The 64,661-nt window shown below is 48.5% G+C and overlaps 1 protein-coding gene across 1 annotated transcript; it reads right to left on the bottom strand.

Moving 5' to 3' along the window:
- Positions 1 to 4,311: 4,311 nt before the first annotated feature.
- Positions 4,312 to 20,588, bottom strand: LOC120324817 (plexin-A4-like). The gene is made up of 3 exons (XM_039389214.1): positions 20,568 to 20,588; positions 5,546 to 6,808; positions 4,312 to 4,341 (listed from the first exon to the last, which is right to left on the bottom strand). Exons 2-3 carry the CDS (start codon positions 6,722 to 6,724, stop codon positions 4,312 to 4,314), a joined length of 1,209 nt encoding a protein of 402 aa, XP_039245148.1. The 5' UTR covers positions 6,725 to 6,808; positions 20,568 to 20,588.
- Between the last annotated feature and the right edge of the window lie 44,073 nt (positions 20,589 to 64,661).

The following is a 64,661-nucleotide window of genomic DNA, read 5'->3' as shown; positions in this document are numbered from 1 at the left end:
CCACGCCTTGCCATGGGCAGGGACACTTTCCCCTATCCCAAGTTGCTCCAAGCCCTGTCCAACCTTGAATTTCCAGGGATGGAGCAGCCATTGCCTCTCTGGGCAACCTGTGCCAGGGCCTCACTAGCCTCTGTGTAAAGAATTTCTGCCTAAAATCTAATCCAAATCTCTCCTCTCTTAATTTAAAATGCTCAGTGGCCGGCACATCAGCTGTACCCGTTCACATGCAGGATTTCAGCTGCTGAAGGGAGGGCAGCAAAGCTGAAGTTCAGCTCCAGCCTGGATCTCAGGAAGGTTAAGCCTCTATTTGCACCAGCAGGAAAACATTTGACATCCACACAAAAACAGGGAAAAGTCTCACTGATGGCTTTGTAATTGGTTTTAGAGCTGCTCCAAACACGTGCTGAGAGGCAGAGCAGCAGCACTGGGGGCTGGCTGGCAAGAGGACATCAGCGAAGGAAACAGGGCCCTCACAGACACATATCCAGGCTCCAAAATACTTCACCAACTATCAAATATTTTCCAAGCTTAGCTGCTGGACTCTGCATCCCCTTGCAGCAGCCAAGTCACTAATACCTCTTCCCTCGGGCAGCACAGCTGATCTCAGGCAGGGCTTGCCAGCAGCTCTAAGTAGGCTCATTTAAGGAGAGGACAGCCTACTTAGTTACACTCTTCAGACTCCCTTCTTTTAATTCAAGGATCTCCAGGTTCTTTTCCAGCTTAGCATTAGCATCTCTGATTCACAGGGAAGAAATACTCTCCCAAATATGCTCTAACATTTTTTTTTACCCACTGTGTCACCCAGCCCTTGGCTCCTTGTCTTCTCTCCCACTTCTGCAGTCTGGTCCCTCCAAGTTCAGTCTGAGACATCAGTCTTCTTGGTTTGAGACTCACCCCAAGGGACACAAGAATGCTGTTGGCCTTTTTGCTCCTGTCTAAAGCCACAGAAAACAGGACTGAGAGGTTTCAAACCTCCTAATTTGAGAGGTCCAATACTGCAAATGTATGGAGCACAAGCAGAGCAGATATGCAAATGCATGGAGAGGCTTAGCAGCCCAGGAAAGAAACTCCAGTGGGAAGCTCCCAGCTTAAATCTAAAGGCAGCTCTTTGAATGTGCAGAGGCCTTGCAGCTAAACAAAAAAATCAAAGCCAGATTTGGGCACAGCCTTTCTCCCTGTGCAACACTCCATTGGGAGCTTTATGGGTCCAGGCAGGAGATCCCAACTAAAATGAAGGACTTGTCCCTCCACAGATTCAGTGTGGGAGAATGAAATGCAAGGTCAAGCAAGGACTCTGAGGGCACTGGTGTAAAGGGGAATTAAGGTAGAGTAAGGCAGGATCAGTCTCCCTGCAATGAAATTCCCACCTGCATTCCTCTTGGTCCGTCCTCGTCCTGCCAAGGAGCAGCATCAGGAATCCCCTGGCAAAGGAGGCTTGAGCATAAAGGAGAGCTGGAGCAACCCCACATCCTGAGCCTTGCCTGCCTTGAGATTACGGGGCAGGAAAGCGCTCTGGAATTCCTCATATTCCCTTTTCTCAGACTTGAACTTGCCTCTCACTTGAAAGAGCTAATTAAGGCCGGGAATCAAAGCCTGGAGAGGCAGCTCTTCCAGCCCGGCTCAGAGCCGGCCCTAACGCCCATGCCCGTGCCTGCTATCAAAGCCAGCCCCGGGCTGGAGGGGCTGAGGCACATTCCTGTGGAGAAGCAAGATTCAGGATGGGAACAGTTCCAGGCATGGAGAAAAGCATACAGCAATTGGCAGGACTTTCATATGGACTTTCACTGTATTCATGCTACACAGTGCACAACTGCACATGCCCAGGCTTCCTCCTCCCCCTTTTGCCTGTGCCCCGTTCTGATTTGCTCCCCCATTTGTCTGTCTGATAGCCCTCTCGATGTTCTGCCCCCTGCCCCTGGCGGGACGGTTAAGAATCGGGCGCACGCCTGAATAAACAAGTCTGCTTGCACCCTCCCTCGTGTCCTGTCCCCTCTTCCCTTCGGACCCGCGACAGATGGCGCCCAGCGTCGGGCAGAAAAGGTTTTTACCTTAAGAAAACCTCCCCCACGCCACAAAGGGCTCAGACAGCGCTGAGAGAAGCGTCTTCATCTCGCTGGTCCTTCCCGGTAGAACCCCAGATTACGGCAAGATAGCCACCGCACCGAGAAAGGTGAGCTCCGGGAAAAACCTCTAATCCCATCTCCCACCCTCACAAAATCAACTTTAAAACCAACTACAGACCAACAGAAGCCTAAGTAATTTCGCAATGGGCCTCTCGCTATCTACCCCTCAAAAGTTTGTATACCGCAAGCTTAAAGACTTTATTTTGGAAAATGGACACCCTTTAGACAAAAAATCTGCAAAATCCCTTGCTAAATGGCTTGAAAACAGAGGGGAAGCAATCTCCGACAACATGTCTCAAAAAGACTGGGAGAAAATTGGATACAATATCTGGAGAGCAAAAGAGAGGGGAGACAAAATTGCTACTGAAGCGTTAATTGCCTGGAGATTGATTCTGATGATGCTAGAGCATCAGTTGATGAGTTCCAATGAAAATCTCCAAGAATCTGAGCAAAAATTCAAGCCCCCATCCCCAAAAATGGACAAGCCCCGAGGGTCCCGGAGCTGCGGGGGGGTGGGGGAGAGCGCGGACGGCGGGAGGGAGAAACAAAGCACGGAATATCAGCATCATGGCGTCGGCCGCGCGGGCGAAACCCAGGAGAGCGGGGAGCGCGCGCGGCGTGGAGAAACGGCATGCAAAGATTTCGCGCGTCTCCCGCCGGCACCGCCCCCCAGCCCGCCCGTGGAAGCTCGGCCGGCACCACCCCCCAGCCCGCCCGTGGAAGCTCGGCCGGCACCGCCCCCCAGCCCGCCTTCGCGTCCGCCCCCCTACGCCCCCGGCACGCCCAAGGACCCTCCCACCAGAACACCCTCTCCCTCCAGCGCTGCCTCTACCCCCACGTCATCACCCTCCCGGGGTAGACGAAAACTAAGGAGCGGGGCCAGGTCCTCTTCTGACGATATCACCCGGAAAGATGGTCACGCCCATGAAGCCTTTGTTACCGAGGCTCCCGGCAGTTGCAGGATGGCAAATACCTCTCTTCCATGCAACGATATTTGGAAAGCTTTCCGGACAGAAGCTGCACAGGCTAACGATGCCGAGTTTTTAAAAGCTTTTCCAATTTACCTAGAGGAAGGTCGTGCTCCTGAGTGGCGTCCGGTGTCTTATACCATGTTAAAGGACATCAAAAAAGCGATTGTAGAGTACGGTTTAGGCTCACCCTATACCGTTGGACTTTTTGAATCGTTTTTTCTCGCCTGCCACTTAATACCTTATGATATCAAAGCCGTAATTAATGGACTGTTATCGACTGTGCAGGCATCCGTTTTTGAAGCGGAATGGAAACGTCTTATAGTTAAATATGTCAATGAAAAGATGGAGAGGCGTGGTATTCCTGTAAAGAATGCTATTGATATGCTGTATGGAGAAGGCAACTATGCGAGCCGACAAGACCAGGCTCTTGTGGATTTAAAATACTTAGATATTACAAAAGATCTGGCAATGGAGGCCTTTAAAAAAGTTGCTGATGCATATGTCCAAACACCCTCCTTCACCCTAATTCATCAGGGCTCAACAGAACCTTTTGTGGACTTTATAACCCGGCTAAAGGAAGCTATAGCACGGCAAGTCCAGCAAAAGGAAAGCCAAGACATTCTGTTTAATAAACTTGTGATTGAAAAGGCTAACGAGGATTGCCAACAAGCCTTAAAAATGCTAAAGGATCCTACACTCCTGGAGATGATAGAAGCTTGTAAAGAATGTGGGGTCTAATTCTCATAAAGCAAGACTAATAGCTGAAGTTTTAGCTGGACCACAAACCTGTTTTCACTGTGGAGAGACAAGACATATTAAAAAGAACTGCCCACAATTAACTACAAAGACTGAGCTTCCAAAGACGCCGTGCAAACGATGTGGGAAAGGCAGACACTGGACTAAAGATTGCCGCTCCCGTACTAACATTTATGGATAACTGCTACCCCCGAAAAGGTCACCAGACTTGAGAAGAAAAGTGACTTTTAATTCAATGCCAGATCTTAAACAGTGCACCTGTGAGCTGTCAAGAAACAAGGCAGCACCCCCTCAACCGCGTTCCATCCTGCGTAGCCCATCCCTTCAGCAAGTGCCAGCAAACCACAACAATCCCTACAGTTCCCTTATCACATGATCCCAATCCTAAATTCTCCCTTCTAACATGTTCTGCTTACTTTCCAGGATCTCGTAGTCCACAGAAGACCACTATCACTAAGCTTTTAGACACCATGGAGCAGTGGCATCTCGGGCTGGAAACAATTTTAGGGGGGGAGTCACTCAGCAAATGCAGCTGTCCACTTGTTTTGAAATTTTGCTTTCTCTGTTTGTTTTGTTACTAACTATTTCTTGTGTCACAGCATGCTGCAAGAAGGACTATCGCAACAGGCATCTTTCAAACTAATAAGAAAGGGTGAGATGTGGAGAAGCAAGATTCAGGATGGGAACAGTTCCAGGCATGGAGAAAAGCATACAGCAATTGGCAGGACTTTCATATGGACTTTCACTGTATTCGTGCTACACAGTGCACAACTGCACATGCCCAGGCTTCCTCCTCCCCCTTTTGCCTGTGCCCTGTTCTGATTTGCTCCCCCATTTGTCTGTCTGATAGCCCTCTCGATGTTCTGCCCCCTGCCCCTGGCGGGACGGTTAAGAATCGGGCGCACGCCTGAATAAACAAGTCTGCTTGCACCCTCCCTCGTGTCCTGTCCCCTCTTCCCTTCGGACCCGCGACACATTCCTGCCACGACACTCGAGTGAACCGACAGAATAAACCAAGACAATTTCCTCAGACCGTTCTTAGGTCAGCTCGACCAGCCTCTTCCCCAATCCTGCCCTTAAATCTTGCAGTATTTAATCCTTGATCTGCAGCCAGGCCTTAGTTTTTCAGAGCAAAGGCGACACGGAGCTGGCTGGAGACCGGAAGGAGAGGGGCTTTGATGGTTAATGACCAGTGCTCCTCAGCCCTAGGAGAAATGAAGCCCTGGCTTCACAAAGCTCCCTGAATAATTCCTGCTCCAACTCCAGCCCGGGGAAATAAAACTACACCAGTGCACACAGAAACCGGCAGAAGCCGTTGACACTCTCTAGGTCCTGTTTTGGTTTAGGTTTGAGCCAAAACTGTGCTCTGGGTCAAAATTATTTCACCCCTATGATTTGCACAGTGAAGTAATTACAACAGGCAAATTCCTCCTGGAGATTTCAAGGCCCCTTGGTTTAGCTCATCAGCAAACACAGTACATTTGTTGATACCTTCATTAGCTTGTCCACGGGCAAACTGAGGCATGAACCGGTTAAATTAGGTGGTGTGGTGAGCTGGAGGCAGAGCCAGGACTGGGACAAGGCAGTCCCAGTTCCTTGGTCCCTGTTTTAATGGTTGAGAAACATGGTTATCTGAAGACAAGACCTGAGAGCACACAAGGAGGTAAAGTTTGGGTGCTCAGGGGCTTCACTTACCGCACTGCTACAGGGAATGTCCTTGACTTTGAGCCAGGCCAGATCTAACGTCCCCTCTCCCCTGTAGCAGGACTGCAGTCTGTCCTTGATGCGGTCGTTGATCTTTTTCAGGACAAAGATGCAAAGAGCAGACTCATCCAAGGACTTCATCTTCCTTTTCTGCCCCTTGGAGAAGACTGTGAAGAGGATATCATCCTCAGGGCCAACCTCCAAAGACCTGGCTAAGATGGCTCCAGCCTTAGACAAGTAGGCTGCCTGGAGCAATCTGTATTCCACCCCGTTCTTCTCACAGCCAATGGGCACCTCCACATAGGAGTTAAAGGCTGTGTCCTCCTTACAAAGCCGGACCAGCTTGGAGGTATAAACCTGCTCCTTCGTGGTGGAGCCAGGTGGAGAGATCATCTCAGGCTGCAGAGTCAGGAAGTAGACAAAGTTCCCACTGCTGAAGCCATAAATGTAGTAGATATCGAAGTCAGGGATGATGGTAAAGGTGTCTGAGGGGATCTTGATCATAGAGGCCACAAACTCATCATGAAAGACATATGCAAACATCCCATCCGCCTCGGAGTTCTTGGTGAGCTTCCTGCTGGAAATAGTGGGGAAATACTCCGGTTTCCCGTCCACGGCGGTGGCGATGAACAGCTTGTCATCCATGTTGCTGTAAGAAACAATGACTCCAAAAACAGAGCCACTCTCATTCACCCCAGAGAGATAATGCTCCTTCTTGTGGAAGGGCTCCCCGAGCTTGAAGAGGTCATCCAGCCTCAGCAGCTTGCAGATGCCCTGGTACAGACTCCCACAGGCTATCAACCGATTCTCCTTGTAGTCTATGAGGAGCATTTTGTTTATGTTGTTGGTGGGTGTCAAGGGTTCGTTGCAGGTTTGGACTATCCTGGGCGGATAACACTTGGGATTGTCGTCATCAGGACCAGTCTCGTGGGTCACCAGGACCTTCAGGTCACTGGAGAGTTTGTAGATCCTGTTGACGGCCCCCAAGTAAATGTGCCCAGTTCTTTCGTCCACCACCAAGTGGTTGAAGTTTCCCTCTGCTTGTTCTCCAGTGAAAGTGATGAAGGGCCTCTTTGGATGGGGTGGCTGCTGTCTGGCAAGAGGTGACACTGTGGTGGACAGCAGGAGGTGAGAAACCAGGCAAGTCCATTTCCACATGGCCGGTGACATGATTAGAGAGGTTTGTATTCCCAAGGGAACAGGATTAAAAGCAGTAAAATTCTTCAAAACACCAATTCGCTGGCAGATTTTGTCCTACGAGCAAAGCAAAAAGAAAACAAAAGTACATTACTATGGAGTATTCCTTCCTCCTCCCCCCTTCACAACCATGCCATCATCAGAGCTTATTTAATTGCTAATCCTCCCTTTCTGAGCTCTCTACTTAAAACCAACACAAAGGGAGCCCTCCTGAAAGAAAAGATGCTGGTAGAAAGAGCAGAAATCACGCAGCAGAGTCATAAATCAGCACCCTTTTCCTCTCCATCACTCACACACGTGCCCCATGGTGCAGCACAAATATTCCCTGGAAGCCAGAGAGGTGCAGAAGGCTCATGGTGGGAACATCAACCAGCGTTGCTGTTTGCACTGCCAATGTCAACCCAACTGTGTATTTGCTGTCTGAGACACCAGAGCTGGAGAAGGATTATTATCCTGCTCTTCTGGATGAAGGACTGAAGCCTAGAGAAGGTCAGGGACCTGCCTGCAGGGACAGGTCCAGATGGATGCTGAGCTCTTCTGCAGCCCTTGGAGTTTGCCAGGAAGAAGCCAGCCCTGGTCTGACATTAACATCCTTCCAGGGAAACCTTGGTCCGGAATGGTCCTGTTTGAACAGGATCTCTGGGGCTTCCAGATCAAAGCTGCCTCGTGCTGGTCCAGCCTGGAGTACAGACACAGGAGCTGTGCTGTGCCAGCTGTCACAGCCACATCTACGAAGGGCAGGTGGCCAAGCACAGAGCAAACTGAGCTCTGGGTCTCCTCCCTCCCCTGGGTTCTCACCACGAGACCACTCTCCACTCACTTCACAGCCAAGAAAACATCATCCCAAAGAGAGATACAGCTCCCCTGGGAATCTCAGGTGACTGAGGAGAAAGGGGTTGCCTACCTATTAGCAGTAATAAAGTCTAAAGGGCCATGACGTGGGAAAACTAATGACCCAAGGACCAGCCTGGTGATTTTCCAAAGAGCAGCATGATTGATTCCTTGCACCACTCAGTCTCTTAAAATTTCCCAGGTTTTAACCAGGATGTGAGAGCAGTATGGGGTTCAAACAGCCTCTGTAATTTATTGAGCACATCACCATACCCCATGGAAACACATCTTCCTGCTCAACACATCCATCTGCTCCCTTTCCCTTCACTTTTTTAGTTGCTTCTGCACCAAGACCAGCTTTGGCTTTTAATGGCCCCACAGAACACGTAGGAGATGGAGTCCTACCACCTCAGATGTCACAAGCCAAGCTCCTCAGCGAGTGCTGACCACTGGTGGCCAGGCTGAGGACACAAATTTCTCCTCCCTCCATCCCACTTTAACATCCACAGAACTTCACAAAGCTGTCCTTGATCTCAAAAAGAGCACAAGGCAAACCCCAGCCCCGCTCCTGCAGGCCAGCGTCCCATCACCTCTGTCACAGAATAACTTTGCTGCAACCAGGAGTGATGACAGCCAGGCTGGCACAAGCAGGAGGTAAGGAAAAAATCACTGTTTGCAGATCCCAGCAGGGAGGAAGATGTGACACAAGTCTGGATTTGCAGCTTTTTCAAATCTATGCAGCTCTGCTAACGGCAGCGGGACTGAAAAATTTCCTTCAAGAAATAACAGAGAGAATAAATCCCCCATTCTTTTGACCTGTAGGCTGATTAGATCTGATAGTGGAAAGGGTAAGTCTGGGCTTGTAGAGCAGCCACCACTTTTATGCCACCCCGAATATTTCAAAATTCTCACAGCAGCCAGAATTTCAAAGCTGTCGTATGATCACCTTCACCTCCCACTGCCCTCCCAGCCACAGCAGCCGCAGGCATTGGATGGATGATGGACAAAGGTCATCCCACATTTACTTTAGGCATGTTTACCCTGTTCTGCTCTGCCTTTCTGGTCAAGCAAATATTTAATAAAATCAAGCTTATACTGCAGAGTTTGCAAGACTGCCTTGCAGGCTCTGCAGGGACAGGCAGGCTGGTCACGTAGGCTTTTAATAACCTTTAATATGATAGATGGAGCAGGGGTGGAACGAGCTCCCCCCCACACAACCACTCCTCTTTCAAAAGAGCCCCTCCTTGGGAGAGCAGCAGAAGAGGGAAGCTGTCCCTGTTTGAGTCCTGTGTTCAGAAACATCACATGGCGACCCTGAACACCAGCCCCTGTCACTTATGAGTTATGATCCATGTTTCTAACACACTGGCATGATCGGGAACTAGACAGATATAGGAAGAAATTATTCTTTTCAAGTACTAAAAAGATAATTTTTTTTACCCCAACATTTTGCTGTATTTTGCTATATTTTGCTCTTCTTTTCAAGTACTAAAACCATAATTTTTTCACCCCAACATTTTGCTATATTTTGCCATATTTTGCTCTGCAGAGTCAGCACAGCTGCAGGGCAGGGCAATGGAAACTGTCACAACCCAGAGACTGAAGAGGTAAGGAACAGCCCCTCTCTCCAAGAGGAGCCCTCTGCCCAAAGGTCATCACAGCACCAGGACAACAGCACCTGCAACAACAGGAGGAAATCTGCCCATTAAAACAAAGAGCCAACACACAATCAGAAGAGACACACTCCAGACATGAAGTCTTCAAGGCCCAAGTAGGTGAGAATCGTTTTGAGACTATCACTCCTAGAGAAAGGGAATGGCAAGGAAAACCTTCTTGGTCCCTCCCAACCCAAACCATTCTGTGATTCCTCTAGGGAAAGAGAGTAAATTCGACCTGGAAACCAGAGACACCCCAGTGAGAAACTCCAGGAAGGCTGGATGAGGAGTCCCTTTAGTAGCAGACAAGGGCACTTCAAAAATACTGAAACTCATGGAGGAAGATGCTCACCTGGAGAGAAAAGGGTATCGAGAGTGTGAGAGCACCAATAGCCACCAAGTACACACAGGAGCCTTTTGGGACAAAGCAGGGAGAGTAGAACCCTTGGGTTGTCTTTCCATTTTCCATCAGCCATCTGAGTGGCCCCAGGAGCAGGATTTTCCCTCTGTACATTCCTCTCCCATCTGCTCGTGCTGTTTGCCCTGCACCCTCTGTCCTGGAGCGCCAGTCAGCCCTTGAGCCTCTGAGGGCTATAATTTATAATTCGGCTCAATTAATAAATAACAGCAGAGGTCAGGGGCAAGGAGGCCTGGATGTTTAACTTGCAGAATAGAGCAGGTTTTGTACTACCCCTGAGAGGATGCACTAAGGAGAATTACCCATGTCTGGATAGCAGAAAACACAGCAGCTGGGAAGACAAGTAGTCCAGTGGCACAGACATACCCAGCCTCTTAGGCTGCTCAAATTACAAGAGAGTAATTCTATTCTAAAAACAAAGCATATAAACCAAAGGCCTCAGCCAGCAGGCAGTGGGGTCTGGGCTTAGGTTCTGAGCTGGGTATTTCCAAAACAAACCCAGACTGCCTTCCCACAATGACCAGGCTCACTGGCCTTTTCCACCAGCAATGCCATGACCCACCATGTAGGGTTCCTGTGTGAGATCAGATCACCCCTCTGCTGTCTGCTACAACAGCCTCTTCACCAGCACATTCAAGGTCCCTGGGAAGGTCACAGAGCACACCTTCTGTGGAACTGGAGGCTCAACTTCATGGCTTGGAAATGACACATTCCCCATAGGATGCCTTGAATTCCCAGAGTTTGGATTAAGAACTGTTTTCCTCCTGAAGGACAGAAAGTTATGACGTTTCCCCACAGTGTGGTTACATTTTTAGTGCTATTGGCCATTTCTAGCAAAGGGTAGAGACCACTGAGTTAGAGGATTCCGCTCAGGGCTCTCCAGGACAAAATCCCAAGACTCCAAAACATGCAACTCCGTGGTAAATAGGTGGGGCACCTGGACAAGAAAAGTTTGGATGTGAAAAAGCCCAAGAGGATTAAACTTTCCTAACTTCTTTTAATTCTGGTTATTAGATGGGAAAGTTAGGGAATGATAAATATATCCTCAAAATGCAGCAGGTTTCAAGGGGACAAAGTCAAGAAGGAAGAGCTATGGATAAGGAGGTAAGAATAAATCAGGAATAAAGAGGACACAAGGACTGATCTGTCAGCTGAGAGAAAGGGAAGGTCTTGGGAGAAGTGTACAGGGAAACATTCAGTTTTTGACTGACAATCTCACAAAAGCCATGGTCATGTCCCTGTACTAGAGGCTGGAACAAATCCACCCCACTCCAATGACAGGTCCTGAAAGGAACGTGTCACTGAGTGAACATGGGAGACAACAGCATCTCTCCATTTCACTCACACACACACATAACCCTCCTGCCACCAAAGCTGGCAGACAGAGGCACGTCACCAGGTGCCCTGCCACGGTCACATGTTGGCAGCAGGGACACTGCAATGTCAGTGGCACAAGGAGTCACACTGGAGAGCCTGGACACAAAAAGTCATGGAAGAAATCCCACCCTGGGTTCACCTCCAGCCAGGGGCTCTAGAGCAGAAACACATATCAAAACCTAGAACAAAGAAAAATGTGCCGAAAAACAGCACTGGGAGGGGAAGGAAAACCCACCATGTCGTTCTGTACAGTGGGTCTGGCACAACCCCGGAGTCCCACGGCTGGTGGGATGGACTCAGGGAGTTCTCCACCAGGCAGCACCTGGCTGGAGGAAGCCAAGAGCAGCCAGGACTCAGGGACAATTCCAGTGGCACAGGCTGGGTGGTTAATGAGGCCCAGCACTAATCAGGCAGCACGCTCCTCTGTTTACTTTTGCTGCACTCAGGCACAGCCATTCATTTCCCGGGATGCTGACGAGGCAGACGCCCAGAGCTGGAGCCAGCACAGAGCAATTCAGCACCAAGTGCAGCTACACAATCCTTTTAATCTCATCTAAAGACTTTTTTTCATGGCTTCCTTTAATAAACCCTGATTACCATGGATAGAAGCTTTTCTTTGGGAGCCAACACGGCGAGAAAACTCATACAGAGACATTGTCAACAGCTTCCCCAACAAAGCCCAGCTTCTAACTTGAGCTAAATCCTTTCTAACTTGGCCTAAATCCTTTCTCCCTGAACTCACAACCTGCCCAAGCTGAAGGCAAGTCTCCCTTTGAGGACATCCCACACCAGAGCATCTTTTCTTCAGAGCTCCCCGCAATGAACAGATCCCGGCGGAAGCTGCAGCTTGTCCCAAATAAAGAGATTAATTTCAGGAGTGGTTTGTTTGCAAGGGAATTAAGCTACAGCAGGACAACACAGCCTTCCCTCATCACACAGATTATTCTCCTCAAGCACTCAGATGCTGCCCATCACCTTGTTACCTGTATCTGTGCCAGAAGAGTATTAAATGATGGGATTAACACATGCCACGAGTGGGACTTTTTTCCTTTTCTCCTGATTCCCCCTTGTGATAAAACTGCATGTAGATGGTTTTCCTTCCTGCACTTCAGACTTGGTTGCCTATCAGCAAAAGCAGGTCAGAGCTGTGCTCCTCTGTGCTTGGAAGGGAGAGCAGAGAGGTTTAGTAACGATTTCTCAGTTCCTCCAGGAATTTGCTACAGAGACTCAAAAGAAAGAACACAAATATTCAGTGTCACAGAAATGAGAATGGAGTTTTGAGGTCACAGAAATAACCTACAAATCCAGAGACCGGAGTTAAACTCTCTTTTCTGGAGCAGACAAGGATGCTGTAGAATCATGGAACATCCTGAGTTGGAAGGGACCCAACCTTCCAACAACAACACCCTCCATGACACGGGTAAGAGTATTTCCTGAAAGCATCCTGAGGATAAAGCTATTAAAATTATTGCTTCTCACAGTAACTGGGCAAATGTAAACCCCCAGACAACCAAACTATTGTAGCAGGAGCACACAAGGTCACTGATTTTAACCAAACCATGCCACAACAGTGCCTAACTTGGATGATGTACCTTCAGGAATGTGTGTATGAGATCAGACAGGTTCAAAGCACTGGAAAAAGTATTGCCAAAATCCAGAGTGTCAGGCTGACTTCTGTCTCAGTCTCATTCTTGCCCCCAACAAAGTCGTTGTACAGTCCTGGGACTCAGTTCTCCCCAGCACAAAACTTTTCTCTGCTGTATTTCCCTGAAGTGCAGCTCTCATGGGGTTGGCAGTGCCAAGTTGGCCAAGAAGTTAAAACAGTGTGGGATATCCCTTTGGCCAGTTTGGGGCAGCTGTCCTGGCTGTGTCCTCTCCCAACTCCTTGTGCACCTGCAGCCTTCTCCCTGGCAGGGCAGGAGAAGCTGAAAAGTCCTGGAGTTGGTATAAACACGACTTAACAACAACTAAAACCACCAGTGTGTTACTAACACAACTCTCATACCAAATCCCAAACACGTCATACCAGCTACAGGAAGGAAATTCCCTCTATTCCACCTGAAACCAGGACAGCACTTCACAGTGAGGAGACCCTGATCAGCTCTAGACATGAAGAGGAACAAACACAGCCACTGCCCCTAAAGGAATGATGAATATTGAAAAGAAAATGAACTGGGTTTCATCCCAGCAGGTCTCCCCAGCTTGTGTGTCAACGACAGCATTTTAGGATTGTTTTTTCCTTCCTCAGAAGCAAAGCTTATGCTCACATTCCCTTCAAGGCTTTGGGGTCTCTGAAGAGACCCCACGTGAAGTCTTTAAATTTTCCAGGTCTGGTTCAGGCAGGAGTCCTAAAACAGCAGGGAAGGGTCTCTGACCTCAGCTTTCTCCGTGAGTCAGCAGGCAGCTGTTTTCTTGTTGGCTGAGGCTGCTCAGCACAGTTTATGTTGCATTGGATGCCAGTGGGTGGATGTTTCCCCCTGCTTGGCAATCTTGGGAAGATCTGTGAGACACAAGTCCTCTCTCTCAGGCTGAAGTCTTGTAATTAGCACTATATAAATCCACAAAGAGCCAAATCTCATAAGACAGAGACTGTATTTCAGCTTTCTCCTGAAAGCCTGGCAGAGAGAATAACTCCATATTCACAGTGACTTTGTGATCACTGGATATTTGACTTTCCAGATCTACACGAGACACTGGCAAGGATAAAAGGTGAGACTTTAAGGGAAAAACAAAACCTTTAGACTTTGATCTACCGGTTGTTGAAGCACCAAGATCTATATTTGGAGGTGAGGAGACCAGTGGCAAAGAAGCCAGGAGAGAATCCCCAGTCTCTGAGATTTCACAACATACTCAAAAGGCAGCTGGAGCAGGGTGGTCTGAGAGACATGAGGTAAAAGCATCAGGATTGGGAAAATCAGAGGTGATACCTGGATCATGGAACCACAGAATGGTTTGGCTTGGAAGGGACCTTAAAGACCATCCTGACCCAATCCCCTGCTATGGGCAGAGACACCTTCCACTAGACCAGGTTGCTCAACTCCTGGATGGTTATGGGGAATAAAGTTTATAAATAAAGCTTCAGAGGGATGTGAAGCCAGTGGGTTTGCAGCACAGGATCAGGCATTCTGCAATCCAGATGAGCTTCAGTTACCAGTGACCAGGGCTTGATGGTTCAGAGCTAATGGGAAGTTTCCCCAAATGAAGAGTTCACAACTGGCCAGGCCGAGGTGATTAATGCAGGGCACAGCTGTGTCCTCACAGAGAGCCAGGATCCCCAAGAGAAGGACCATCAATCCTGCAACTACACCAAACCTTGCAGTCAGAAACAGGCTGGGCACACAGCAGGAGCAGGAACATAAAGAAAATGCTGTTAACAGTACTGTACTGCTGGGAGGAAAGAGTCAGAGGTGTGGTAATTTCTCTTCAGTGATGCAGAGTTTGCAGCAGAGGCGAGAACAGAGTCTCCCTTTGTGCTTTACTCAGCATAAAATTTCCTCCTTTCATTTATGGCAGGTATCCAGCCCCTTTTGGAGCAGCAGCAGCCACTAGCTATGGATGGGGCCAGGGAAAAGATCTGACACAGCAAATTCTTCATCTCAGCTTCTCATGTGAGCTGCTAAAGAGAGCAGAGGAGCAAGTCCCATAAAACAGGAGTGGCTGGACCATCTCAAATCCCAGCCAGCTCTCCAGTCCAACACACACATCACCACCAGTGGGAAGGAGCAGTGCTGAACTGGCATTTGCTCTCCCAAACCTAAAAGAAAGATTCAGTTTACTGCAATCATTAGCAATATTTTTACAGTGGCATCTGTACTGGAGATTAAGGGGAAAAAAAATATTAGACACCTCCTTGTTTTATTTTCTCTTTGCACTTCCTAACTCTGACCAAACTCCTAAATGCTTCTGAGGGAGGGTTTAGGCACCCATGAACCTCCTGGGCAGACATGTTATTTTATCACTCTGCCTTCTATGTAACAGCTATTCCAGCAACTGGTCTCTGTCTTTCAGCCCTCAGGAGGTCAGATGAGGTCAGGTGAATCTTCTTCCATGTTTCTGTAACACCCAGGGCAAGTAGGTCCCAATTTGGTAGTTCCAAGCTGCACGTGTCAGCTGAAGTAAACTACTTCTGCTGTCTCCAGGGGCTTGGAAAGACATCTTGAAGAGGTGTCAGAAATCTGACTAGTCCATATTTCTGCCCCAAAGCTCCCCCTCTCAAATTCCAGATATCTTCTGCAGATATGAGATTGCTACAGAGCACAAACAAAACAATACAGCACCAGATAGGTATTTTTTGAACAACAGTAATCTACTGCAAGCTTTTCTTGGCTTTCCCTTCCAAAGATAATAAAAACTGCATTACAATTGTTTAAAATTTTTAACCATTCTGACATAACAATGCTTTTTGTGAAGCTCCAAATGAAGCAGGGCTCAGAGCAGCTGCTGTGCTCGGAGCAAGACTCTCCCTGAGAAGAAACTACCAAGATCAAACCAAAGAAGAGATGTCCCCTTCAGAGACTCCCCCTCAGAGCATTTTGGTTAAAAGCTTCTGTCCCCACTTGAGTTGGATTTTTTCAGCAGGCTGAAGGGCAGCTGAGCTGCCCCCAGATCCAAAAGACAGAGGCAGGGACAGGGCTCTGATGGAGAGCCCCGTTTGCTCAAGCAGGGACATCCAGCTGAGACACAATTTCCAGCCCAGCAGCAGCACTGGGGATGGACTCTCCTCCCTGTGCTGAGCTGTGATGAGGCAGTGTGGGCACAGCCCTGATAAGCAGCAGCTTTGTGAAGGTTTCAAGGGGAAAAAAAATAAAATAAAAAGCAGTCTGACATCCATCCCACCACGGTCCCACGATGTCCCTTTTTACAGATGACACAGGACAATCACAACAGGCACTTTCAGCAGAGAATCAGCAGCAAAACTCAACCCCCACCCTGTTCCAAAAGTAAATACCTGGATAAACTATTACTAAGCTGCTGTAATTTTCTCCAGCAAAATTCAACCCCCCATTCAAAAAATAAATACCTGGATAAACTAATACTAAGTTGCTGTTAATTTTCTCTTCCAGTGACTTTGTCACAGCAAGGCAGGACAAGCCCAGCTTCTGCCAACACACACAAAGGCCAATGGGAAGTTATTCTTAGAGCCCTGCCCGGCTGTTGCTGCAGGATAACTAGTTCCAAATCATGCTGGAGAGTCTCGAGATACTGCTGAGCTGGACAGGCCACCTATGGCCAGGATCAGAGACAGGCAGGAGACAGAGCAGTGCTCACATGGGTAAAAAAGATAATCACATGCTATGTTTGTTAACAAGCAGATTAGAAGAGAGCTGCTGTATACACACACACACAGGCTGTTTTTGCAGGAAGGTACACAAACCCATCCTGTACAGAATGCAGACACATTTATTTTTGCACAAAATTATGTAATTCCAGTGCAGGGCACTGTGTGCATGCATAATTCCAGCCAGTTTAGCAGCAACACCTAGAGCTCAGGTTGGCTGACATGTTCTGTGCCAAGGCTCAGTTTTGAGGTCCCAATTACTTTGACAGACCTGAACCACTCAGGGGACCTTTCCCTGAGCTCGGTGTCTGCCTGGGGCTGACATGGCCATGAAAAGCTGCATTCACAATTACTTGGGCAATGCTGAGGACTAAATTAGGAGAAAAGTTTTAGCAAGTTACTGATTTTAATTTTTTTTTTTTTCTATATTTGACCTCAGTTGTATTCTTTCCACTGCCTTGCTGGAAAGCTGCCATGCTTTGGAGCAGGTAGTAAAAACTGGGAGGGTACTTCCCTTCTGGGCATGATAAAAGTCTGTCTGAATTTTGCCAAGTTAGAGCATCTAATAACACATATATTGCAAGGAAAGATTTTGCCTTTTCCACTGGCCCTAGGATGGATCAGACAGCACTTGGGCTACCAACATAGGAGGAGTAGGACATGCTCCTGATGAGCAACCTGGCCCAGTGGAAGGTGTCCAAGCCCATGAAAGGGGATTGGAACAAGATGATTTTATGATTCCTTAGCCACCAGCTCAATCCCAAGATTCCCACAGCAGAGTCTCAGTCCCCTGGTTCCTTTCAGTAAGTAAACTGTGGTGCTCAATATATCATTTATCATACAGTTATATGAGATATAATACAAAATATAATATATAATGTGTTATAAATCACATATTATATGTAATATATAAAATGTAGCATGTAGTATAGAGTATATAACAGCCCAAGCTGAGTACCTCCAGGATCAGGAGCAGCAGCCCTTATTTAGAGATTATTCCCATATATGTTAAATCCACATGGATGCCCTGGGAGCATGGGGTGGCACAGAGCCTGATGACATGAGGCTGCTGTTACTTTGCCTTCCCACCACAGGTCACACCAGCACATCACACCTTGTCCCCAAAGGGTCTTTCCAGCTCCCCCCAGTAAAATAACACATTGCTGCTTGCAAGGGCAACCAGGAGCTCTTATCAAAGTGTCCATCCTAAGAGCACGGCCCCACCTCCAGAATTTTCAGTGTAGGAACACCTCAGAGAGACAGAGGTCCAGCAGGATGAAGAGGAAGTGTCAGAGGCCAGGCTGGACAGGGATTGGAGCAACCTGGGAAAGTGGAAGTTGTTCCTACCAGTGGCAGGGGGTAGGGACTGGGTAAGCTTTAAGGCCCCTTCAATCCAAACCAGTCAATAATTCTCTGACTTGGCCAAGATCACACAGAGCCAGTAAGACAAACACAGAGCTACAGCCCATGCTGTAATTCCAAACTCAGTGCCACAGCAACAACTATTTTGCAGCACCAGGGGAACCTCCTTTGTCGCTGATTTTCTCTATTATCATCTCGTCTGGTGCATGTTTGAGGAACACACATCCTAATGTCTCCAGAGTGACAGATTCCCATCAGTCTCAAACCCATCCACTGCACCAGCACTTTGCCAGCATCAGCAGAATTAGTGGCATTACACACTCGAGTGTTGTTGGAACTGCTTTAAACAGTTCAGTGGTCACCTTGTTCAGCTGGGAGTGCACATGGATGCACCCAGGCTGTCCTGAAATGATAGGGCACAGAGTCCTGCTGCTGGCACCCAGCCTGTGGGGCTGAGGGAAGCAGGGAGGAGGTGTCTGACCAGGCCACTCTGCTGCTAAAGCTTTCTGCAATTTATCCCTGTGCTTCCAACCTCGAGAGGAGACACTGCCAGGCTGCCATCAAGCAGTGGCACTATGTTGGTAGCTTGCTGCTGCTGCTGCTCCAAAACACCCATATGAAAGGTAAAATCTCCCCTTTCCCTTCCATAAATATCTCCCCTGGGCCACTCAGGCATGGATGGAAGCTGCAGGTGCCCTGCACTTCACAGATCTGACCCTTCGTTTGCACAAATCACGCCTAGTGCTAACAACAACCCAACAAATCACCCCAGAGCAGCCACAAGGAGGGTGATGCAATTGTTTTAGCTGTCTGCACAGCCTCATAATTGCAGATCCATCACCACAAAGCATTAGCTGTGTTAGGATAGGTGTTCCACAGAAAGCCCAGCACTAGAAAGGGGCACATGAGCCCATCAGTCTGCAAAAGACACTTTATGGGTTTGTAACAACCAGGGGGTTCAGATCTGGGTTGTGCTACCCAGAAGAAAGTTACTTGTTTGCTTGGTCAGCTGCAAGCAAAACTCTAATTTCATCCAGATCCCAACACCATCTGCTTTGTTCATCTCTGCTCACACAGGCTAAAGGCACCTGTGGCTGAGACAAGGGGTGTTTTCAGTGTGAGGGGTGTGGAAAGGTCATCTCTGTTCATAAAATCCTGCTCATAGGAAATGGAGGCCTTGATAACACACAGGCTTTAAGACCTGAAGAAACACTATAAAGCAGCTGCTCAGGTGTTGAAAGAGTAAGACTGGACTGGATCCATGTGCACTCCAGCCCCCACAAGCCACACTGCAGAGGGCAAGCCTGCCCTCCTGCTCCCACTCATCCCTCTGTCCAAAACAGGACTTGTTACACTCTTCCCTCACCCCACAGAACCCCACAGATGCACTTTGAGTGTCACACAAATCTCAGATGCTGTAAAAAGCTGTAGACCTGTGCCCATGCACCTCTGCCCTCAGGGACGCAGTCACAGCTGTTCCCACACAATGTAGGATCATCCTCCCTGCTCATGGAAAACATCATCTGTGCTCCAGCCCCCAGGGGCCTCGGGTAAAGGGCTGGAGGACACAGTACCTTGTCCTGGCTCCTGCATGACCTGGACACACAGCTTGGGGCCAGCTGGGCAGGTTTGGGTGGCTGCAGTTGGATTTTAATGACATGAGGCATCCACTCAGACGGGAGGCTGAGCTGAAATTTACCCTGAATTCAAGAGTTAGAACCTGTAACTCTTTTGTTTTGACTAGAGGAAAAAAGGCAGATGGGAAGAGGGAGGGAAATGAAGTTTAGGTTGTTAGTGGTGGCATGAGGGTGAATGTCACATTGGTCTGTACCTGGTGCTCTTGGGCTTTTTGGGGCAGACCTGAGGAGTGCATCCAGGGGCCACTTCTGGGCTTTTCTACTTATTTTAGTCTAGTAAAACAAAAACATAGTGATAAACAGAAAAAAAGGACTTCTCCAAGAAGAAGGACTTTTGGCAAGGGCATGGAGTGATAGGACAAGGGGGAATGGCTTTAAATTGAAAGAGAGCAGGTTTAGATCAGATGTTAGGAAGAAATTCTTCCTTATGAGGGTGGTGAGGCCCTGGCACAGGTTGCCCAGAGAAGCTGTGGCTGCCTCTGGATCCCTGGAAGTGTCCAAGGTCAGGTTGGATGGGGATTAGAGCAACCTGGGATAATGGAAGGTGTCCCTGCCCATGGCAGGGGGTTGGAACCAGATGATCTTTAAGGTCCCTTCTAACCCAAAACATTCTCTGAAAAATCAACAAGTCCACGTAGCAACTCCCTTGGCCAGACTTCCTGTGTCAGTGTCAGCAAACACGACTGGGAGCACGGCACCAAACCACACTGCAGCAAATCCATGGTCATGGCTCACCACCCCGGGCACACCAAACCCTGCCCTGTCCTCTGTGTGTCTGCAGTGACTAGGAAATCCCCAGCAGCTGCCTGCAGGAGGGAGCCCACAGCCCACAACTGTGCTCCTGCCAGACACCCAGCGCTGCGATAAAAAAACGCAGCGGCAAACACAGGTGTAAAATTGCAATTCAATGGGTTATTAATAACAAGACATTTCTCCTCTGTGGCCATCTGCATCCCATACACCCCCACTAATCTGGCACTTTCCTCTCCCAGTTATAACGCTCTCTCAGCCTCTCATAATTCCCTTTTTTCCCCTGCCTTCAAGCCATGCAGGAAGGTAACGCTCAACAGGCGGTTTCCCCGTGACAGCCCGTGCAGACAGACATTGTGCCAAGCACCACGAACTCAGAGCAGAGGTTTTTCTACCAAGGTGCCAGAAATAATACAAATAAACTCTTCTTCTCTCCCTGGCTTTATATCTGCAGCTCCCACACATCACTACCAGCAGGGCTTTAAGACTAAAACAGGCTGAGACCTACGTGGCCTGAATTTATTCTGGAAATTTATCTCTTCTTGCTGAAAGCTCTGTGTTTGCTTGATCTTCCTGCCTTCCAAGTCCTAGAAGTGCCACATGTTGCACAGCTGGATTCCTGACAAAGAAAGAAAACAGGAGGGAAGAGAGAAGAGATATTATATATATATATATTTATATATATATATACATGAATGCAATGGCCGAGGGTTTCAAAAGTCACCTGTGAACTTCAACAAAGTAGCTTCAACTATCTCCAAGGGACCCATGAGCAGGAAGAACAGAGCTCTTGAGCTTCCAAAAATCTGCTCTCCACAGGTAGAAGAGGAAGGAAAAGGAAATGGGGCTCCAAAGGACTTGCTGCTCTGAAGGCGCTCAAGACCAGCTCTTGCAGGAAAGGATTTGCAGCAAAAACCATATCAGGGAGGGCTGGAGATAAGATAGCCAGGAGGAAGAAGGACAGATCTGTGTGGCAGTAAGGAAAATGATGAGGATTTTTAATTCTCAAACTTGCTGGGGTGTGACTACTAAAATAGTAATGTGTTTGCCCAGCTCCAGGAGAATTTGTAGCAGGGGAATATCCCTGAGCTCCAGCATAGCTCGTGGACCCCCCCACACATGGGCAGCAACATCCACTTCCAGTGTGACAAGTCACGTATAAAGCACAGAGAGCCAAAGGGAAGAAAGTCTGTTCATCTTGAGAAGCATTAAAAAAAAAAAAAATCACAGCAAAGGAGAAAATGAAGAAAATGTTATTTCCTTTGAAATGGAGTATTGCACTCTGTAACAGGAGGGAGGAAAAAAAAATCAAACCCAAAGTGAACTAGAGATTCAGTTCATAAACACAAGAGAAGGTCAGCTTCCTCCTCACCAATAACTCAGTCCCACAGGAATCCAGCTTGGTATTTGATATAGGGCAGATATTTGATTCCTTCCTCTGCAGGGGGAGGCTGACACACACATCCTCCATCCTCTATCCACCTTCCCCACCACGTCCCAGCCCTGCCATGGGCCACCTCGGGTCCCTCCTGCCAACCACTCTGCTTTAGCAGCAGCATAAAACAGTGGAAAATCCTCTCCCTCCTAATGCTGGGCTGAGGAAGGGATTATTTTTCTCTGTGTTTGAGAACAGGCAGTTGCTGTAAAACCTTCTGCCTCGGCCCAGCAACAGCGAGACCTTGGGAGAGGCTAATTATGGGTGGTGAAATAAGTCACCCCCTGGCAGAGAGCAGTGGAGAAGAGACAGGAGAGCACAAACCTGCACCTGGAGACCTTTTTGCTTATTATAAAATAAAGCTGATTCTGCTGCCTGTGTTACCAGGGAAGAAGAAGCAAGACAGGAGAGGAGACAACCCCCAAGTGAAACTAAGAGGCAAATCACCGAGAGAAAAGCCTTCAAGCATCGCACTGTAACTTTTACATAACCTCGTGCGGGTATGGAAAAGCATCAAAATTATCCTCCACACAGACAAACACCTGGAAAAGAGGGGAAGCAGAGCAGGAAAGGAGTCTGTGTGGCCAGCAAGGCTGTTAATGGAGGGAAATATGGACCAAAGCATCCTGTGCACTGACCAGCGGGAGCCACGGAGACGTCTGTGTGAGCAGGAGCCCGTGCACAACCAAGGACTGGGAAAGCAGATTGTCACAGAGCTGCAATCTGCTTGGGATGTCCTCCAGGCTCGTGGCACCTTGTGCTGCCCCACTTGAGTGCTCGTGGTCGAGCTCCAGCCGAGCCACTTGGAGGGATGAGAAGCGGTGCACAACCTTCATCCCCCCCCCCGACAGCCCCCCAGAGACCCCTTTGCCATCAGCAGAGCCAGGACCAGCACCTTCTGAAAAGAATTAAAGCAGCCAAGCTCAATGGAGCCACATTCCCAGACACAAAGGTTTGTCCAAGATTGCTCTATTCATTCCCAGTTCTGCGGTGAAGCAAAACCTCAAACTCTTTCCTTTCTTCCCTCTCCTCATTACAGGCTGGAAAACATCCCTCTCCCACCAGCGTCTGACCAAGGAATGCTGGAGAAAAAAGGAGAACTGGGCTTGTCCTAAATCTCTCCCAACTCTGGCTTGTGTAGAAAGGCTGCTCTTCCTTCTCCAGAAATCTGGACCTGCAAAACCTTTCCTGAACTGTGAGGGGAAACTTGGCAGTGATCTGTGAGAAGTGCAGGGTGAACAGATTGGCATTTTCTAACCATGTGTAGTTTGCATTTGTGTGTAGCAATGTGCATATAAATGTGTATTTTTATGTATATGTATAAAACATACACATATATATATATATATGGATGCACGTAGTTGTATTTAAGGAAAAAGAGACCACAACTTCCACTATGAGATGACGAGAGAGCTGGAAACGTGCGGGCACCACGATGCAACCCAAATCTCTTGCTTAGACTGCGGGACAATCAAGACTTCTTCTCTGAAACGAATGCAAAAAAGGGCTCAAACAGCTGGAAAAAGGGTGATGCATGTGAGAAACTGCCTTTTTTTCTTTGTGGCTCATGCATTGCAGAGTGTGTGTGTGTGTGTGTGTGTGATGAGTCAAAGTCTGAGGGCTGCCTTGTGTCAGCCATTGACTGTGCCAATGACAGCAGTTCCCGACAGCCTTTAATAACACCACTCACAAACTCCAGAGCAGGGGGAGGAAGATAAGGGGGGAGTAAAATGCTTCCCTTGCAGGCTGGTGCACAAACCATCCCCTCTCCTTGCCAAAATGTGTTACAGGCACCCGTTGATGGCTCCGTAATTGCAGCCCACGCTACAATGTGTTGTTCTAAGAGGCAACAGAGAGCACAGCCGGGAGAGGAACTTTGGGAACACGGGAGTAAAGGGGGGGGTCCCGTGTCCAGGAGGATGTGGGGATGCGCTGGGGTCAGGTAGGGGTGGAGCAGGTGGTGATTTGGGGGGCTCATCCCAGTGCAGCACAGGGTACCTCCCCGTGTTCACACTGCAAACACCCAGGTTTGTACTTGGAAGCAACCAGGAGACAAGAAGTCATCTCTGCTTCCAGGCAGAATAGATAAAACAGAAAGAAATATGTACAGGACACCTATGGAATACACAAATCCTGCTGCCCACCTGTGCCTTGGTTCCCTTGTACGAAGTGGGGAAATAAATCCCTACCAGGTCTCGTGGATGCTGGAATGTTCCTGGAAGGCTGGAAGGCTTGTGAAGATGCTAAAAATCCTCAGCTTAGTCCAGCTGGAAAGCTTTGGGAAGAGCTTCGGAGCGCATCATGTTCTGATTATTTACTTCTCCCAGCTAAGGAGAGACCCACTTCACACACCACCTCCTGGAGAGGCGGAAAAATCAGGCGTGAAAAATAAGAAGGAAATGGGAATCGACTTGATAGCTCCTTCCCCTTCCTAATGGGTAATACTTACCTAATTAGGCCCGCTTGCCATCTCCTTTCCTTGCTCTCTCTGAGACATTATGCGGAGAGGAATTTGTCCTAAAAGTTGTTGCTTTCATTCGGAGGCGTCCCCTTGAGCTGTTTGCCTTGCTGAGGCAGGCAAGGGCAGCAACTCCATCATAAAGGAGGAAAAAAAAATCCCTCCTGAATGGCTCTGAGAGGTGGTTTGAGCATCCAGCTCCTACTGCTCATGGGTCACCTCTCTCACCTCCCTTCTCCATCCCTGACCCAGGCAGAGGGAGCAGCTCCAAGGGTGCCTTGTGCCTCCTGCCCTTTCTTGGTCAAGGGGAGAAGCCCCTGCTCTCTGAGAGCCACCATGGAGTTCAGGAAGGGAAAGCCAGAGGCTGCAAAGATGTTCTGAGTCCAGTGGTCAAAATGAGTCTTCCCTCAGCAGGCTTTTGGAGAGAAACCTGGGACTGGATGGTCCCACAGCTGGTGGGATCCAAGGGGACTCCCCCAGTCAGTCCCAAGTCCATGCCACCACTTGGATGCCTTCTCTCCAAATGCACATATCCAAGCAGCTGCAGCTCAGGGTGGAGAAAAAGGGGTGATAGAAGCAACACACAACCCCTCCAGACCCACACCAGCATGGGTGACCCTGCCAAAACACAGCCAGCTGTCCTTTCCCACAGTCAGCTTCCCTCTTTTAGGAGAGGAGTAGGGGTTGGCACATGCAGGACATGCAGGGGCATCTCCCACTCCAGCAGGATTCTCCCAGCCATCAGTACAACAGAGACAGTCTGAATGTGACCCTACCTAACAACAGCTCTTGCAGGATGGGTTGCAGGAGTCTCTGGCACAGTGAGGGGTCAGCATTCACCCCCAGACTCCTACATTGGACCCTCATCCTTCCCTCCACCTCCAACCTGCACTTCCCAGGAAGGCCCCCCCATCCCCCCCATCCCTGTTCTTGCACCTCAGATGTTTTTTCTCTTCCCCACAGGGAGCTCAGCTTCCAAGAAGGAAAATACAAAGCCCAAAGGGATTGACTTCAAGCAATGAAGCCGGCTCTGCAAAGGAAGGTGTTTTATTCCTGCCAGAGGGAGTGCTTTAAAGAGCCTCCTTTTGTTTCCTCAAAGACTGGGGAAGGTGGAGACCTGGAGGAATTCAGGGAACTTCAACGACCTCGCTCTGCAAGCCACAGCAGAGATTCCCCCACGCCCAAGATTTTCCATACCCAGCATCCTGCACTGGTCCAGCCATTCCTGCATCCCTCCCCACCCTGTCCCCCGGGAGAGCATCTGCAAGGACTGCAGGGAGAGCCCAACCCTGCACCTGCAGCACCTGTGAGGAGGAGCTGAGCCATCCCCTGCAGCTGCACCAACCAGCCCTGAAACTTCACCTCTCAGTTGTTAATTCTGCATCAAGAAAATGTGGTTTTTTCCTTCTTTTTTTTTCCCTTTTCCTTTCTTTTTTTTTTTTTCTCCCCACTAGGCAATTTCCAGGGAGCTGGGAGGGGGAAGAAGAAAGAACTGCACAGCTAATCCCTGCTGCAGGCAAAGCCAAGCCCTCCCCTGCCCCAGACAAAGAGGGAAAGCAGTTCCATTCCTCCCAGTGGCTCTGGACATCCCTCCATCCTCCCAGCCTTTTGTCCCCACCGAGCCACCCCTCTGCAGTGGCTGCAGCATCCTCGGGGCTGCCAGGGTGTGAAGGACAGCAGGAGGGAGGGAGGTTTCCTTGCAGAGCCACCTCTGCAGCACTTCCAGCTTTGAGGGGAAAGCCATGAACCCCATGGCTCCAGGCAGGGGACCCAGGAATCTGGCTTTGCATCCCTCCTGCACTGCCAGCTGTGCATTCCAAAACCAATGGATGTGTCCTGTACAAATCAGGTCCACTCAGGACCCTCTGCTGCAGCTCCCAGACAGAGCATTGCTCAGCACCCAGCCTACAGAACATACCCACTCCATCCATAGGGAGCAACAGCCCCAAAGCAGGATTTATCCCACACATGGCAGTTGGAAAGTGATGGTGAGGGCAGGCAGGGCGATATTCTGAGCATCACTTGGCCCTGTTTGGCATCTTGCAGGCATCCCTGGGGGGATGCCCAGCTCCAGAGGGGCTCAGGCAGAGAAGGACCCAGGCACAGGGAGCACCAGAAGAGCTTCCCCGGCTCCCAGCGCGGAGGGACGGATTTGCAGAGAGGGAGAGGGAGGAACTTCAGCAAACAACAAGGAGCAGCACAGGCAGAGATAAGAGAAGGTATTTACCAGGCAATCACTACAAGGTCCTGTGAATACAGTATTTGTGATGGATGAACAGACATATTATTACAGAACTTAATGCAAACCCTTTGCACCAAATGGTGACACGCGATTACCAGTTTGGAAATAACTAAGCTCATTATAATGAAACGCTTCACTCAAATCCCCCTCCAAAGGACGGATCCGACGGAGGAAGGAACCTGTGACGGGAACATACTGGGGGGATTTGTTTAACCAGATCAGCCTGCTGGGCCAGCACAGCATGGTTGTTTGCCTCCAGCGTGGCTAAAGCCCGGAGTGCTGGACAGCTTAACCCACCATCCTGCGTGGACGGGGTGGGCAGTGTCCCACACCCAGCTCTGGGGTCTTCTTGGCACGACCAAGAGCTGAAAAGAAACACCTTTCAATAATAAATAATAATGCTAACTCTGTGTTTCTATAGCAACTCATCACCATAGCAGCTCAGCGCAGGAGGAGAACTCAGAGCTCATCCTGCCGTCTTCAGGGTGACGAGGCAACTGCCCTCCTGGAGGTGGCTTCAGTGGCGGGGCTTAAATCAAGAATTCACCCTCCAGTTTGTCTCTGAGCACTGCCCCCCCCCCCAGGGAAGCTTTCTGGGAGGGGGCTGGATGCTCTGGAGAAGTACAGTTGGCAGTCCAGGGGGTGATGGGGGTATAACAGCCTCAAAAGCACTAGGTATGGAGGTCATTACAACCCTCTAAATCAGTCCTGGGATCCAGGGTGGCTGGAGGGAAAGGAGACTGTGGCAGGGGACAGCCCCTCCGTCTAACCAAGAAGACACCACGAAGGGGAGAGTACAAAGGGTGAGACACAACAAAACAGAGAAAATGCCCAAAATTAGCCATGCAAATGCCAGCCCCCTCCAGCACTTACACGTCTCGGGGTAACAGCTTGCAAAACTCCACCTGTTGCTCTGCTTTTAGCAAGAAACAGAAATTTGCACTAAAACCCAATAAATAAAGGGAGTTTCCCAAAACAGAGTAGAAACTGACTTTTTTTAAGGTAGCACATCAAGCAGACCCGCCCATCCTAATTTGGGGGGGAGGGAGGAGGGTGTTGGGTAGGTTTTTTCCCTCGTAGATTGTTCATTAAAGAAAAATCCAAACAGAGCCTTTGATTGGCTCCACAATGGGTGTGGTTGTATTTCCAGCTCACCTCCTCTGCCCATCAGGGCTGTGGGGACAGAGCTTTTGCCTTCAGTATAGAACAGTCTCCTGCTGCTCACCGCCTCTGAAAGCCTCTTCCCAGTCAGCAGAAGAAGGTGACATTGCCCAGGGGTGGGACAGGGGCCATTAGTGACTATTAGCCATGCACATGCTGCTATTCCTCAGGCTGGTGAGTGAGTTCCCAACCAGAACCTCCCTGGTTTTATCGTCTCACTTACAAAAAGCGAGTCATTTGTAAAGGTCATTAGAGCAAAACAACTGCTAGATGGTGGCTGAAGGGACAGTCACTTCTAGGAGACCACCCCCATTTGATAGATGAGCAAACAAAAAGCCAACAGACCCGTTCAGGGCCATGGGACAGCTCTCCAGCAAATCTGAGAGTCCCTTTGGCAGCCCAGGATAAGTTTCCCCAAAGTAAAATAAAGCTGTGTAGCAGCACACCAAGCACTTGCTGTTCCATCAATAGGCAATTGTAAGAGGATACACCTCCTTAGTCTCTAAATGAGTTTTCTTTCCAGCACCACATTATAGACAAATCCCCTGTCACAAAAAACAAATAAATCCCTTTTCACGATCAAATATGCTCTAACCAAGTCAAACAGGGCCACACGCACGTGCGGCGAATCTGCAAACCTCGTCCCAACTTCCCAGCGTGGCCATCTTCCCTTTGGGTCAGGGAAAAGGAGAAAAGAAAAGGAAAGAAAGAACATTTAATAGGAGGAATGAGGTGGCAATTTCCCGGTTCAGCTGAGAATCCATGTGTGGGCTCCTCATGGCTTCTGTCTCTAAGCCGACGAAGCCTGGACTGACACAACACCAGTGCTTGACTTACGAGGGCTTCATCCAGGCAAGATATTTTTAATTTAAATCTTGCTGTAGTTGAGGACGAAGCCATCCAGGCTTTGATTTACTGCTAATTCACTGCTCCCATTCCTATAACTCCAAACTCAAGTCACCAAACAGTTGAACGCCGAGACACTCAAAAGTGAGGCTCTTCCTGAATGAGCGTCAGGGGGCTGCTGGCAGCAAGTGTAAGTTCTCATTGAGAAGAAACAGCAAGTATATAAATATTAACCGTCTCCACACAGCCCCTGAGTCGAGCATCACGTCACTGTTTCACAGGAAAACATTGCTGGGAATAAAACACCTCCACCACTCTCACCTTTCCTCCCTCGTGTGGCGTTTTATGCTCAAGGAGAAACAACACGTGGGTCGTGGTGGCTCACTTCATAAACATTTACATGCCTTTGGTGCAGGGTTGGTTCACCAAGCATCAAGATTTATCCCTCCGGCCCTTCCAGGAGCGGGGAGGAGGGGGAAGTGTGTGATATATATCATGCAAATGCCTGTAATGGAAACCTATCCCATATTATCTGTGTTAGAGCCACACATTCGTCCTGTCAGAAGGACAAGGCAAATTCAAGTGCCAGTCAGCTCCTGGAAATTTATTGCCAGTGGCTGGGTGGGAAAGCCCCAGCAGACCACTCGTGTATGGATAATAGAGCTGGAAGGAAACTCAAGAGAGCGGGATGAAAACCAGGAGAGCTGGCAATTTAAGGTCTCCTTTTTGGGTCATCAGTGCAAATCCAGCCACGTTTAGTGGGAGGTTTTGCTTATCCCCATTGCAAAAGAAACCTGGGAATCTCAGCCTCTTGACTTTTGCGTCTGGATTTCTGTTTCCCAGCATGAAGTATCTAAAGAACACAGGAAAAGCCTCTCATCAGCAAAGGCTGGAGTAAAAGAAAGTCACAGAGTCTGCAAATGACCTCTCTCTTTTTAGTGATTCCCCCAGGTAAAGTCAAAGCCATCTGCTGACAGGAGGCATAGTGGAGATGGGGGTTTCAACCCAATCACTCAGGTCTTCATGCTCTGAGAACTTGGTGCCTTCTACAAAAAAATTGAAATGGAAACGGCTGGGAACACTATATTTCAGCAAAAAGCTGGCTTCCCATGTTCCAGGAATCACCTGGCAAGGTTCACATCAGCTGGAGGTGCACAGGCTTTCAGGTATCTGAAGTGAAGTGGCCATGGGGTTTTCAAACCAAAGGGTGCCTGTTCAAAGCCTTCACAGCATCTCTAAGGGCTCACAGAGGGGTTTTTAATAAAGGAAAGGGTGCAGGGCAGATGCCACCATATCCTGGTTCCTGTTGCAGGGCATGCAGACTTGGCACCTCTTCCCTGGGTGGCTGCTCAGCACCTCACAAGGTTCAACCACTGAAGGATGAGGTAAAGTTACAGAGCTCATGCACACGTGAAGAACAAAAAAAAAAACCCAGACAGTTCTTGTGGGATGAGTCAATAAAACCCCAAGGAAGAATGCCAGTTCCAGAAAATCACCACACACACTGTAGGTATCTCAACACATCATTTTTGCAATGATCTCTCCATTCCCAAAGGTGACTAAAAGCATTTTGTACCAAATTTTTCAAAGACACAAGGATCAAGGTTCATGAGGGCACAGCTGCCCCCAGGCCAATCCCCTAACCCGAGATGTTTGGCTGTCCCTGCCCATGGCAAGGGGTTGGAACTAGATGATCTTTAAGGTCCTTTCCGACCCAAACCATTCTATGATATTGTCTCATTTCAAAGCACCCATTTGTCATTTTAATTAAAAAATTCAGTCTCAAAAGTGTCCTGTTGTGACCAAGGGCTGCTCTTGGCTGTTGAAGGGCAGGACAGCACTCCCTGCTCCCACCATCCAACTTGGGGTTCAGTTTGCATTTCGTGGTGATGAGTGAGAATTCCCATCAATAAATGTCGACTGAGCTTTTTGCCTCTCTGTGCCTCGGTTTCCCAACCCACACCCTGGGAACGAGAGAACACTTTCCCACTGTTTGAAAATCCTTCAGAGCCTGAGCGAGAAACATCCGGGCGTAATTCTATGTAATTCTTTTTTTCTCTCTATTTTTTTTTTTTTTTTTTTTTTTTGGTCACAGGCTCCTTGAGAGCTCAGAGCTAAAGGATATAAAGCACTTCTCACATGAAGACAGTCATGCAGGGAAGCACGCTCATCACTGATGCCCTGCAGTAAGTCAGTGGGTTGCCCAGACTCTCTGCACAGACGGGAAGTCTCGTTGCCTTGGGCGCCTGGAGCGGTTGGTGTCCATTAACTGAGTCTTGCAAGCAAGAAGGAGTAAGAAAGAGCCCTCTGAAGCCTTTAGTCACATTGGTGGGGACCAGAAAGGGCTTTTTATTTGAGCATCAAGCAGTTTGAGGGCTTTACCAAGGGAAACTCATAATCCAAAACACATCTCTGGTTGTAGAGGGGAATTCGTGGGCAAGACGTGAGACTTCTTGAGTCCCCTCTGCAAAGGGGTGATGTGGGGTCTCAGTCTCAGCCATGGGGTCTCAATCTCAGCCATGGGGGACCTCATAAAGGAGTATTGTGAATAACAAATCAGGAGGAGCCAAGTGATTCCCGGGGCAGCACACTAATCTTGCTCAAAAACACGTGTAGGCAGTGCCAAGCCACAAACTTTGGCACCTCTAACTCCGAAACTCAACAGCTCTACCTCCAACACCCTCCCCACGTAGGATCCCAACGCGGAGCACGAGCCCACTGTGCCAGCGCCGTTCTCAGCTTTGCAGGGAGCTTCGCAGAGCTCCCTTCCAAATGAGAAATTAATTCCTACACGGCGTTAACCCTCAGCACGCCCGAGCACCGTAAGACCTTGCGGGGCTCCTCACCCCGGGGCGTGTGAGCGCGCGAATCAAACCCCGGCGCTGCCAGAGGGAGGTTTGGTTTTACTGCAGCCGCTCGGCATCGAGGAAATTGGGAGGCAGAAACAAAGCGCTTCGGTAAAAGGAAAAGGATGCAACACAAAAGGGGCTCCGGCGTCCCTCCTCCCCTCCTCAGCCTCCAAAAGTAGAGGATTCGACATGTAACCGGCTCCAGCAGCCCGGTGCCCCCCGGGATTCGGCTTCCAAAGACGGTTCCTGCCTTCCCGGCGAGGGATCTCAGCCGCTCCCGTGCCTGTGCTCAGCCCTTGGCTTTGCCACATCCACAGACTTGTCTGGCACCAGGCTGGCTGCGGCGCAGAGAGGGATGCTGGCAGGTGAATGCGTGGGGGAAGGCTCGAATATTTCCTCTCCCTGTGGAGAAGTTCAGCATCTCCCTCTGGATTTGCGAGAGCGCTCATCCCTCCTGCTCGCCAGGTGCTGGGCTGCTCGCTGAGCAGATTTAACACCAGCCCTCGGCGCCTACAAGGCAGTTACAATCATCAAGCAAATGCTTCCCCAACAGCACCGTGACTGATCATCAGCCTGGATTTTAAAACGCCCGTCTTGGACATAAACAACACTTAGATCATGCGGCTGTCAGTCATCGCGCATCGTATCGATATCGCCGCACGTTTAAGAAGGGACAGAGGGAAAAAGCCTTGGGCTGGTCCTTTCGGAAGGGAGACACCCCCACGGAGGATGGGTCTGGGCGCAGGAGGGATGAAAATCCCAGGCTTCCGTGACGGGGCTGGGATTGCATGTTCAAACCTGGCTGCACACGGGAAGCAGACACACATCTGTTGCACCGCTGGAAGCCCGACTCTGGCGAAGGATCCCGCACACAAACAAACAAACACACGCTTCCCCAGGCAATTCAACCACAAACAAAACGCTGCTCGCACCCCCTGGATCTTGAGCCAGTGGCTTAGCCACGGGAAAAAAAGCACCTAATCTCGCACTTAGAGGCACACGCCGTAATTAAAATCCCCGAGACGGCAAAGGCAGAGCAACCCCTCGCTCCGCTGGTCCTGCCCGCTTACGGGTTTCACCGGTTTCTATAAACAAGACCCGGGTGAAACAGAGGATAGATAAAGAAAATAAGTTAGCACGCTTTATGCCTCCCGAAATATTTGTACAGGACTGGTGCGTGCTCAAGATAAGTCCCTAGAAGGCTGCGAGCGGTTGCATAGGCTGTAAAAATCCCCTGACACCATCATTGTTCCCGCGGAGCAAGAGCATCCCCCAGCAATCTCGGGGTCCCGATCCAAACCTTCCCCCTCTGCACCACTCCCCCCCACCACCCGGAAAGCCTCAGAACCCGCTCGCTTTCCCCAAAACCTCTCATCCCAGTCATCGCATCCCGGCAGCGGAGGGAAGCCATGGAATATCAGGTGCGTTTCCAGCGAGCTGTTTGGCACGGCTGCCCGGCGGCAGGGCTGGGAAGCAAAGCGGGGTGGAAGTTTTACGGGAGAGGAGCACGGCCACACGCTCTCCACCTGGTCCTTTCCATGCAGGCGAGTCCCGAAGGTCCTACATCCGCATCCAGCGCCGCGAACGCTGGCTGCATCCCTTCCCGGCACCGGGAGCAGATGGAGCCCCAGGAGGAGGAGGGTTTGCTCTGGGCTGGGGATGGAGCAGCCACATGCAGCCACTACAAACCCAAACAGCACTTAGCCCTGCTGGGGCTGAGCAAGTGGGTTTGTTTATCTGGGAGGAACTCATCTGCTGCCGGAGTATTAGATTTCCACCAAAACCATGTGCGGCTCGGTGTTTAGATCACTTCTCGCTGTCTACATAATTTAAGGGCATATGTCTGATAAACGCAGAGCATCAATACGCAGGTTTCGGTTGCTGCACAACACATGTACCGAGGGAAGGAGGGAGGTTTAGCAGCGCTGACTCCGCAGCCGGGATTTGGGCAGGAAAACTCTCCAGCACCTCGCAGGAAGGGAAAGGACGGAGGTCTCCCCTTCCCTTCTAGGTGCTCACCACCGGGGGTGGCCCGTGTCCCCATCCCTCGGTCACCCGGGAGGTGTTATCCTCCCCGGGAATAGGGCTCTGCCTCCAGCCCCGTCCAGCTGCAACCTCACCGGGAGCAGGAAAAGTTTGCTAATGCCTCCAGCCCCTCGCCCAAGGAAAGCGCTGGAGCATCGAAGGGGGAAAATACCCCCCGAGGGGAGGAAAATCCACAAGCCGGGGGTGATGAGGGACGGGCTGCGCCGCTGGAGCCACTACCCCCGGGGAGAAAAGTTGAGCCTTGTGCATGGGGGAAAAAGCCATCGGGGACCCGGGGACGGGGGGACACCGGGCACCGCGTCCCCTGCGCGCTGGGGGTGTGGAGGAAGGGGGCTCCCCGCTGCGACCCCCACCCCCCCCCAGCATCCTCGCAAGCCGGGCCGGGAGGGGCGGAGGGGCCGTGCCCGAGCCCCCCGGCTCAGCCCGCTGTCCGCGGGGGTCCCTGCCCGCCAGCCCCGACCCCCTCCCCAGGACCCGGGCTTGGGGAGCAGCCCCTCCCAGGGCCCCGCTCCACCGCCGCCAGGTGTGCGGGGCAGGTACCGCTGCAGCCCCGCCGGCCCTCCCGGGGCATCCTCCGGGGATCCTCCCGCAGCCCCTGCCGCCCGGGCGGGGCGGGGGGGCTCCTTACCTGGCAGTGCTCCTCGCTTGCTTTGGGTGGGTTTTGGTGTATATATATATATATTATTTTTTTTCTCTTCTCCTTTCCCCCCACTTCAGTCTTCAGAGCAGGCGCCGCATTGACACTGCAGATGGTCTCCGTGTGCGTGTGTGTGTGTGTGCGTGTGTGTGTGTGTCACTCTCTCCAATCCCAAATACTCCACGGAGGCGGAACACGGAGCCCCTCTCTCTGCACTGGGCAAACCGTGTCTGGCTCGCCCAGAGCTGGGGGGGGGGGGGGAGAAGCGCGGGGGGGGGGGGGGGGGGGGGGGGGGGAAACGCAGCTCCAGTTTTCACTCCCCCCCCAAATCACCCCTTCCCTCTTTCCCTCCCTCCCTCCCTCCCTCCCCCAGCTCTTCCCTCTCTCCCCCCCCCCCGCCTGTAAATCAGTAAGGAGTGGGGGGAGCCAGGCAGCGGAGCAGGCAGGCGGGGTGCAGGCAGGCGGGCTGCAGGCAGGGGATGCGCTACGGGGCCATGCCCGTCTCGGCGCCCGGCACCGCGGCCTCCCGCCCGCCGGGGAGGGCTCGCACTGCGGCTGTCTCGCCAGCCCTTCCTCCCCAGCCCTCCTCCTCGCCAATGGTGGCTGCTGCGGGAGCGGGCTTGGACACCCAGGCTCTTTTGCCAGCGCAGGCACACACCCCTCTTCCTCCCCACCTCCACAAAAATAAATAAAAAATAAAAAAAAGCCGGAGAGGTGTGGAAGTGCGGCGGCAACGCCAGCCCAATACACCAGGGAAGGATAATAAAAAATAACAATAATAACAATTAAAAAATTAAAGCGATAATAAAAATCCCTTTCTATCCTTTTTCTCTTTCTTTCCTTTTTTTTTTTTTTATCTTTGCAGAGAGAGTGGCCGGTTGCTCCTCCTTTTCTCCAGCCCACCCACCTCTGGGAGAGAGGAGAAGGCGGAGGAGCGCAGGTTGTCTCTGGAGGGGGGTCCCCCGAGCAGCTTTTCGTCGTCCTAAAGTTTGCAGGGGATGGGGAAAGGGATGAGGATGGGGACGGGAAGGGGAGCGGGGCCGCCTCCCGGGGCTGCCACCGCCGCCGCCGCTCTCCCACGGCTGGAACTCCGGCTGCCTGGATTCCTCCTCCTGTGCCTTCCCTCGCTCCTACTCACTACTGACACCTAGGATCTCCAGCCTGATTGGGCTAATTGGGAAATGTCTCTGCCCAAAAAGAAAAAAAAAAAAAGAATAAAACCCAAAACCCACTCAAGGAATCAACCACCGCACCTCGCTGCTTCCCCCCATTCCTTCGCCAGAAAAACCCTTCCCGGCCCTGGCATCTGTTTTCCCTTCCCTCTCCAGCCTGTGCCCCGCTGCTCTCCTCCGGCTTGGACACACCGAGGAGGAGAGCGGATCAGAGCGGGCGTGGGGAGGCTCAGAGGAAGATCAATCTCTCAGCCTGGGTGAGCAGTAATCCTGGAGAGCGGCTGCAAGCTGCTCCGCTCGCCGGGGCTTCCTTTAATTCCCGGCAGCCGCAGGAATAATGGTATTTTTTTAAAAGCTGTTAGTGCTTCCTGCCTGAGTTTGGTGTCCAGCAGGATGCCCCACGGAGCAGATCCCGCTCCACAAGTTCATCCCCACCGTGCAGAGACCTGATGTCCTCTCTGCAGGTAATATCCGAGCTCTCCTCCGGCCAAAAGCGGAGCAGACAGCAGATGGTGGGGAGGAAGGGGATGCTCTCAGGGTGTCGATGGCAGCACGCAGCAACAGGGCTGCCTTCCCCTGGGAGCTCTGATGCCACGAGGATGGGCACCTTGAACAGGTCTAGGGAAGAGTGGAAGTGCAGGGATTCTTTTCAGGAGTGTTGGCCCATCAGGACAGGAAGGGGAAAACTCGGGGAGGTGATCCTGCAGCTTCCCTCTCCCCAGTAGAAGGCATCCAGCAGGGATGCAGGGGGTGGCTGGTGAAGGGGGTCCCACCACTCGTGGCAATCAATAGCCATGATCAGAGGCGGGGATTGTCCCTCTGGAGGCAGGAATTGCCTCTCCGGGGCAGCTTGTACAGCACCAGGCACAGCAGGACTCCCCCTCCTCCCCACAGCTTCTCCCATTCACAGAAAATCAGGCTTAATCCGAGCTTTGTATTTTTAATTATCTTAAATTTATGCCACAAAACACGGGGGCCGGGGGCTGTCTATTTGCATCCTCCAAGATATTTATTTTTAAACAATATCATGTTTTCCTTAAAACAAGTTTTATCTCCCGGGCTCGTGCCTGAGCGTGCCTGTGTGTGTTTTGCCTGAGCTCTGGTTTACATTTCCTGATGGATGGATGGGGATTCAGAGCCCTTTTTTTTAAGGTGGTGCATAAAATGTATTTATTATTCTTTATCTCCTGCCTCTTGCAAGAAGTCATTTGTTTTCATTCAGAGAAATGAACACTATGTGAAGCCTGAAGAGTAATAACACAGCAAAATGACAATGGAAGAGCGAGACAGAAATCTGAGAGATACAATGGCAGGTTAGTAACCTCTAAAGATCACTTCAGCTGTAAGCAATACAGTATTATTTAATGTCCAGTCTGGCTTGCAGCTCCATTTAATAAAAACATATGAAAATCTCTGGGAAATTTGGTCTTCCATTTAAAACCAGGCTGTTCCGCTAAACAGGGATAATCTGGATATGCTGAGATTACTTCCCGCTATCCGGTGGGAAGGAAGAAATTAAGACGAGTTCTTTCTGCTTCTTAAGACAGTGGCATGAGTCAATATATGCCTGTGCTGTTTGGGTTCATGAAGGAGTGAGTGACAAATGGGACTTTATTTATAGGCCTTTTCATGAACTGGGCAGTGGGGGCGGAAAAGGGTTAGGGCTGGAAAACCCAAATGACCTCCCCTGACCCGTGAATAACTGCAGTAAAAAGGCCCAAGGACAAGGAGGGTTCAGGCTCACCCTGTTGTCATCAAGTGGATATTTTTCCCCCCAGGTCACAGCAAAAAAATCAGGGAGAGAACCTGGGCACCCCCACTGCTCCATTCCTGGGGGAAAACCCACCAAACAGCACCAAAGCTGCTCTCAGCATCCTCTGGGAAGAGGCAAAATCATATCATCTCTATCCAAACAGACTGATTTCCCTCCTGCTGCCCCAAAACACCCTCCATTGCTCATGAAGTCCTGAATGCCAACAGCATCTCTGCATCCCTCTGCAGTTCCTCCCTCTCCAGCAAGCAGGAGAGGTTTGCAGGCAGCAAACAGCACACACATCCTTTCATTTCATGCCTTATTACCTCAGCCACACACAGGGATCACTCCCATCAGCACCCAAAGAACAGAAAACACCTATTCTTTCCGAGGATATACATCTGTACACTTTGAGACTCCAATAACAAAGCAGAGGAGCTAATTTAAAGAAAGAAGAACTAATAAAAAAACAGAGAGAGAGAGAGAGAAAAGTAAGAATCTAAATTGGGTTTGGGGATTTTATTATCATTATTTTGCCCCGCCATTTTACAAGTTTGTTAAACCAACGCGGTATTTAAGTTGCTGAAAGCCGAAGCTGGTTGTTAAAAGCTCCGGGCTTGGGCGAGCGCAGCCACCGCTAAAACCCAACATCGCAGCGCCACCTGCAGCGACCGCGCTTGGTGGCAGCTCCAAAATCCCTCAAACCCGGCGAAACCTAAAAAAAACAAAACAAAACAAAACAAAACAAAACAAACCAGTCCGGGGAGAGGGCTGCTAACTTATAATTTTGTCCCTCTAGGTCTCTTTTTCACCCCCTTCTGCCATCCGGTGTTTCAGGTCCTTCCAACTCGCCCCTTTCTTTTGAGGCACGAAAGAAAACTGTCCCCTCCTGGGGAGCTGTCACCGTCCCCGCCGCTGACAAAGGATGTCTTTATCATGCTGGTGGAGGGGGGAAAATTCATTGCGAGCCGGTTTAAAGCTCGTCCAGGGCTCTGCGTTGTCGTTGTGACATCCCGAGGAGGGACAGGGTGAGCTCAGTTCTGGGTTCTGGCTGCCGAGGGTGTCACACTATAAGATTTTGACAGCTTTACCAGCTTCAGGAAGGGTTGTGTCGACAGAAAATGAGACAGAAATACTGTCAAAAAAATGTAAGAGAAGTTCCCAGGGAAGAGGATTGTGTCACTTGGTCACCTGGCCACTGCCTTCCCCTCTGTTTGCAGCATCTTTGCAGCCAATTTCTAACGAGGGGTAGAGAAAAAGCCCTTGAGAGGGTCCATCTCGGCCATTCTCCATTTGTGCTTTGTCCAATATATCTTTGGAGTCTCAGGGGTTTGCACATTGGTCTGTTTGAGAAACCCAGGGTGTCCTGGCACGGAGCAGAGCTGTGCAAGGTGCCCTTTCTCCTCTGCCACTGATTTGCTGCACAGCCTCAGGCAACTCCCTTAACTTCCCTGCCAGTCCTTGCAGGGACACTTTTTTTTTGGCAGGTTTCTTAGTAGGGCATTTATTAAATAACATTTTTCTCAATTATCTAACTCCTGCCCCTTCCCAACCCTTTAGCAGTGTCAAACAGAGGTGAGGTTTACCTTCCTTTTTTTAACCCCACTTGTTTGGATGTTTTTTGTGGGGAAGCAAAACCTCCTTTCACACTGTCCCAGCAACTCACAGAAGCCTCACAGCCCTCCAGGACCTGAGTGTCCCCTCCCTCTCCAGAGCTCCTTCCCATCGGTGTGTGCTCCAGTCCATGTCAGCACCTGGATTCAGACACTAGTTCACCAACCTCAGATGAGTTGCAGGAGGACTTCCAGAATTATTCAGCCCGAATTTCCTCTCTTTGTTGTAATTTCATCACTTTTTTCTCCCTTCTCTGTCCCTTCCCATCTCCACCTCACCAACAAGGTGCCGTGGTAGGTGGAGCCTGTCTTTCCAAGTAGACCCAGGGATAAGAAGGATGCTCATCCCACATTCCTCGCCCACCCAGAGGGGGATTTATGATGTACCGAGGCCGACAGCATCATCTGCGCATCTTCCCAACCCACCCACCCTCTCCTTGTCCCAGCCTCCCCCCTCCCCGCCAACTCCGGAGCCGTCCCGCAACTCACCCTCTGCCCTCCCCCTGGAAACTCCCCAGGGAACGATTTTTCTCCTTCTCCCTTCAAATATTTGCCGACCATTATCGCCGGCGGTCACACCCAGGCTGTCGTTAGTCCAAACAAAACAGAAGGGGGATGGACACGGGAGAGGGGCAGATGGACGGGGGCAGGGTGAGATGGGAGCCAGGGGAGCAGTCAGCCCGTAATGATAAGGGGAGTATAAAACACAGGCTGGGGCTGTCGAATTAAATGAGGGGACGCCAGAGAGGGGCTACTTTAAACGGCAGGAGACGAGTGAAAGGGAGTAATATTGGGAGCAGGCAGGTGGAGTGATAAGATACAACCGGGGAAAGTCAGACAATTTCATTGTTTTTTTCATTTTGGAGGACAATACCAATAAGAAGAGCAATCAATCCCTGCTCCGGAGGGCTGGAGAGCCCTGGGGGGAGATAAGGAGTGAGGAGGTTTTGGGGGTGGAGGGATGAGATGGAGGAATGGGTAGAAAGGCAGAGGAAAGCAGGGCAGGGACATGCAGGAGGAGCTGGAATCTGGAAGGTGAGAGGGGAAGGCTGGATGCCAACACCAGGGGCACATGGCATTGAAAGGGGATGCTGGTTCAGTTAAGGAGGAGCAACGCTCAAATTAGAAGAAATCCAAAAGAAAACAGGACATCCTAAAGAGAGGAAGGGACTAATCCAGAGATTAGGGCTTTAATTTGGGATTTCAGAACTTGGGTCAGAGTTGCTGCTGTGATGCAGCTCCTGGGGGATGCTCCAGTGGGTACCACAAATGCAGGAGACAGGATGGGAGCCAGGCTAGAGATTTTCCCGGGATGACCCAGCCCTGCCCAGCCCTTGCAGTTGGTAATAATCTAGAAAGGTATTTTAGGAAGTTTGCCTCCCTCAGACATTGGGAAAAGGATATGCAAAATACACTTCACAGCCTCCAAAATCTCACAGCTAATTGTGGACTCGTCACTCGTGGCTACTCCTCAATAGGGATATTTATAAAGCCTCTTTCCTACGTAGCTTTGGCATTTTCCTCACTCAGGGAACATCCACCCAGCCACCCACTCCCAAAAACTTTCAGGACTAAAATCATCTCACTGCCTGTCAAACTGCCCCAAATCAGCAGTGGGCCCTGATAGGCAGCACATGGTGAAAGGTTTGTTTTGTTAGAACACCAGGCTCCAAGAAAATAACTGAAAATTATACAAACCAAGCCCAACATTTGTGATTTTTTTTTGTTGCTGCAATTCATGATTTTTAAGCCAATTGCATGGGGATAGGAGGGAGGGAGGAGGGGGGGAAGGCTGGCCCATGTTTTTTAGCATGTGGGGTTGGCAGCACGCAGAGTTACCCACTTAGTGAACGTGGGAGACAGAGAAGGGGAGAAGCATAAGCTCATCTTGGGATGCTGTGGGAACCCCAGTGAAGAATAGCTATTCTTATATGTCAGCTCCATCACCATGGTATCAGAGAGGAGGAACAGAAGGAGAAATGACAGAAAACAGGGGGGAGTGGAGCAGGGTGACTGAAGACATAAATGGGAAGGGGAAGAGAAAGACATTTCCCTGATGAACGAGATCACTTGTTAAATAGTTGGTACACAGTCACACCAGTAGCCTGGGATTACAAACTGGGCCCTTTAAAAAGCTCCCCTTATCATGCTTCCATATTCCCAAGAGTGTGTCCTCTCTCTAAGGCTGAAGTGGGGGCTTGTTCAGCCAGCCCTTCCTAGAAGCTTAAAAAAACCCATATATACACACGTATAACAACAGGCCAGCTGCCTTCTCCACTTTGTTTACTGGTAGGACCTATACAAAATGCATTGCCTTGCTCTCCTGCTACCCTGTGCTGGGTGGATCCACCTGTGGTGAAAATTGGCTGTGCAAGAGAACAGCTTTGAAGACCTGGGACCCCTTTGCAGAGCTATAAACTGATGGTGCAGCACCTCAAGAGTACAAATCCCAACTTTTTCACCCTCTAAACCCAATTTTTTTAGTTCTTTCCACCTCTGAGTGGTTATAAATTGCCAAGCAAATCAAGATAATGGTCTGGAGTTCAGCCTTTGACCGTGGCCACTGAGGATGTTTGGAGCCACCACTCACAGTCACATAAGCAAAATCTGGGACAAGAGGCTTCCCCTCTATAGGGGCACACCCTTGGAATTTCTGTATTATTCCTGTGGATATTCCCATTACCAGCACTTAATCTGTCTCTAAATCATGCTGAGATCTCCACCTCTCTGCTTTCTCCACTTCCCAACCTCATGGGAAGAGCTCCTTCATCCAGGGACAGCAAAAGGGGCAATGACTGACCTTTCTCACACTCATGATTATTTTGGTTATTTTCTGCCACCCAAACCATCATGTGCTCCTTTGGGGGAGTCTGTCCATCCCAAACTCCCCCCAGGTGGGTGTCAGTCTCTTCTCCCAGGCCACCAGCAGTAGGACAAGAGGGCAGGGTCTCAAGCTGTGCCAGGTTGGACATCAGGAAGAAATTCTTCACAAAGAGAGTGCTCAGCCATTGGAATGGGCTGCCCAGGGAGGGGATGGAGTCTCCATCCCTGGGGGTGTTTAAGGACAGACTGGATGTGGCATCAGTGCCACGGGCTGGGAACCACGGTGGGGTTGGAGCAAGGGTTGGACTGGATGATCTCGGAGGGCTTTTCCAACCCGGTGGATTCTGTGATTCTGTGATTCATATTTTGGATCATCTGCAACACCTACTTCCCTCCCATTTCTCTTTCCACCCAGACCAAGCTCACTGGCTGCAGGGCTACCTCACATCATGAAGTTGCTCAGCACTTGAGTCAAAGCCTTTGAATAAAATGACTCAACATCATCTCTTTAAAGCCACATCACCTCGTGCAGCTCCTGGCCCCGATGTCTCCATTAGGGCCCGTGAATTAAGTAGCTCCACTCCATCTCTTTGAAGTCATTTGACTCCTCACCCAACAACCAAGCAGCAGCATCCCTTCCCCTCCTCCCTCCCCACCTCCTGACACCTTTGGACAAATCCTCACTGAAGGAATAACAGCTGCTGGAGGTGTAAGCTGGCCATGCACATTGTAACCCTTTATTATCTGGGGCCCCCCACTCAAATGTACAGAGAGATAATGTTAATGGAATGATGCATTTGGTCTGATCTGGAGCTGTCTCAGAAAGATAAATGCCGAGGCAAAGCAGAAGCATTTAATCAAAAAATAAACTACCTCAATATGTTGTGTATTATTATTTTTTTTTCGTCCTAAAGAAGCAAAGCTTGGTCCTGTCACGGCATGTTATTTTGCCAGCATTATCTCTGTTATTTCTAAATAATTCCATTTAGTGCTGGTGATGGGTAGGAGGGCTGAGATACAAAATCAAATTAATTAGAGTGACCCAACAAACTCGTGTTTGCATTGCGAGATGCAACATGGCAGCAAATCTAGCTGAGAACAAATTGCATTCCAATTAATTTAAGGAAAAATAATTTGTGGCATATCAGGTTTATTTAGGATCAATTTTAATAAGCTAAAATAAAGTCAAGGCAGTGGGTGATACCATCAGCCAGTCAAAAGCCAACTTTGATAGAGGTTTATACAGCTGAATGACAGTTACTTTCAAAGCCTTTATTAGAAAAGCTGGGGGTTTTTTTGGAGTGGTTGGAACAATTAAAAGAGCACCTTGATTACAGCCTCTGGAAATATTAGTAATGAATAAATTATCTGGCAGGTTTGACCCTCCCTTCCTTCACATCATTTCCAAATAATTAAATTCCCTGCCATATTTCGAGACATTGCTTTCAACTCACCTGCAGAGGAGGATGAGTGGATCCAGCTGACTGGTGAGCAGTGCTGCATGTTCTGATAGACCAGGTTTTGGGGGCTTTGGGAGGGGGTTTCCAAAACAAGGTTTTATTTTGCAAGTGTTTTCCTGACGTGTTCCCGACCCAGTGTTCCCGCACAGGTCTTTTCTCAACCTTAATGATTCTATGATTCCATGCAAACAGCAGCACCAGATCCTGGATGTGTAAGTCTTCAAGGCCAGAGAGGATGTGGATGTCTTTGGCCACCTCCCACCTGCACCCCAGAACCATCAGGAATAGACTCATGGTGGGTTAAATCATCAGGAGAGATGAAAGAACATCAGATGGGCCTCTGCTGAAAGAGGCAAAGCCATGGGGAGTCTCAGGTGGGATTATGGACCTTCTCAGGATGTTCTGCTCTGCTCCAGTCCAGGAGTTCTCACTGAGACTGGAAGCACCTGGTACAGGAGCTCACTCCAGAGGCAATTTGATGAGGATTATCCCCAGGGCAGCAGGTCTGGACCACACAGGACTGCAGGCAGCATTCCCAGCCCTGCCTTCGCTCACCACAGAAGTCATAGAATGGACCAGGACAGAGCCACAGATAAAAATCAGGGAATCACAGAATGGTTTGGGTTGGAAGAGATCTTAAATACCATCTCATTCCACTCCCCTGCCATGGACAGGGACACCTTCCACTAGCCCAGGTAGTTATTAATTACAGTTTCCCCTGTGCTACATTTGCTGTATCAGAAATACCATTTCCTCCAGGACACAAGCCCCAGTGCTCAGGGCTTATTCCACCAGGACATTTTTCTTAGCTTGATTTAAATGTTGCTTTCACTCCTTCCCCATTATCAGAGAGATCAGTGTCTGATGGCCAATATTTGGAGGTACCTGTCTCTCCCCACTGAAGCCAAATGAGCATGAGATTGCCATCAGTACATGCCAGGCCACGAGACATTATAGAAATTTAAAGGCCTCTCGGTGATTTATGGCTCTTTAATCAAGGGCTTTTAATATTTAATTACAAAGCTACAGGAGTTGTCTTTATTTCTGAAAAATCTGTTTGGGGGGAATTGGGGAACATGAAACTTGACACGTTCTGCCATCCTGGGACCACAGAGCAGAGGGAGAGAGGGTGGGCAACGGGAGAAATAAAACACAGCTTTTTTCCTCGTGGCTTTAAGATCCTGCAGTAATTTAAGGTGATAAATTAGCCTTCATTATCCTCAAGGAGCTTGAGAAACCACGAAAGAGTCATCAGAGGATCATACTAAAGATGCAACAAGCAGCATCTTGCAGAGAAAATGTCCCACGCAGCACAAAAGACGGTCAAATGTAGAAGATGATGATCAAGGCCAAGTCTATCCTACTCCCCATCCTTCCTGTGGCTCCTTGTGATGCTCCTCTGACAGGTGGGAGAGGGTTCTCCAAATTCCTGCTGCGGCTGGGAAGGGGGAGTGCTTGGATTTGGGACATCTACAGCAAAGTGGTCACACCTGGCACCCAGCTCAGCATCACCCCCCTGCAGATACCACTCAGCCAACACCCAGGGGCTGCCATGTCCTGGATAAATGCCTGAATATTCCCTAAAAGGCTAAAAAGGACATTTTTTCTCTTTTTTTCTTTTTTTGTTTTTTTGCTGAGCACCAAAGGAGGCTTTGAGGTGAGTATCTAAAATATAAACATCTCCAGTTAAATGAGATGAATCCTGCCCTGTGACTGGTGTAGCAGAAGAAAAACGACCCTGTGAGGTTCTTGCTGGGACACCTTGTTCGTGGTTCCTGCTCAGTGAACATTTTGTGATGTCTACAGAGCAGAAGATCAGGAAAAAAAAGAAGGAAAAACAGAGTCTCTCCCTACACCCCGAGCAGGTGGTCCATGAACTCAGGTCTCTCACAGCCACAGGCTGAAAAAGTACTTCTGCCCTTGCCAAAACAGCCTGGGACGAAATTGCATTATTTTTTTTCCTGACAATTTTATTTTATGCCTGAAATAAAGCCAATTGCCAGCTTAATGTCATTTGTATGCTGGGTGGTGGAGGCGGATCCGGGCATCAGGAGGGCTCAGCTTTGCCCTGGCAGGCTGGTGACCTTCAGATGGGAGCATATCCCTACTTCCACTGCTTCTCTTCCCAAGTTTGGATTTAATTTTGGAGCTGTTTGCATCCAGGGCTGCCTCTCATTATGTATGTGGGTGCTGCCTGCCATGGCAGAGATGTGATCTTGCTTGTGGCCTCTGCAGCTCCTCTAGTACAAATAATAATTTCCATCCCATCTATTCTTTTGTTTGCTACTGATCTATATTAAACAGTTGGTGATGACTACATTTATGGGTGATTATTGCACTTATGCTGTGTTAAATCTAAATGTTTGTTTGTCTTTATGTGGTCTCTGTGTATGTGTTTGCCCAGCTTTTAACTTTATGTATTGCGGAGTTCCTTAATTATGAAATCGATAAATTTTTTAAACTTGTGACTCTTGCACAGACAGAAACCCACACGCTGCCTGTGGCTGTTTGTGACAGTGATTCTTGTCTTGGGCTCGTGGCAGAACACAAAACTCTGCTACAGGAATAAACAGATTTTTTTAGGTTGTTTGGTGTTTTTTGTGCTGGTAGCAATTAGTTCTTTGTTAGCTTGGCTCGTCCTCTAGTTCTTATCAAAGCCTTCCTCCTGCAAGCTGTTCTCATCTCCCTGGAGGCTTGTGGACTTCCATGGCAGACATGACCAGGGAAGGTCACTGCCCAAAGGAGCCTGTGGAATCAAAAAGCTTGGAGAGAAGGGTTCAGTGCCCAGCTTGGCCATCGGTGTCTCTCGTTTCACAGGCCACTGACAAGGATTCATTCCAGACCTTAAGTAGCTCCAGTTTGCTCAGTAATTAATTTCTTAATATCCCAACTATCCCTGCCCTCTGGCACTGGGAAGCTGTTTCTTTTGTCCTGTCCCTCCAGGCCTTGTCCCAAGTCCCTCTCCAGCTCTTCTGGAGACCCTTTTTGCCCTGGAAGTGGCTCTCAGCTCTCCCTGGAGCCTTCTCTTCTCCAGGGGAACATTCCCAGCTCTTCCAGCCTGGCTCCAGAGCAGAGGGGCTCCAGCCCTGGAAGCAGCTCCGTGGCGTCCTGAGGACTCTCTCCAGCAGCTCCACACCCTGATGTTGGACCCTAGAGCTGGATTCCATGTGGGATCTCACCAGAGCAGAGCAGAGGGGCAGGATCCCCCCGTTTCCTTACTGCCCAGGCTGTGGGATCAGCCCACAGGGGGAATTTGGGCTGTCAGTGCACAGGGCTGGGTCATGGGGAGTTGTATGAAGGAATTAGGTTTAGCTGAGCATCAAAACCATCTCTCCCTCATTCTGGGAACAACACACAACACCCAAACCACCCATTTGCTTGATTTAAACTCTGCTCCCACTCCTGTTTTCCCCTGGCTGTGCCTCAGCTTCCCCTGTGGGGTTGTAGTAACATGGGAGCACCTTACAATCATCAGCATTTCTCCCACTCCTGAGAGTCCTGAAGCTCCTCCAGACAATTAAAACCTGTGAATTGACAAATCCATCAGCCAGTGCCCACTGCCCAGGAATTAGTGCTGCCTGTCACTGATGAGGAGCTGCAAACCTCCCACGAAGCAGGAGCTGTAGCCACTCATGTAAACACGAGCTAATCAGCAACCAGCATTAGAGAAGTGTAGTCAGGTGGTGACCCCAATTTCTTTTATTTCAGCCTGTATTTCTCAAGCAGCAGCAGCTCAGAGCAGCTCTTACTCTCTCTTTCTTTGCCAATTACATCTAATTAGGATCCATGCCCACAACGAGCTGAAGCATCTGTAGTTAAACCAAACCACAGTTCACTGAGGTGGCTGAGTGTGGCAATTTTTGGCATGGCTGGAGGCCAAGGGTTTGGTGGGAAACGACCACAAAGCCTCTTACTGTGTTCAAACTGCTGCTGGGAGTCCTAGAAATGCACGTCAGTGGGGGCACACACTCCTTCCCAAAGTGTTGCCCAAAGGATGGGTCTGGAAGGGACATCCCGGGGTTGTTCGTGATGCCACAGCCAAGATTTTGGTTAAGCCCTGTGCATGGGCTTAACCAAATTGCCAGTCAGCCTCAAGCTCAGCATCTTTAGCTTTGCAATCCTGTTTTACCACCATTTTAGGGGTAAAAATGAGGAAGGAAAGCAGAGCCGTGTTAACACACAATGTTAACTCTCCCTAAAAATGTGTTATTTACCCCTGTACAGGGGTATTCTCTGCCAGCACAGGTAAATTCACACACACCTCCCCCCATATAGTTAATAATTACAATATGATGTTTGGGAATGTGCACATCTGAGATAAACCTGGACTACTGATTTAATTTTTAAAATCCCCATCTTTAAGCACACTGATTCCACCCCCAAGAAAATATCAACACAAACATGTTAAATCTCGTGCAGACTTGCCTGAGATTGGACAGATGATTCCCAGAATTGTTAAAAAAGGGGAAAAAGATCACTTCACTTAGCCAAAATCTATTTGGTATCACTACACAGCTCTCACTCTCTCCAGCACCAACCTGAAATTACCTTTCTCACGTTAAATCAGGAACAGCGAGGGGTTCTAATCGTGGCACTTGGGTGAGCTGAAAACCAGGGAGAAAGAATTCCAGATCCAACTGCAATTCTGTGGGAAACATAGGAGCATAATTGGCGTCCAAAAGCAGCCTGTGGATGTAAGTCCCTGCTCGGAGCCAAAGGCAGGAGTCAGGTATTTCCAGGTCCCTCTGGTCCCACGTGGTCAGAAATGTAATATTACGACTCATTGGAAAACCTCAATTTTGTTACAGCATTAAAACGCACCAGTGGCAGAGGCATCCCAGGGACTGGGTAATTTGAAAAAGACACATTCCAGCAATTACCTTTTTTTTTTTTTTTTGTCCCCCTCCCTTTGAAATAAAAACTGATCTTAATGGTTTCAATTATTTTTCGTCCAGTCGCTGCCCTAGGATGGTGCGGAGTTTTAAGTATGGGCAGGAAATAATTTCCAAGGGGACGTTAAATGGATGTTTATGGAGTAAAATATGTATAAATTCAGACCACAAGAAATGGACTGCAAAGCATTTTATGGAGCTAATTCCACCAGGGGAGGGAAGGAGCCCACAGGTTCACTTGCACAGTTTGTAAGGTCAGTGCAATCCCTCACTGGGAATTATTTGCTTCTAAATAACTGTTGCCTGACTATTTTTCTGAAGCAAATCCTCAGTCTTCCAGGTGGAAACTGATACTGGGCTAAAAGCTTCCCTGAGCATAGCCTGCTTTCCCTCACCCAGAGAGGAAATGTGGCCTCCTGAACATGAAACCAGAATCCAGGAGCTCCAACATTCTTGGTACTGGAAGATGTCAGGAGCTACAAGTCTGCTGGGTGATATTGGGAAAGACTATTCCAGCTCCAGCCTGCCTCCTCCTGCGGGAGCTGCGAGGAAATGTTTCACGTAACTCAACCCACACTGTTTTAAGAAGTCAACCCAGGAAGATATTTGAGGTTTTGATAGTTTTCCAAAGGCAAGGCAGGTTTTTTATTTTTTTTTTTTTTTTTTTTTTTTTTTTTTTTTTTTTTTTTTATTTTCCTAAATCTGGAAGATGTCTCCTGGGACAGGAAGATGACTTCCAAGCTGGCTCTTAAACCATTTATGCTCCATGTGCTTTCAGATGAATTCCCTGTGAATCCTGAGGCTTCAGGCACTTGGCCAAAGGGAACTGCAACCTGCAACCCACAGGTTACTCCTCATACCCCAGAGCTCCAGGCTCACATCCCACCAATTTAGCCATCCTGAGGAAATTGGGACAGATCTGCTGATGGAATTGGGATGTATCTGCCCAGGTTGCAGGGCTGGAAACACCTACCCAGCTGAGCTCTTAGTGGGGAGAGCTCTGATATGAGGAGACCACCATCCCCAGAGAAATTCTGCTGACAGAGTGCCCAAATTAACAGATTCTTATGATGAGGTTTCTTCCCTGTGGAGACCTCATGGACAGTAACAAAGTGACTCAGATGAACAGGGAATCCTGCTCCAGCAAAGTCAAAGCTTCCCTAGAACTGAAATCCGTGGCAATTTCAAACAACAGGCAGCTATTTTGGATGCTCGACCCATTAAAATTCGTAATTCCCTTTATAAGATTGGTGCTGAACTTACCCAGGACAGAAAAATGTTGATGGGACACTCAGCAGAGGTTCTCTGTGGTCATTCAGTTGGCCTTAAATTCCACGGTCATTGTCCTTACGGGAGTTTCAGGGGGATAAATCAGCCACGCTGACCGAGCAATCCTGCCAGATCCTCGGAGATTGGAAGAGGCACAGCAAAGATAGATGGCTTTGTGGTCAAAACACAGGTTTATATCAACAGGAAGAGCAATTCCTGCCACATCTTCCACTGCAGCCTCACTGCAAATCAAATTAGAGGGTTTTGGGTGTTTGGATCAAGAACTGCTGGAGAGCAGGAGGCCAGTCCTGTCTGCACCTCCCAGAGGGATGGAGCGGCAATTGCGCTTGGCATATGTAAAATTTATTGCAATAGCATGAATAATAACAATTATGTCCTTTCTTCAGCCTTTCTGGGGTTGGTAAAACCAGGGAATCTCTGGCTGAACTGGAGTTTTGCACTCAGAGAGCACAGGGGATTGATTTAGCCAGGCTGTGGCTGAGGATGCTGCACAGATTTGGGAATATAGGATAAGAGATGAAGCTACAGCCTCTTTGAGCTGCCTGGGATTTGGTGCCTGCAAGAAAACAGGGAACTAAAAAAGCAGAGCCCTATGGATCTGCAACTGATCTTTTCCTTTATTTTAGCCTGTTGGGAACCAAAATACCTACCTTTTACTACACCTGAGTCCACAGGACAATGGGGTCTTCCCCTCCCTGGGTGAATCTTTCTCAGCTCCCCTTAGGAGGTAAAGATGACCAGGATGGATCCTCTCCCTCTGAGGGGATCTGCACCCAAGGGATGTTTGTACTTCCCTCTGTCTCATGCTCTTTTCCATTCCCTGCATGTGCCGCTCGCCTGTGCCAAGCCAGTGATGTAGTGAAGCTAAAAACTCACTGATGCATATTTATGAATGCCAGATAATATGTTAATTACACTTTGCAAACACATTTGATTAAAAAAAGCAAACCAAAACAACAAAAATCACAAGCCCAAGGCCACCTTGTTTTGAATTGTGCTCTTCCCAGTCTCCCCAAGGAGGAAGTACAGGCTCTACATGTCAGCTCCTATTTTGTCCACCCACTCCCATAATTTGTTTCATATTTTTGACGGTCATAACTTGTTCTTTATTTTAGGCAGACCATAAGTTTCTGCTCTGACTGGACCTTTGTACCTTGGAACTGGTTATCCTGAGGTTGTCCATGCTATCCATGATGGTGGAGTGCATCTGCAGAGTCTTCTTTGATAGGAGCCGTTCCCAAATATACTGTCAGGACCTATGCCACAATTAAATGTCTTTTTAAAGCTTCATGGCTGAAATAAACACAACAAAAAGCAAAGAAATACTGTTTGGGGTGGATTTGACCAAAACTCATTCTTCTGAAGAGGGCTTCAAGGGACCTGGAAAGGACTTTGGAAAAGAGCATGGAGTGACAAAAAAAGGGAAAATGGTTTCACATTGATGGAGGGCAGAGTTAGATGGGATATTGGGAAAAAATTCTCCCCTGGATCTCTGGAAGTGTCCAAGGCCGGGTTGGATAGGTCTTGGAGCAACCTGGGCTAGTGGAAGGTGTCCCTGCCCATGGCAGGGGGTGGAACGAGATGATCTTTAGGTTCCCTTCCAAACCAAACCATTCTGTGATTTTGTGATTCTCAGACTCACCGAGAACTGGAAATAACCAAAACCAGTCAGATGCATGTTGACCACAACAAACTCTTCCCTTTCAACCCTGAATATCTTTAAGAAATGAAAATGTTGACAAAGAAGGGCCATTTTCTCTCCTTGCACTCATAGATACCCAGCTAGGTAAGGTTGTTTACCTTGATGTCAAAAGAGATCCTATGTGGGCACCCATGGACCATCTTAATTAGATTCAAAGCAGGGATTTAAACAGGGCTTTATCCTCTTTCAGGGCAGTTCTACTGAGAGAGAGAAGACAAGGCAGTATGAGGTGTAATGTCTGCAGCTGAGAGAGGTTGGAGTGTGAGGAGGGGCTGTAATGAATTCACGTGGCTTTGAGTTCATCACATTCCCTGTCACACCTCTCAGTGCACCAGATTAGGGGCAGTGGCTCAGAAAGGATGTGGAGAAAAGAGGGTTATGTTCAGAAGATGTTATCCAAAAGGCATTTGGCATCTTCTACCTGCCCTCAGAGCAAGTTTGACCCTGGTCAGCTAGAAAAAAAGTCCCAAGAGCAACAGCCAGCACCTCACTGCACCCTGGGGAAGAGTCTCCAAGCAGGTATCAATGCTCTCAAAGGGGCCTGGTGCTGCTCACCATGGTGCAGACAGAGGCCTTTGCTCAACCTTGGGTTTCCCCAGTGGGATATATTCCCGTGAGGTAATCAGTTTTTACCTAGAAGTCCATAAACAAAGAGCAGTTCCCAACATTTTGCAGCAGCTCCAAACTGGACACGAACACAGGGATTGCATCTTTCCACCTGCTGCTGACCCATGACAGGCTGCCTGAGCTGCACAGGTGTTTTCAAACCTTTTTTAATCAAGCATCAAGAAAAGATACTCAAAAACCCTTTCTGAAGTTGATTCTGTTGTGATCACAGAATATGCTGAGTTGGAAGGACCCACAAGGATCATGGAGTCTAACTCCTAGACCTGCATAGGACCATATCCAAGACCCACATTGATGTTACAAAAGAATTTGAAACTAGAAGTAAAATTCATGTGTTGCTTTCTTTTCCCCCATTTTATTTGTTTGTCCATTTGTGGGTTCGGGCTTTTGTGGATTCTTCCAAAAGGAAAGGTTTGAAATCATGTCCCAGAGCTTCTCTGGGGGCCTGTAGCAACACTCAGACACCCATCTCTCCATCCAAAGGCTTTGCAATGTCCCCACAGTGTTTGCATCCCCATGGCACTGCTTTTCCCAGCCCTTTCTGTCCTGGAGGAGCACAAAAAACACCCAAAAACTGGAGCAGGATGAAAAAAATCCTGTGAAAGGGAAAGAATGATTTCTGGCCGGGATCCATCCATCCGACTTCGTGTGTCGTCAGTTGGGATGCGTAAATCTGAACGAGTCGTCTAGACAGGCTTTTATAGTCGATGGAGAGAAAGAAGAACTTCCAGGGTGCAATTGAGCCCAGCTGGGAGAGATGAATTGTGCTCCAGAAGGATCCATCCCTCTTCTCCCGGCCGTAAAGCGACGTGGCGGCGATAAAGCAGCTCAGACATAACCGCCCACCTCTCAGCGAGCTGCAGTCAGCTGTGAAAAGTCCCACTCAAAATAACCCACAAACAACTGCCAGCTTCCCTAAACAGAAATTAGGGAACAGAGTAGGAGCATCCAAGGGGAGAGGACTGCATTGTGGCTGTTGGCTTCCCACCAACCTCAAAGCACAAGTCCCTGACCACGGTGAACTTACCTGACCTGCTCCAAACCGTGGGTTTGATGCACTGGACCAGAATTTAGGACCAGGATTTGGGGACCACGTTACGCCAGAGGGGCTGTGCTCCCTCAGGTTATGGTTTGGTAGCAGTGGAGAAGTTGGAAAGCAATAAAGAGAAGGCAAACCCCTGTTTTTGATGCACTGGACCAGACTTTAGGACCAGGATTTGGGATTGTGTTATACCAGAGGGGTTGTGCTCGCTCAGGGTATGGTTTTGTAGCAGCAGAGAAGTTGGAAAGCATTAAAGAGGATGCAAACCCTCACATGGTGGTATGGGCTGTGCCATGCTAGGAACATCTAACTCCGTGAGATACAAGGACAGACCACTGAGTTACAAAAGGGCTGGAATATCGCTGCAGATTTCCCTCACAAAAGAGGCTCCATCTTTTCCTCCTTCCCAAACACGGGAAAAATTCTGAAAATATTTTCTCTGCTCCATCAGAGGCTCCATCAATGCAAACACACACACACACACACACACACACACACACTAGATACACAGTCATTCTCCAGGTTTGCTTTTCAGATTTGCCTGTTGACATTTCCCCTCCCTCCCTCCCTGCATCTCCTCATTTTTCACTTCCCCCACTCCACGGAGGCACCGGCGCCACTCAAGTCTTTGTATCGTTCACCATCACTGGGAGGGCCGGTTCTGCTTTGAAAAAATATAATGAAAAAAAAAAATTAGAAAGGAAAGAAAGGGGAAATAATAATAATAAAATAAAAAAAATAACAGGGAAAAGGAGCAGAGATGGGAAAAAAAAAAGAATGCATGTCAGCTCCAACCCGGAGTGCACACAGGTTGCCTTTTGCTCGGCGCACATCAATGCCTCTTATCCGCCGAAGTTATTTCCCCTGGAGTGAACCTATCAAAGATTTTCAGCCTCTCTGGAGAGAGCAGTTCCAGATAACACCGGATTCCCTTGTCAATTTTTTGCCTACCAGGCTCTGGCAGCATTTTCTACCTGACGCTCTGATCTTGAGACAGGCAGGCTGGAGCAGCATGTGTGTGTGTCTGTGTCTGTGTGTCTGTGTGTCTGTGTGTCTGTGTGTCTGTGTGTCTGGAGCTGCTTCCCCCTCTTCACAAGCAATGCAGATGCTTTCAGACTGCAGAGAGGAAGGGAAAACCCAGTAACAGTTGGCATCTGTACACACCCTACTCATCTGTTATTCCTGTAGTGTCTTGCCCTGCTTGTAATTACAGTAATTAATATAATTATACTAATAGTAATGATTGTTATTTAGGGCGTGCCAGATCTTTCCTAATACAGCTCTTTCCCTGGAAATCCTGGGCCTATATTTGTAAAAGAAGTCACTGTAAGATTTCCAAATAAACTCTCCTCACAAAAATCCTGCTACTGCAACAGCTGGGAATTCAGAAATATCCATCTCCTCTCCTCTCTTGTCTGTGCTGGAAGGACCAGCAACTCCAGCAGGTTCCCAGCATGTCTCTGGTGGTCAGACAGATCTTTCTGGTGACTTGTGATTTATTTTTGGTTGGGGGGGAGAGGTTGGTAGGATCTGATGGTACTGACAGCCCAGCTGGGTGGTTTGCTCAACCTTCCTCAGCGAAGGAGCTGAGGCAGAGACTGGTGAGAGGAGAGACTCAGTGCAATCCCTAAATCAGCATCCCAAGAAGCCATTTAATTACCTAGAGAGCCCAGAGCTTGTTAGCCTCAGCAATAAAATCAGCAGTTTGTAGGTGCTGTAACTCAGGCTGGACAGAAGGGTCACCACGAGGTGCACGGCACAGCTGCTGGGCTGGAGCTTCCTCCTCAACCAAGAGCTTCCTAAAGCTCCAGCACAGCTCACGTCTCCTGTGCAAAACCGGTCCCCCAAAACCTAAAATCATACGTGCCAGTTGATGTCTTCCTTCTGTTTTGTGGTTTTCCCATGAGCTCTGTATCCCAGGATGACTCTGGTGTGTCACCCAACCTTCCTCCTCCCTCTGCAGCAATGCTGTCCCCATCCCATGGTGGAAGTCACTGCTCTGTGATTATTATTTGCACTGTGTATGATCTTCCAGCTTTCTGCAGGTCACCTAGGTCCTGCCCTGGAAGCAGCACTGCCCCAAGGGCAGCTTGAGACCCCCTGAAGGTCTCAGTGGTGTGGGAGGAGGATCCTTGATCGCAATTAAGAATCGCTGTTTCCAACATGAAGTCACTGAATCATGGAATCACAGAAAGGTTTGGACCTTAAAGACTATGTAATTCCAACCCCCTGCTGTGGAGCAGGTTGTTATTGGGGGATGTATAGGCATCAAATGATTCCTGAAGACCTCCATGCTGAAACCAAGAGCTCTGTTTGAAACTCAATGGAGCCCCTCAATAGCAAATCCAGGCCTGGAGAGGACAGTTTTAACTGCAAGCTTTGCTCAAGGGCTCACCTGTGTTACTCCAGCCCTGTAAATACACGTTGGAGACCTGGGCTTCTGGCTGTTCCCCTTCTGGGAATTTCAATGTTTGTCAATTCCAGGAACATCCAATAACATTTTAAAGGCAGGATGTGAAATTGGATTAAGTGGGACTCAGCCTTTGAGCAGAGAAGGGGTAGCTGTCCTTAAAGGCCAAAAGCAATCTCTCCTTTTTCCCTGCCTGGGACCTTCAGTGAACCTTGAATGCTGAAGCACACAGTTATTCCATTTCACCTTGCAGCTCTCCTGCTATAATTGATTATCTTTTTCAGCTTACTTTTTTTTTTTCTCTTTTTAATGCCATGAATGGATTCGTGCTGCACGTCCCTGTAAACCAGAGTCGCTGCCCTGCAACAATTGTTCCCTGTTATGCTCCGTTTTGTGCTCACAATGGGAGAGATGAATCCAAATAGGACAGAAAAATATCACTCTATAAACCCTGAAGTAGGTGTGCAGCATCTAATCCAGCCATCCATCATCTCTCTGCTCTCTAATCTGCCTAAAGTCAATGGGAGGCAGAGGGAAGAGGCAGGCAACAATAACAGTATCATGGTAACGGGGAGAGCGGTGCTGGAGTGGATTGTCTGCTCAAGGGGCACTGGGAGGACTGTGTAACCTCATGCACACCTTCCCTGGGCTCTGTGCCCTGGGTAGGCATTGATCAGACACAAAAGGGCACTTGCCATATGAGAATAACTCTGCTATTATTATTATTTGCTTCATGTAATGCTCTGGCTCTCTAGGCGGGTTGCAGCCTTGGTCTGTTCCTTCAAAGCCCAAAATAGCCAGAGGAGTTCATGGCTAAGAACATATTTTGCAGCCCCATTTCCAGCTCTGCTCAGGGATGACAGTTTGGGGTCAGGCAGTCAGGAGGTCGTTGTGCCCCCGGACATGGGGTGTGAAGCATCCTTCCCTCCCGGAGCCCCAGGAGATATTCCCTTGGGGAGCAATGGCTGCCTTCATCCCACTTAATGTGACGTTATGAAGTGAAACGGGGACAAGATCCAAAGTAAAAATTCTCTCTGACAGTTTCAGTTTTGCAAAACCTGCATTTTCCCATGGAATATCATTTCAGAGAATCACAGGATGGTTTGGGTTGGAAGAGACCTTAAAGGCCATCTTGTTCCAACCCCCTGCCATGGGCGGGGACACCTTCCACTAGACCAGGTCAAAAGGAAACCTGGAACAAACCAGCTCCCTGCTCTGCTCTGAAACCCATTCCTGGTGTCCCAACAAGCTGCAATCACATCCTGACACTCCTACTGTCTTCTCCTGTCCCAGGATGTGTCTGATGGTGTCAGAGGGAAGAACGTTGGCATGACCTTCTGCACTCAGACCTTCTTCAAATGGCACCACCTAATGTGAAATCAAAAATAAACAACCATCTGGGGGTTTGCTCCCATGGAAATCAGGCATGAAAGGCACAATTTCATCTCCTTAGAGGGTTGTTGGACTCCTCTAGTCCTGCCTGATGCTCAGGTACCCAGGAAGAAACAAAGGGAGTCTGCTGCAGGAATTAATAGGGTGCCAAGGAATAGGATCTTTAGAAATTATTCCAGTAAAAAGCAAAAAAAATGAACAAACCAAACAGAGACAAACCCCAGATAACCAACCAGGAGCACTTTGGGGCTACCTCCTCCTCTCTTCTCCCATCTTGGTCTCACAGTGCAGGCTGCCCTCTTGAAAGAGATGACAAAGACAAGAGGTGAGGAGAGATATGAGAGCAAACACACATCCCCAAGGGCTGGGTTGCAGGGCTGTTTCTCTCTGAGGCTTTTCAAGAGCTGCAGAGATGTGACAGCAAAATGCAGCAACTGGAGCTCAAGAGCTGCCAACATCCTGATGGTGGAGTGAGAACAAGGGACCCAGAAGGAGCTGTTAATGCAGGGTAGGTGCTGAAGCAGCCTTAATCCATTTGGCAAATTGGTGCCTGACACTGCATAAAACTGTGCATTGAGAAATCCAGACAGTGTTTGGGTGAAATTTGGCAGGGTGTGATTTCTGTTCGCTAATGCACAGTCTGTGACAGCAAGAGAGACAAACGCTGGTGTATTCCTGCCTCTGCAACAATGAGGCATTTTAAGGGCTGCTCAGGCTGTATTTGGATGGCAGAGGTGGCTCCCACACTGCTCTCTCTGCTCTGCTCTCAGGACAGATCTCTCCAGTTTGCACATTTGAGTTTAAGGGCTTGGCTCGCCAGCAGATCGTCACACTCAGCTGTTCATGGATGGGACTGAGCCCAGACTCATGTTCTGGATACCCAGCTCTGTCTCTGCTATTAAACCTAAATAACAGCTAAGTTTAGTGGCTGCAAAAGCTGCCAGGTCATTGCAGCTTTATTTAGTCACAGAGCAGGTGCTTTTTGGGAAGTGGGTTTTGCAGTCTTCCCTTACCCACTGTATGCCCACAGCCTGCCTGTGAGGTTAACCCACCCCTGCAGGAGTGGGAAGAGCAGCCCTATCCCCCTCTGGTAGCCAGCAGAGGATCTGCTGCAGGGAGTCTTTGTGCTGGAGGTGTTCAGGTCAGAGATTTCCCCAGGGCCATTGGAGTGTCTCATAGTGGGTTTGAGAACTGGTCGCCAGTCTCAGATGGGATCTGAAGGCACCAGAAGTCCTGGATGGGTGGATGGATGGATGGATGGATGGATGGATGGGTGGGTGGATGGATGGATGGATGGATGGATGGATAGATGGATGGATGGAAGGCTGGATGGATGGACGGTGACATTACCCAGCACTCAACATTACCTAAACCCCAGAATTACCACGACAAATTCCTATCCAGCAAGGACCCCACTACAAACACCTGGGAAAGGGACCTCTATATTTAGGAGGCGTTTAGAACTTTTGCTTTTCTCTCAGGACTTTGTCCAGTAGCTTTTTGAACCTGTGGAAATACCTGCTGTGAGAAAGCAGCCAGCAGAACCACTCCCCACCCAAAGGATGTCCTGGCGTTTGTTTTCACCCAGCGTTTGTTTTCAACTTGCTCTCTGCAAAGTGTTTTCTGCCTGGCAGAGCTGGTGCCTCCTGGTTATTGTATTCCTCGGTGGTATTTATGGCTTTACAGATGTCTACAGGATGTCATTCCTGGCTCTAAGCCACAAACTGAGCAAGATTTGCAAGGAAACAAGAAACTTTGTCATGGTTGTGCTCCCGGCTCGCTACAACTCACTCTTGCCTCCAACAGCAATTTATTTTGCAGCTCTGTACAAACTACTTGAAGGTGGATTCACCTCCCCTAACTGTTGAAATCTGAGGCATTTTACAAGCCATAGACACCTGCTTTAAGGGAAGATAAATCCTTCTGTAGACTGTCAGTGGACTTCAACCACCAGCTCTTGCAGAGTCACCCATATCTTGCCTGGCTGAATCTCACCTGTAGGGCAAGGAGAGGGAAATTCAGCCTCCTCCTCCTCCCCACACACCTCCTTTGCCTCTTTGTACAAACATAGGCAGCTTCCCCACCTCATGGCATTATTTAGAAGCTCAATTAGTTAATGGTTGCAAAGTGCTGGTAAGATGGATAGCACTGTAGGAACACTGTTCTTGGGAAGTACTTCCATGACTTTTTTAATAAAAAATAGAAAAATTTGTGGCTGGAAGGGACCAGGATGTCAAAGAGATGGACAGTGAATAACTGAGAAGGGGACTGGATTCTAATTCATCTTCCATTTGGCATTTGTTTCATTTTTTTCTCCAGTTTAAGTGTCTAAGAACAAAGAAAGAGGAAGGAATTTTATTGTTGACTTATGAATGTCTCTGATAAAGGGCAAAAAACACTTCAGTGCACAACTGAAACCCTTCTCTGCCTTTGCTGCCTCTTCACAGTTTTGCTATTTCTAAGGTAAAAAGCAGGCAGGGAGAAAGAAAAACCAGCTGAAAAAGACCTCCTTAGATTAGTTTTTAATACCATAAGTGGGAAAAGGTGCTAAGATTTTAGTGTTCTTTTCATAGACTCATAGAATCATACAATCATGGAGTCATAGAATCACAAAATCACAGAACAGTTTAGGTTGGAAGGGACCTTAAAGCCCATCCAGTTCCACCCCCTGCCATGGGCAGGGACATCTTCCACTATTCCAGGTTGCTCCAAGCCCCATCCAACCTGGCCTTGGACACTTCCAGGGATCCAGGGGCAGCCACAACTCCTCTTTTTGAGTCGAAACAGGTCAGGAAGGTGAAAACTTCTCTCCAACATGGTTTTTTTATTCTACTTTTGGCCCGTGGCCCTTTCTCTAAAAGCCTGGCCGGTGTCACTCCCCAGCACTGAACATGCTTGGAACTTCAGGCCTCTTGGAGCTTTTTCTGCAGCAGCTGAACTCCTGTAATACCTGAGTCAGGGCTGAGCCTGGTGCAAATCCCCCCCAGCAACCAGGAAATCCAATTTTCTGGACACGGCCAAACCTGTGCAGTGTGTTGGTGGATTAATCCACGGAGCTCTTTGCCTTCTCAGTGCTGTAATTCCAGCTCTTTTCTTACAGGGGAGAGAGGCAGGCACAGGGATATTTTCACAATGTGGGGCCAGTCACAAGCACCACGGTGGGGTGCAGGAGCAGCAGGTAAGATTGTGCCTGGCTGGAGGTCAATATGACTATTATAGTGCTGCCAAAGGTTTTAAGTGAGCAGCCCAGATGGGTTAATTCTGATTTCACGCATATTGATGGATCAAAAGGTTTCCAGCCACTCCAAAGTCTGTATGCATGTATTGTCCATTATGGGATTTTTACTGAATAGGTATAAACTGGCTTAAATCAATAAGTCACACCTGCTTTTTTGGATCAAGATGGAGAGGAAAAGCTTTTATTTAGGAGGCAACACTCTGGTTACACTGTGATACTACCCTATGACCTTCTGCTCTTTGCATTTGTAGGGTTTTCCCTCTGTGCCCAAGGAAAGCTACAGGTTGTTGCTGTGCCTTGTTGGTGTCCCTGACCAACACCACTCCAAAGCCTTTTATCCAGGAACAGGTAGCACCAGTGCATCCCCTGAAAGCATCTTCCCAAAGCAGATATAGAATCATAGGATCTTTTAGGTTGGAAAAGACCCTTAAAATCGTCAAGTCCAACCATTAAGTCAGCACCATCAAGTCCAACACTAAATGGTGTCTCTGGTATCACTATTCTTGCACTGCTGGAGTCCCTTCCATTAAAATTAGAGCCAGAGAACTTCACTTCCTCCATGTAGGGTTGTTTAATGGTAACACCACTCCCAGAGACAGGAAGATAATTGATGTTTTCATCCTCCTTTTCTTTGGTGAGGAAACTGAGGGCCGGCACAGCTGTGATCTGTGGGCAATGCAGTGTGTGTTTCCCCACATCCAGAATTCCTCCAACCTATGTTTTTTCTGTCTTCACAAGGGGTTTTCTGCTGGTCCTGCTGTGGGAGGACCCACCACAGCCAGCAGTGTCCCCAGCAATGTCACCATGTCAGCCTTCATCTGACACACATGTGACATCTATTTCCTGTGTGGTATGACCTGCACTTCCCTTGTGCACACAGAGGACAAATTCTCTGTCCACCAAGAAGCTGGACATCCCTGGTGTCAGTCCAGCTCCTAAAGCATCAGGGACATAAGTGGTTCATCACAGAACCCACTGCAGTCGTGCACCAGAAGGTGCCAAATAACCCTGTGATGCCACCAAGGGCACGGGTCACCAATTCAGGAACATCAGTGGGAAACCATCACTTACACCTTGTTTTTGCCTTTGCAACGAAATCTTGGGGACCCTCAGGAGCTCATCCCCATGGGATCCATCATCTGCAGCCTCCAGAGCCCCCACAGGCCAGGACATCCCTGCCAGCATGACCAGTTTGGTGTTGGGATGGACCTCAGAGCACACCAGGGAGGGTGGAGGAACAGCGTTTGCTCTGTTTCATGGGTGGGCAAAATGAGAGGGCAGCAGGGACATTCTGGGCTATGCAGGATCAGCTGCAGATTTGGGAATAGACCCATCAAAGCAACCAGCAGAACCTCCAGTGTCTTCTCCAGAGCAGGGATTTCACCCAACAGCTCAACCCTTCTATGATTTGAACATCCTCCACAGCCCTGATGACCAAGGAGTTCCTGCATCCCAACCAAATGCCCCCCTTCCTGCACCAATTACAGCACCCCACAGGTCCTGTGGGGATTCACTGGAGCTTCCCAAGGCTTGGTGGGACCCTGGGAAATCACAGAAGTGGAAGCCTGAAGATCTTTGAGCTGATGGAGGCTCATTTTAGATAAGGAAAGGGAAAAAAGTGCATCAAATGACAGAAGGAAGGACCTCATATCACCCTACAAGACACTTTAAATATCTTATAGACTGAAATACCTACAGGCACGTGCTCCAAGTTTATTCCCAATCTCTCCCCACCCATCCCTATCTTCCTTCTAAAATCTGATTTCTCAAACCTTCTGGAAGCAGCCAGATTGGAATGACTTTCCACCCCTTCCATTAAAAGCCATTCTCCCTTTCCCTTTCTTTTTACACCTGTTTATATCCATTTCAGGTACGTGGAGAACCTCACTGACACTGTTTTCCTGGGCTATTCTTTCACAAAATGGACCGTTAAATCTAATGTGTGATATTAGCAGAGTATGTCGTATTAAGCAGAGTAGTATTTAGCACACAAAAAATATATTTAGAATATAAGAGATTGGGATTGTATTCTCTTTGCAATGCTTAAAGTGAGGGAGAAGCACATTAGCAGAAGAATCAGGTTGTGATTCAAGTCTGAAAAGTTAAAGCTCCCTGGACCACTGTGATTTTGACTCCTCCAGTCAAAATATTATATTATTCTATAATACAAGGCCTTTCAGTATTTGAGAATATTACAATGGGCTTTGAGAACTTTAACTCTGCATTTTCTTACTCTTGTGGGTTTAAATCATAATCTAATGTTACATTTAAATAGTTCTTTTTCTTAATTTTTCCCCATTATAACAGCCATTTTTCTTAGTTTTTTTATCCCAATCAATCAGCATGGAGAGGTTTTTGAGAGTTAAATTTAAAATGTGGGGAAACTGGAGAGATTGACTAAATTCCTACCAAAAAAACCCAACATTTTGGGGCTACTTTAAGAGAAGTGAACACACCATAAAACCACTTTGCTCAAGGTGTGTGATGTAACAAGACCTTTGTATGAAAATTCAAATTCAAAATTCAGATTCAGCCTCTTCACAAAGACAGAGCAATAAGCCCATCAAAGGAGATTTATTCATTTTGTTTCGTGTGTAAGTATGTTTCAAAATATGTGTAAAACCCCCATCTTTGTGTTCCTAGTAAAGAGGATTTTTCCGCCTTTCTGCCCTTCCTCTGAGCTCACCTCTCCTCAAAGCCTTCCTTCTTTGTTCTTTTACTCAGTAATTTTTGCATCACCCTCTGCTCCCCTCCGATCCTACATCGTGGGTTTGCCCCGTTTCTCCAGTCCCTAAAAGCCTCAAAGTTTTTATTTAAAGATCTTTGAGGCAGTAAACATGTTTCTGTGGATTTTCAAAGCACTGGACAAATATGCTATTATTATTATTATTATTATCATTATTATTATTATTATTATTATTATTGTTATTATTATTATTATTATTATTATTATTATTATTATTAATTTTCATGGCTTGTGAGCAGGGCTGTAGCTTTAAAACCATCAAGTAGTTTACACCATCTATTTTAAATGGTGTGACTATTTTAGACACTACTTTAGACTCACTATTCTAGATATTCCTCATCCATGTGCTACTTATCCAGCTTATCAGAGAGAGCAAGGAATGCAATGTCCTGCTGCTGGATATGGTGTTGTGAGCAAGAGATGTGCCCCAGGTCACTTATTAAAGTTTCTTTGTTATTTACTTGGACATCCTGACTTGTCCAGGAGTAAACTGCTACCAATTTACAACAACACAGTTGTTGATAGCAGAATTGTAGGATTGAGTAGGTTTTAATGGACAAAATGGTTTTATAAAGACAGAAAACAGGAGTGACAGACACTGCTGGTTCACAGGACACAGGGTCCCTTTTTAGTCCTTGCATCCAGTGATGCTGCACCAAGGCCAGCTCTGGTATTTCCAAGCACAATGTTTCCTGCTTCCAATGCAAGTTTATCCCCAAAAAATACAACCAGCTTGGCAGGGATAACAAATATATCCAAAAAAAATTCAACAACCTCAGCATGGAAAACAAGTAAACAAATAGTTGGAGGAGGGAACAGGGTGACAAGCGCTTGGCAAGCTCTGAGAGGGGATTGCCTGGATGATGCAGGAGCACATCTGGATCCCACAATAATCCAAGGAGCTGTAATCATAACCTGACACTATGATTGTTGTTTTTATTACTATTACAAATGTTAATTAAATACTGAGGACTGACATTAATTCCTTTCCTACCACCGTGACCTCAAAGTCTGCTGGAAATCAGAGGCTCCTGTTGTTTCCAGCAGTTTTGGGACCAGGACATTTCACCCCCAGGACAAACCTGTTGCATTTCAGAGCTGTAACAAAGATACCAGCAAGGAAAGAAAAAAGAAAAAAAGGCAGAGAGAGAGTTAATGATCTGCTGTGTGAGGCCTGAAAAAAAGCAAATACTTCTGCGAAATAAATGGGGACAAATGTTGAGACAGTGTTTGCAAAAATGGCATCCATTGGCCACTTGTTCTCTTTCTCATTATTCCTCATTTGTGGAACAAAATCAGGCATTATCTCCAGGGATGTTTTCAGACATAAACAGATGACTAGGCATGTCCAGATGATTTTTGCCATCGCCAGCATTTATGTTTCATATCATTTCATGGGCACACTTCAATCAGATTGTATCAAAACTCGTGGCCAGATCAGTGGGGTTTCTGACTGAAATGAAGATAAAATGTTATTCAAGACGATTTACAGCTGTCCAAAACTAGATCTGGGAGGAAGCTGAGCCATTTGTTCACTCTCAGAGCCTCAGGGGTAGGAAGTTTTGTGCAGATTTGTATTTTTTTTTCTCTGTAGTTTTACCAGCACTCACTAATAAGGACAATTTCTCATCTCCTCGGTGTATGTAGGATACCAGCATTTCAGTCTTTAAACCAAGGGGCTAAATATGAGCACATTTACATCTCAGTCTTACATCTGTGCACATCCAGAGTAACTGATGGAGCCACAGAGTCTGAATCAGTCCCACAGTTTCAGGTCAGCAGAGTCACCTCCCAGCTGTGCCCTCCTCTTTGTCACCCAGATGATTTGTGCTGGACTTGAATCATACCCAAACATAGCCAAGTTTTGGTAAACTCAAGCTCTCAATTCAAGTTTTTCATGATATATGTAACTTTTTAGCATATTTTTCCTCAGTCTCTTGAGTTACAGCAGCTCTCAGGGCTTAAGACACAACATTCCAACAGGACTTTGTTACTTGAATAATTTGGGGTCTGATGGGCATCACCACAGTTATTCTAAGTTATCACTCAAAATTTTCCAAAAGTAATCTGTCGTTGAGGACTTTTTACCAGGGGAAGGGTTCAGATTGGGTCACCATGTGAGCTGGGTGTTTTTGGAGGCAGCCAGAGCACTCCTTGGTCCATTCATCTTCAAGTTTGGACATTATTTCCTTGATCAGAGCTAAGTGTCTCTTTGGGAAAACTCCTTTTTTTCCATGGTGCACAAGCTGATGGAATTTCCTGAATTTCCTATGGATTTGGTTTCTTAGGGCGAAAGTGGAAGCTGTTTTTCTTGCTGCTCAGTCTGGGGGTACAAGGAAAAGGCAAGGCAAGGACTCATCCTGCCGAAGGAGAAGGATCTTCTTAATTATCTGAAAGTTTGCAGCCCCTTCACGGTGCCATGGGAAAGCTTTGAGACTTTTATAGCTCCTCCACAAGACAAGTTGGAGCCATCCTCATACATAACTGGGGAAAATACATCAAAAGAGGGTTCCTCGATGAACTGCATGTCTTAACTTAAATGAGATTTTTTTATTATTGCTTTATTTTGTGCTGTTGGTTCACATCTCAGGGCCCTTTTGCTGTTCCTGACTCTCTGTCCCCGGCTGATGAGAACCAGGGGTGTGCATCTGTCTCTCACTGTCGCTGCGTGAAGAGAGTCTTTTCCATCACATACAGATGAGACTCAGAAGGAAATCCACTGGAATCACAGCTCCACAAGTGTAAAAAATATGAAGGAAAACAGGTCA

The sequence above is a fragment of the Pipra filicauda genome, unplaced genomic scaffold (genome assembly GCF_003945595.2).
Source record: "Pipra filicauda isolate LSUMZ 115617 unplaced genomic scaffold, ASM394559v2 scaffold717_size297095_pilon, whole genome shotgun sequence".
Classification (NCBI taxonomy): Eukaryota; Metazoa; Chordata; class Aves; order Passeriformes; family Pipridae; genus Pipra; species Pipra filicauda.
The sequence above is the reverse complement of the archived record's forward strand: the minus strand, read 5'-3'. Positions and strand labels throughout refer to the sequence as shown.

What these genes read in the sequence shown, in the direction of transcription:
- LOC120324817 (XM_039389214.1), bottom strand. Translation starts at nt 6,724, where the DNA reads ATGTCACCGGCCATGTGGAAATGGACTTGCCTGGTTTCTCACCTCCTG. An exon ending in ACATTCCCTGTAGCAGTGCG is followed by an intron (nt 4,342 to 5,545) that starts GTAAGTGAAGCC and finishes AATTGTTTCCAG; the next exon opens with CCCGAGATGCCACTGCTCCA.